General features: G+C 34.1%; 2 protein-coding genes across 3 annotated transcripts; one reads left to right on the top strand and one right to left on the bottom strand.

Annotated features, from left to right (window-relative positions):
- Positions 1-24,350: 24,350 nt before the first annotated feature.
- LOC141698680 (lysM domain receptor-like kinase 3) lies at positions 24,351-25,901 on the top strand. The gene has a single exon (XM_074503453.1). The coding sequence runs from the start codon at positions 24,463-24,465 to the stop codon at positions 25,684-25,686; it is 1,224 nt and encodes a 407-aa protein (XP_074359554.1). The 5' UTR covers positions 24,351-24,462; the 3' UTR covers positions 25,687-25,901.
- Positions 25,902-27,772: 1,871 nt separating this feature from the next.
- On the bottom strand, positions 27,773-34,923 carry LOC141698636 (N6-adenosine-methyltransferase non-catalytic subunit MTB). Of its 2 annotated transcripts, none has more exons than XM_074503409.1 (7): positions 34,800-34,923; positions 31,735-34,006; positions 31,187-31,270; positions 29,967-30,071; positions 29,765-29,873; positions 29,388-29,539; positions 27,773-28,319 (listed from the first exon to the last, which is right to left on the bottom strand). In XM_074503409.1, the coding sequence occupies exons 2-7, from the start codon at positions 33,925-33,927 to the stop codon at positions 27,873-27,875; spliced, it is 3,090 nt and encodes a 1,029-aa protein (XP_074359510.1). In that variant the 5' UTR covers positions 33,928-34,006; positions 34,800-34,923; the 3' UTR covers positions 27,773-27,872. The 2 variants fall into 2 exon arrangements, with proteins under 2 accessions (XP_074359510.1, XP_074359511.1); XM_074503410.1 differs by having other exon boundaries at positions 31,735-33,969; positions 34,800-34,914.
- Positions 34,924-56,812: the final 21,889 nt, after the last annotated feature.

Below are 56,812 nucleotides of genomic sequence, written 5' to 3'. Positions count from 1 at the left end.
AATCACTTCACAAGAGGTACTGTAGATAAAACTTTATTTTTTAGAAATGTTAATGGCTCTAGCATACTTGTTCAAATTTATGTAGATGATATTATTTTTGGCTCTACAGATGAGAAACTTTGCAAAAAGTTTGCCAAATTGATGCAAAGTAAGTATGAAATGAGTATGATGGGAGAACTAACTTACTTTCTTGGTTTACAAGTTAAGCAAGTTAGTGATGGAATATTCATTAGTCAAACTAAATATATTTTTGATCTTTTAAAGAAGTTTGATCTAATGGATTGCACATCTGCAAAAACTCCCATGGCCACTGCAACTAAGCTTGAATTAAACACTACTGAAAAGTCTGTGGATATTTCAAGTTATAGAGGCATGGTTGGCTCACTTCTGTACTTAACAGCTAGTAGGCCATATATAATGTTTGCTACATGTTTGTGTGCTAGATTTCAGGCTGATCCTAGAGAATCTCACTTGATAGCTATTAAGAGAATTTTCAGATATCTCAAGGGAACACCAAAACTTGGCATTTGGTACCCTAGAGATTCTGGTTTTGATCTAACTGGTTATTCAGATGCAGATTATGCAGGTTGTAGAATTGACAGAAAGAGCACAACAGGAACCTGTCAATTTCTAGGAAACAAGCTTGTGTCCTGGTTCAGTAAAAAGCAAAATTCAGTTTCTACTTCTACAGCTGAAGCTGAATATATTGCTGCTGGCAGTTGCTGTGCACAGATTTTATGGATGAAAAATCAATTGCTAGACTATGGTTTGCAAGTTGAAAGGATTCCTATTTTCTGTGATAACACAAGTGCAATTGCCATCACTGAAAATCCAATGCAACATTCAAGGACAAAGCACATAGACATCAAGTACCATTTCATAAGGGAACATGTGATGAATGGTACTGTGGAATTACATTTTGTTCCAAGTGAGAAGCAACTTGCAGATATCTTTACCAAGCCACTGGATGAATCCACATTTTCAAGGTTGGTAAGTGAGTTAGGTATGCTTAATTACGCTTAAATTTGTCTGAGTTATTTTGCAAGTTGTAATGTAGCCAGAAATTTAGTTGATTTTTAAGTCTTGGATGAGATTTTGGCTAAGTCAAAATTTGCATCTCGACGGATGATCCTTATCCATCGAGTTTAGTCATCCGTCGATATACTACTTGCTAATAAAAGTCAATTACTTTTCTGGAATACTTTATGACTCGACGAATATCAGTTTATCCTCATCCGTCGAATTGTCTAAATCTCAACTGTTAATTCCCTGAACATTATCCATCGAGTATACTTACAGTTTGTAAGCATTACACGACGGATAATGGGTGGAATTTTTACAGTTTATTTTTAAACGGCTATTTTAGGCAATTTCTATTGGTTAATTTACTTTTCTTTATTATTTTTGTCAGTTATTTTTGAGATAGTATAAAAGCTTATTTCATTCCAATTATTTTCTTTTATCATTCTCAAATTCAACTGCTTTTATTTCATTCTCTCTCAAGCAAATCTTCTCTTTCTCTCTTCAAGCTTTCATTCTCTAACAATGGCACCTGTAGTAAAGATTATGTCTCAAACTGTGTTCATTTATGAGAAGAACAACTTCACTGCTTTGGTCAATAAGGGTATTCAGCAATCAGAGGACTATCACAAAATGATGGACTTTGTGAAGAACTGCAAGCTATATTACGCCATGCTGGAATCACCCACAATCTTCTGTGAAGTTGTTGAAGAGATGTGGACCACTGCAATCTACAACTCTACTGACAAGACCATCACTCTAACCATCAAAGGTAATGAATTCTATATCAATAGTGATGTGATAAAAGCATGTTTCAAAATTCCTGATAATAATGTGACTTCACCACACACTGACACTGATATTATCAATATGCTTAATTTCATGCATTATGCACTTCCTACTTCTAAACTGAGTGATATTAGAAGAATGGGTCTTAGGAAGGAGTGGAGTTTCATGTGTGATGTTTTTACTAAGGTTTTCTCTGGAAAAGTCAGTAATTTTGATTTTGTAAACATTTCCATGCTTAACATGCTATACATGCTAGTCACAGATAAATTTTACAATTTCAGTGACCTTGTCTTGATTGAGTTAGGTTTTAAACTAGGTGAGTTAGCTAAAAGAGGAAAGAATGTGTATTATGCTAGATTTTTCATGTTATTGGCTAACCATTTATGTCAAGAAATTGTGCTTGAGAACCCAAACAACAAACTGGCTTGTTGGGTTCAAAAGAGAAGACATATTGCAAATTTGAACAGAGCCAACCATCACAGGGATGTGTCAATGTTCTATTTTCCTATAATGCAGACACCTCAGGTAAGTGAGGTAAGTTCATCCATCCCTACAACTATTCCAACCTCCTCTATTTCTTTGAGTTCAGGAATAACTATGGAAACTGTGACAATGACCAAACAGTTGTCTACCAAAGCTGCCAAAACTACTGCAATTTCTAAATCCAAATCAAAGAAAACTCCCTCTGGTATCTCTCAAAAGGTACCAGTTGAAAAATCCACCAAAGCCAAAGAGGGGAGTGTGAAGGAGGGTAAGTTAGGTGAGGAAAGGGGTGAAAATCAAAGAAACCCCAAGAATAAGGTTGGAGAGTTGAGTGAATCCCAGCCTAGCCACACTGCAGTTTCCCAACAAACTGCAGTGCTTAAAAAGGACAAAAGCTCACTTCTAGCTACATCCTCCCAAAAGGATGCAGTTATTGAACATAGCTCTCAGCCAAGAGCACAGGCCAAAAGGGTTAGGGACACAAGCTCACCCCAAACTTACACAAGAAAGAAGAAATCTAAAACCTCTGGGGATGCACAGGGCATACACACAGTGCAAACTGGTGCTAAAGACACAGTCCCCGCACTCTCTCAACTTCAGTTTGATGTGGCTCCAATAAATGTGGAGTCACAGCCAAAATCTCTAATAATAGAAGCATCTGAAACACCCTACTCACCAAAAAACTCTCTGGAAGTGGATATGATAAACACTTCAATTCCTGATTCCCCTTCTTTAACTCTGTTGGGGAAGCCAAAATCCAGCGCAAGTGAGCATCATCTTTTAGATGATTTGTTGGCTCACTTGCCAATTCTTTCAGATTCTGTTGTGACATCTGTGCCCCAAATATCTTCAATCAACACAGAGTCAATAATAGTTTCTCTTCCCACCTCATTCATTTTTACTCTCTCGATGTATATTGTTCATCCGTTGAGTAGTGATTGTATCCCGACGGATAAGCTTAACCACTCACTCGACGGATATCACTTATCCGTCGAGTATCTCTGCACAACTTTAAACTTCAATTATTTCAAGTGCAGAAGATTTAGTGGTTGTACAGTCACTCTTAGGACTGAGAGAGGAGAGTATATTGAGTGAGAGGTTGGGTTGCTCCCAGGCAAAAGGAGAGGAAAAGAGTGAAAATCTGCAATCCATTTATTCAGGATTGGAAAAAGTGAGTGAGAGGAGTCCCACCTTAGTAGGTGAAGGTGAGGGTGTGAGGGTGGGGAGCCAGGGTGAGACCCTGATGCAACAAAAGAGAGATTATGAGAGAAAGGCAGGTACAGGAGAAATAAGGGTGAATCCATCCATTGCTAGTGAGTCAATGATTGTGGATGATGCTGAAAAGGAAAGACAATTTCAGCAACATTACAAAGCTGTAATTGATAATATTTCCATGGATGCTGATACTTTTACTCATCCTGTGACAACCTATCAATTGTTGGTTGCTCAGGGCAATGTGGAGGCAGAACAGAATTTGAACTTAGTACACACCTCAGAATCTCTTCAAAGAGATAAAGCTGCTGTCAATAGGATGCCTTCCCAAGCTGGTGAGCTATCTGAAGAATTTGAAGTAAATTCTAATGATGATGACTCTGTTTCTTTGGATGGAAGCATGAACTTAGGGGGAGATGAAGGCCCATGTTCTGTTTCAGATTTACCTGAATGGGCATGGACAAAGGAATCTACACCAGGACAATTTGGTGTATCCTTGGTTAAGCAAGTTATGACTATTCAAAAGGCCCTTCAGGAAACTTCAGATGCGGGTATCAAGGCTATTCTTCAAGCTCACCTAGACTCTCTACATCTCATGAAGATCCATCAGTTAAGACAGAATCTGAGTGTGGATGAACTCAAAAAGGATATAGCTGACTTGAAGACCTATAATTCTGAGAAGCTGGATTCAGTCATGCCATATGGTACCATGCAAGATCTATTGCTAAGATTGAGGAGAGAATCAGATTCTGAAAAGAAGTTGGCCAAGCTGGAAGACAGAGTTCAAGTTATTGAGAATTCAGTGGCTATCCTTCTTCAAAATCAATAGACTCAGACAAATCTTCTCATGCAACTGGCTAAAGCACAAGGCCTTACTCCTCAACTTGATGATAACAAAAAGGGGGAGAGAGAATCAAGTAAGAGGGAGAAAGGACCAAGTGAGGGGGAGAAATTTCAAGTATAAATCAGCAAAGTAATTGTACCTTCAATTACTGTCTCCAAGCCACCAGTTGCAGATGGTATAGATCTAATTCAAGCAGCAGCAACAAACTTGAAAGTTGCTGAAAAAGGAAAGTTGAGTTTGATCAACTGGAATAAGATTGATGAGGAGATACATAAAAAGTTTGAACTTGTCAAGGAGCCAGTCAAGTCAACCATCCATCACTCTCAAGTCAAGCAAATAAGTGTGAATGAGATGAGCATGAATTATCTGGAAAGAGGACAATCTTCATGCATCAAGTCTCCAAAGGCTGAAACAATTCTTAAACCAAGGGAAAATTATCCAAAATCATCTTTGAAGAACCCCTTGGACACTGTGTATGAGACACCCAAGCCTGATGAGAAGAAGCTTCTGTCAAGGTCAATTGTCTTCTATAAAGATCCAGCTGATTCAGCCTAAAAAAGGAGAATTACTTAGATATTTAGAAATGGAAAGGAAATTTGTGTAGTAGCGGGACATCCACAATTTTCTCAAGCAAAGAGAGAAGAAAAATCCAGATTGAAGCAGGAAAAGAAGCAAGCTGCTCTAGATGCAAAGAAGACTAAACAAAAAAAAGAGCAGATTTCTATCTTGGCCAAGCTACAGGCTGTGAATTCATCTCAACAAATTCCCTCTCAACCATCTGAAGTTGCTGAATCAAAGAAGAAAATTAAAGAACAGAAGAAATCCCCAAGGAAGAAAGAATTGGCTAGAAGAACAAAAAGGAAACTGGATATTGTTGACAAGGAATTGGAAGATCAATTTCCTAAGGAACCCACACCAGCTACAACTCAAGCATCAAAGCCCTATGTGATATTTGAAGACATAAGGGTGGTGGATCCCTACAGGAATATTCATGGTGAACCTATCGTGCCAAAGGATGAGCCAATAGAGTGGGATAACATACCAATTCCTGACTTCAGCTTACCAATCCTGAGCAAGCCAAAAAGGACAAAGTCAAGGGCAGTCAAGAAAATGAAGCTGTCACCTCTCAAATCCAAGTCAGTAGTTAAAGATCAACCCAAAGTCAACAAGGGAGACTACTTGTACTTGTGTGACATCAAAGAATTTTCAGATCTAAACCTCTATCTGGATGAACTGGATGAAATGAGGGGAATTGATGCATACAGGAACCTACCTGAAAGGTTAGTGTTCAAGTACAAAGGAGGAAAGGAGATTGTGTGGCCTCTTCACAGGATTCTTCAAGAGAGCCAAGTTGTTCTGATTAAAGTTTATTCATCCTTCAAGAAGAACTTTGGGTTCAATGTAACTGTAAGAAGACTAGTATTGAAGAAGATTGAAGAATGAAGGAGTATTAGAGTTAAAGATGCACTCCCAAAGACTCTAATCATCCCATACACAGGGAGAAGAGTGCACCTAAGGCCCTACTGGCTGATGGAGTTCATAGATGACAAAGGTGTGAGAAGATTCTTCAGGTTAGAAGACCAATTGAGTATCTCTAGCAATGAGACTCTCTTGGAAATGCAAGAAAAGCTAGATCTCTTAGAATTTGATGAACTGGAATTCCACAGGTAACTCCAAAATCAGATTGATGAAAACAACAGAAAGCTTGGAAGAAGATCTAGAACTTCAAGAAACTAGAAAAATCTGCTCAGGCTAGAGGAGCATCTTGAAAATGACTGTGAGCCAAACCTTGTACATTTTGATTAATTGAAGCACTTTCAGTATTATCTACTTATCTTTAAAGCTGTGTGTTTAGGATGTTTTGTTATCATCAAGTATCTCTTAATTTATGGGTACAATTCCAGTAGACATAAATTGGGGGAGATTGTTGTGCATATGTTGTGTACTTGATGATTTCATAAACAAAACATCTAAGTGGATTTTACTTAGTAAAATAATGTAGCACTCGACGGATAAGAATTATAGTCCCGACGGATAACTCATTATCGTCCCGACGGATGTTAACTTATTATCCATCGAGTGAGTAGCTTATGTAATAATAAGTCTGTAGCACAGTTCTGTATACATCTTTGTATAGATTCTATAGTAGCCTAAGTCATGTTGACTTTAACTAGATATGCAGAATAGGTTGATTAATTGTATATAAATGATGTCTTGTAATTATGTATAAGTGAAATGAAGTCAAGTGCCAAAATAGCTACCGACGGATGATTAACAAAGCCATCGACGGATGATCAAATGACTATCAACGGATGTTTAGCATAGCAGTCGACGGATGATCAATGAAGCCATCAACGGATGTTCAGAAAGTCGACGGATGATCATATATCCAACAGATGTTCATAAAATCAAACGGATGATCATATAAAGAATTCAAACAGTAGTTGAACAGTGAAAGTTGAGCACAGCCGTCGAGATGTATACAAATCTACTGTGGAAGCCCATTAACTGGGTAATAGAGGATGAAAAGCAGCAAAGCTTAAGACTGATAGTTTTTATATTTATTCAGTCTTTTTGACTTTGTAATTTTGGTATTATATAAACCAAGAACGTAGCAAATAGAAAAAAGTTGAGAAACACAAATAGAGAAATCTTTGCAAGCAGAATCTTTAGCATTTCCCTGTATTCTCAGCAATTCAATTTGTAAGCAGCTGTGAGCATTCTTGCACACAGAGTCTTCTCGATATATAATATATATCTCTGGTGGAATTGTTTAAATCCACCAGAAAGTTTTTAAAGACTCTTGTTTTTAATTACTTATGTTTTGATTCAATTAAGTTTCTATTCCGTATTGTGCTAATCAAAACATTATATCTATATTCGAGTTGAACATTTTTATTTCGAGAAAAAGGTTCAAGAATTCCATTCAACCCCTCTTCTGTAATTCTTGCTATATTGTTAAAGGACTAACAATAACCATTTAACACAGATGCACAGAGAAAAGATTTTAAAAATATAAGATTTTAGAAATTGCTTACTGTTTATAAACAGTGAAAATCATTTAATGCATGCATGACTGTGTTACATAAAAATCTAAGTCCTTTATGAATAGATACTAGGATGATGCATATGAGAGAATGATGTAATGCAACACATATACACAGATGCATAAACTATTACAGCAGAGAATAAAGAATGTATTAATTCTTTGTCTTTGTGTCTACTTTAGAAAATAGCATAGTACATAAGTACAAGTTTTGCAAACTGTGTGACATAAAGTTGATATCATAGCTTACTCTATTACACAGGGACTGTACTTTCAGTGCAGGAGCATTTAAGGATGAGCTGTATGTGAAGTGAGTTTGAAAGAAGAACTGATTTTTAATGCAAATAAAATATGTTACATTTATTTCTCAAGAAACTATGTTATTAATGAGATGCAACCAAGGGAATATCATGCACATTAAACACAAAACAGGGCATACATAATCAGTTTTTATTTAATTCATGAAGCATTCAAGGCAATACAACACTCAGATCATTTATATCAGATATAATACTTTAAATGCAGTAAGAAACAAAAAATGTCACCTAATTGTTCTAAGTGGCCATTAATCACAGCAGTGATCCAGATACAGGGATGCTCAAGGGTCCCCTTCCAGGTCTTACTGTGAGGGCTGGTGTGTGAGTGTATTATTTTATTTTTATTACACAAACCAGTCTTCAATATACCTTATCGGATTTCTTATAACTGCTTAAGCACAAACAAACACAGAATAGTAAACATTGTTGCACTATAAGTCCACAGATTATATATATTCAAACAAACATGATGCACAGACTCAGTACACCTTATCAAATAGACAAGTAGAGATTGGAGACAATAAGACATTTCTTATCCAGATTCAATGTATTCAGCTTAAGACTGCAATCAGGACAGCTTGCACATTCATTTGGTCACACATTTAAATAGGCTTAACATTTCAATAATCTTAGATCAATTAGGTAGATTAAAAATAGACTAATGCTAAGCAGTATGATCACAAGTAATTATAATTATCATGTAAGTAGTTCAATTTAACCAAGTAACCAAGAGAATCAAGTGTTAGCATGTTCAAGGTATATTTTACACAGATTTTATCACTTAAAGAGATAACAGACCAGGTTCAATATTTTAATCTTGATTATACATTTGGTTCCTGACAGAGAATGAAGGCAAGAGTCTGTTTTCTTTTTAAAGGAAAGTGCTAGTAGAGAACTGTTAAGACAGAACTGTGATTTATCCATCCAAGACAGATTACTTTTTAAAGTACTATATGAAAGATAATGTATATAAGCTGTGTCAAAAACTCAAGTAATATACTTTAATAACACACAGATCACAAGCACATATACATATAGTTCTGCAAAGGTTAATCAGATACTCAGAGCACATATATATAAAATTATTGTTTTGTAAAACTCAATCAGATAATTAGATCATAAATATAAACAGTTGTGTTAAAAACTTAATCCACCAGGGTTTACATCTAGGTAACTTTATCATTAGACAGATAAGAATTTATTAAGTACACTAAGTTATCAAGGAACTTAAAGTCATATTAACTAGGACACTGACTTTCTTGGACTTAAATGTATCAACACTCAATCTGTTATTATTGAAATTTTTTTCCAAAACTCCATAATATACCAAGTAAATAGACTTTATTTTAAACAATTTCACAGAGATTTTGAAACAAACATATTCATAGATTTTAACTTTAATCAAGCAAGTTATTTAACTCAACAAGTTTACATTTTACACTCATATTTAGTCCAATTAAGCTTCAACTGCTGAGAGAAATGGTTCTTAACTTAACCCAGTGATTATTTTTACACGAATTTCTTACTTTAAGCTACCAGATTTCTTACTTTAAACAACCATTAAGATACAGTTTAGATTAACAAAATTTCTTGACTAAATAACACAGCTAACATGTAATCTTCAAACCAACAGACAATCACAAATTCAAAGTTAATCACAAATCTACCAGATAAACATTTATCCAACAGATAATCACAGTTTCACTAGATTAACATTAATCAAACAGGTAATCACAAATTCACAGTTAATCACAAATTCACCAGATAACATAAATTCAACAGATAATCCAAACTTTATACCTTTAATTTGATCAAACACAGAATAGAATCAATTCACAGTTTCATCGAAAACATATCACAGGACATTCATCTCACAAATATACAAATTAATAAGATAACAATCAATTTAACTTTCAGTCAAGTCCCTTAACAAAAAAAACAATCAAATTAGACTGAAAGGATTACCATACCTGAGCCTAGAGTCTGGCCTGACTCATAGGATTTACCTGGTTGACTCAGTCGCGGACTGAGTTAACTTCCGTTTTATCTTTTTCCGTCGCATGCAGCCTTCGAATCTTCTTTTCTGAGAGGATATTTCACGTACCAGTCTTCTCCTGTCATCAAACTTTGAAAACAATTTAGATTTTCATTGAATCGATGAATTAAAAACACAAATGAGTGTAAATCAATCGATTTAATGTTTGATTTGATGATTCTCGTTCGATTTATATAGAAATCGTCGATTTTTATCATCTAAATCGAATTGATTTACCAACCCAAACAACTGTCTTCATCATATCTTTTAGAGATATGATGATTATATATTTGTAAGCATAGTATCTATAAGAATTCATCAAGGATTTGAAGGGAAAAATGAAGAAATCAATCTAGGGTTCTTCGAAAAAGGCGGAGAGAAGAAGAGAGGCGAGAGAGAGTTTAGAGATTAGGGTTATGAGCTAAACTGAGAGCGTGCACTGTACAAACAGTGTTTCGTTTATATATTTTATGGGATGGACGGCTAAGATTCATTAAGGTTAGTGATGAACGGCTAGGATTATATGGTGTTAATAGAAATTGGGTTTGTAAATAAATGGGTTGGGCCTTGTTATTTTAAAAGGATCTGGGCTGATTGAAAATAGCTACATAAACTTTTAAAACATATATGGGCTAGATATATATTTGATTTGGGCCGGATTAAAAAATATGAATATAGATGGATTATTATATATTCATCCTAATATGTTTTTTTCAAAATATTTAAATATATATAAATATCACAGAAATATATATACTTAAATAACATATATTTATAGATATATCTCAAAAATGAGACTAGATATATATATATATATATATATATATATATTTAAGAACAAAATAGATGTATATATATATATATGAATATATATAAAAATAACTGAAAATAATGATCAGTTTATATACGAAAGACTTCTAAATAAATCTCATGGAATAATAAATATTCACTCGATTAAGTTTATTTTCCCGGTTAATCTGGGCTATTTAATTTATCTTAACCCGATCAATAAATTTCTTTATTGACAAATCCGAGTTTCAGATAAACTTAAGAACTTGATCGGGAGAATATCCTTATCGTTGAGACTTCTTTATAATTCTCAATTGTTCTTTATATAAACCATTATTTCACAAATTCCAACATTCCTAAATCCAAGCGGAGTTTAGTGAATCTTTCGGATTTTGTGAATATGTCAGCGAGATTGATCTCAGTATCAATATGAGTCATTTTTATATCGCCTTTATTGACATGATCACGTAAAAAATGATGTCTCACATCTATATGTTTAGATCTAGAATGTAATACAGGATTCTTGCTAAGATCAATAGCACTCGTATTATCACATAAGATTGAGATTACATCAAATTTTATATTATAGTCAGCTAGTGTTTGCTTCATCCACAGTATTTGAGCAGAACACTTTGCAGCTGCTATATACTCACCCTCGGTTGTTGAGATGGATACCAAATTTTGTTTCTTTGAAAACCAAGAAACTAAACATCCACAGAGAAACTGACAAGTACCACTAGTACTTTTTCTGTCGAATAAATGCCTGGTATAGTCCGAATCAGAAAAATATACTAAGTCTAATGGTATTCCTTTTAGATACCAAAGACCAACATCAGTGGTTCCTTTAATATATCTCAATATCCTTTTTACCGTGGATAAATGAGATTCTTTAGGTGCTACTTAAAACCTAGCACACTTACAAATACTATATTGAATATCGGGACGACTTGCAGTTATATAGAGCAAGCTACCGATCATTCCTCGATATTTCTTTGTGTCTACGGGAATTCCTTTTGGATCTTCCGTTAATTTATCGGATGTAGACATAGGAGTAGAGATGAGTTTGGCATTATCCATTTCGAATTTTTTCAACATCTCTTTATAATACTTGGATTGAGAGATATGGATGCCTTCATCATATTTCCTTATTTGCAATCCCAAAAAGAAGTTTAATTCTCCCATCATACTCATCTCGAATTCATTACTCATATTTTCAGAGAATTCTTTACATAGTGCATCATTTTTTGATCCAAAAATGATGTCATCTACGTATATTTGTACGAGCAATATATCATCTTTTTCTTGCCTCGTAAATAAGGTTTTATCGGCCGTTCCCATCTTAAATTTATTGTCTAGTAGGAACTTGCTCAACCTTTCGTACCATGCTCTTGGGGCTTGTTTTAAGCCATATAGAGCTTTATATAATTTATAGACATAATCAGGATGTGTCGCATATTCAAACCCGGGAGGTTGTTTCACATATACTTCCTCTTCCAAGAACCCATTTAAGAATGCAGATTTCATATCCATTTGATAGACTTTAAAATTCTTATGACAAGCATAAGCCAATAGCATTCGAATTGATTCAATTCTTGCTACTGGTGCATATATTTCATCAAAGTCTATTCCTTCCATTTGGGTATATCCTTGTGCAACTAATCTTGCTTTATTTCGAACTACCGTTCCATTCTCATCTAATTTATTTCGAAATACCCATTTTGTACCAATTATGGAAGTATCATGAGGCTTAGGGACAAGTTCCCACACTCTACTACGAGTAAATTGGAGCAATTCATCTTACATAGCAGAAATCCAATCCTCGTCTAATAAAGCTTCTTTTGCGGTCTTAGGTTCTATTTGAGATAGAAAAATAAGATGATTCACAATGTTTTGAACTTGTGACCACGTTTAAACTCCCTTCCTTGAGTCTCCAAGCACATTATCTAATGGATGACTTTTTATAGTGGGAATTGCTTGAGGAAATTCATCTTCCTTTTCGTCCAATTCTAATGGATTTTTATCTACGGGTGTCCGGAGATCCATATTTTCAAATTCTCGAATAACCTTTTCAATATCATCTTGTTCAACATTTTCTTGGTCAACGAGATCTTTATATTTCGCCGGTGGTTTACTTTCATCAAAAGCGACATTCATAGATTCTTCCACCACAAGCGATTTGAGATTAAACACTCGGTAAGCTTTACTATTGTTCGAGTATCCAAGAAATATACCTTCGTTTGATTTAGGATCAAACTTTGTAAGGTACTCTTTTGAATTTAATATGAAGCACGTGCTTCCGAATACTCGAAAGTAGCTTAGTTTCGGAGTTTTGCCAAAATATAACTCGTAAGGAGTTTTTTGTTTTATAGGTTGTAGCAAAACCCGATTAAGAATATGGAAAGCGGTTGACATAGCCTCGGCCCAAAAATATTTAGGTCGACGATATTCATTTAGCATTGTGCTGGCCATTTCTTGGAGTGTTTTATTTTTCGTTCAACTACTCCGTTGGATTGAGGAGTGTATGGAGCGGAAAAATTATGTGTGATGCCATGTTCATCACAAAAGTTGGTGAAACTTGAATTCTCAAATTCTTTATCATGATCAGTCCTTATATAGACTATGGTTTTATTTTTTTGATTTTGAATCCTTTTACATAAAGATGAGAAGGATTCAAAAGCATCGCTTTTGGATTTGAGAAATTCAGTCCATGTGAATCGTGAATAATCATCCATAACTACCAACATATATGAGCAACCTCCGAGACTTTGTATTGGAACCTGACCAATAAGATCCATATGTAGTAGCTCGAGAGGTCTCGAGGTAGATACCATAAACTTTGCTTTGTGAGAAGCTCGAATTTGTTTACCAACTTCGCAAGCTTCACAAGTATGATCTTTATGATAGTTTAGTTTTGGTATACCTCGGACATGGTCTTTAGTTGATATATTCTTTATCAACTTCAGGTTGGCATGTCCTAATCTTCGATGCCATAGCCATGGATCATCATTTATAGTGATTAGGCACACGTTCACTTGCTTGCTCATGTCACATGTATAAACATTTTTATTTCTAGGGCAAGTGAGAACCAACTTTCCAAATTTATCTAATATAGAACAATGAGTAGTGTAGAAAATTACCTTGTAATCATTGTCGCATAATTGACTAATTGAGAGAAGATTGTACCTTAACCCAGTGACCAATTGAACGTCGAAAATTTTAACTTTCCCATTTCTGATATCTCCGATGCCGACAATGTTTCATTTACTACTATCACCAAATGTTACGCTCCCCACGGTAACTTTTTTAATGTTGTTCAAGAGTGACTTATTACCGGTCATATGTCTTGAACATCCACTATCAAGGTACCATATATCTTGTTTCGCGGCAAGACAAACCTACAATCATGATTAGTTAAATTTATAGGTACCCCTTTATCTTGAGGGTCCTAGGGTTAGTACATTATATATAACATTTGATTTATGAAAGAATCTAGGCATGGTATAATTATCATTAGGCATATAAATATTTCTAGATGCATATGACCTAGTTTGAGGTTGATAATACCTAGAGCTATCATGAAATCTTGGTGGAGCATGATAAACATTATATCTATTATTAGCATGGTAAGTAGCATAAGCATTTCTACTAAGAGGTTGTTGCCTTCTCAATGCATTACCATTTTCATGATACTGTGTGTTTCTAGTTTGAAACATAGTTGGTTGATGAGACCATTGTTGCCTTGGATTCTTATATTTCATATTTTTGTGAGGCACACGTTTATCATCTTTCTTGTATGATTCCTTGTGATGGCTTCCCCTTAATACACCATTCTTGAATTTGCAATATTAAATGGTATGTCCCATTTTATTGCAATAAGAACATTTATAGGATGGTGATTCGGGTGAAGTCTTTATTGGTGATACAAATCTCCGAGTATTTCCTTTAAGAGGAGAATTCTTATTATATCCCAAACCTTCATGATTATATGAGGTTTTTGTATGCACCATTTGATCCAACATCTTATTGCCTTTTGTAAATCTTTGAATGACTTCTTCAAGATTTTCATTTTCTTTCTTTAAGGCATCAATCTTGTTGTTAAGGATTCTTTCTTGATCCTTAACTTGAGCTATGAGTTTATAATTTTCTTCTTTTAACCTTAAAGCTTCGCCTTTAAGCTCATTGGTTTCTAATAGCTCATTTTCTTTATCAAGATTGTTTTTATAAGATGTTTCTATATCTTGAACATTTGATTCATTTAGAAACTTTAAGTTCAATAGATCAACGTGAAGTTTACAAATATTATCATTCAATTGTATCTTTTCACGTTCCATCTCTTCATCTTTGAGAATTAATGATATATTCTCCGTTTCAAGATTGAGTATGTTTTCTTGAAGTTTATTTACCTCAATCTTGATGAGATGGTTTTGATCTTTTAGAGATGTAATCTCATTCTCATCTTGGACTTTTGAGTCCATCATCCGAGTATATTCTTTATTTTGAGTATGATGAATTTCCTCAATTTTCATCTTCTCAGACCATAACAAGTGAAACCTTTGTTCAACATCTTTATATTTATTCTTATAACTTACTATAAGTTCAATTAAATCATGCTTATTCATATTTACAAGAGATAAATTAGATTCATCTAATAAAGATTTAATTGAGACATAGTTAGATGTTACCTCTTGATTTGAAGAGGAGATTTCCGTTGAGGTAGTTTCATCTCCGAGAGCCATTAAGCATAGATTGACCATTTCTTCACTAGCTTCCGGAGCTTCTTCATCTTCACTTAGATCCCAACCATTTTCGGCCACGAGACTTCGTCCCTTTGAAAGTTTAGGACATTCTCTTTTATAGTGAACGGGTTGTTTACACTCGAAACACACATCTTGTGTTTCCTCCGGAGATGGATCTTTAGGTTTTAGAGGAGTGTAAACAGGATGGTTTGTAGTAGCATTGGCATTACTATAGGTATTTATATTTTGATTGCCTTTGCCTTTGTTGTAGCTCGTTGACGGATAATTACTCTTATAATTGGAAGAATAATTTTGAGAGTAATTTGGTCTTCCGTTAGAGTTAAAAACTCTTCGTTGATTATTTGATTTAAGGAAGCCTTTTCCGTATTTTTGAGCTTTACTTTGAAGCACACGACGAAGTTGTCTCGTGAGTAGAGCAATTTCACTCTCATCGAGATTTTGAAGTTCCTCGTTTAACTCCTCGTCATTTTCATCTTCATCAATTAATATGGCCTTTAGAGCCATATTTATCTTTTTATCCTCCACTTTTGGAGCAACCTTTTCCGGAACATTATCTTCTTCGTAAGCACGAAGATTTCCGAATAGGTTATCAATATTATACTCATTTAAATTATGCATCTCTTTTATAGTAGTGACTTTAACCTTCCAACTAGGAGGTAGAGATTTGAGCACTCTTCTATTCTTTTCATTTTGAGTATAATTCTTTCCAAGTTGAGATAACTCATCGATAATACGAGTAAATCTTGTTTCCATATCGATGATATTTTCTCCTTCTTGGAGTTTAAAGTTCTCGTATTCTTGGATCAATGTATCCATCTGAGAATCTTTTATATCAGTGGTTCCTTCATAGGTTACCACTAATTTGTTCCACATTTCTTGTGCCGGCTTGTAATTATTTACTCTTTTATATTCTTTTTCTGCAAGTGCACTTGTGAGAACCATTTCCGCCTTTGCGGCTATATTCATTGTGGCTTCTTCCTCTAAGTTGTATTCACTAATCTTCTTTTCGGCGATGATGTCATCGATAGTTTTGGTAGGAATGAGAACATCGTCTTCAATAGCCATCCAAACTTTGACTCCTTGAGATCTAGCATAAATGCGAAACCTCGTTTTCCATGTTGCAAAGTTGGTGCCATCAAATAGAGGAGGTCATGAGATAGATAGACCTTCACCACATCCAACGGGATTAATATACGCCATTCCGGATCACTTTTTGTTGTGCCTGTAAATCTGCAAAACACTTAACAAACACGTTAAAAAGCACTACAATGATACCAATTGTACATGGTCATGGGTCCAACCCATGTCACCATACAATGGTACCTATCAGACCAGCCGGTAATCGTATCCACCGATCTACCGCCACCCTATGGTCAGAGATCCTGGCTTCGGTGACTCATTCACCAAGCAGAGTTCCCATAGGTGGTATGCCCAAATTCACAGTATGGGTCAACTAGCTCTGATACCAATTGTAAGGTCCCGTAAGAGGGCTATTTTAAGCTATAAGGGGGGTTGAATAACTTAATTACCAATTTAAATATTGTTATGGCATTTTAAAAATATTTTATCCCTTTTTAAAACTTTACCGAGTAGTCATTCAGTTTATATGTGCGAAAAATAAAGTGCAAGGAAAGAAAATAGCACACGGTGATTTTATCTTGGTTCGCGATGGCGCAACCTCTAATAGATTCGCTCACCCCTACTCCAGTCCCCGAGCTCCTCTCCCGGACTCAGGATTTTCCCTTATAATAAACTCGCTCATTTAGTAGGCGGAGCAGCCTTTACACCCTTTACAAGTATTTGTCTTGGTGCGTAACACAAGGGTCACCACCTCAAAATAAGTGTATTACCTACACAACTTATCTTAGACAATAACTCCTCGCTATTTCTTCAAAGTTGTTGTAGAGCCTTTGTGTGGACTTGGCTTCCTTAGCTTTTGTCGGTCTTGGATCTTAGTGATCCGGTCTTGGGTCTTTCCTCTTCTTCACGGTGCGAAGACTACTAACTCCCCGTTAGTACGTCTAGGACTTGGGTCTTAGAACGAGAATCACCTCACGTCACTTCACCTCACTACAAAACTAATAAGACAATCCTCGAAACAAACCAAGTATAGAAAAGATGGTTTGAACTAGTATGTTACTGTACTAGCCCACAAATAGTGTAATATTCAAATAAAAATATTAAAACTAAATAAGAATACTTGACTTAAGATAATAAATAGTAGTCCAAGTATTTTTATGATTACTCCTTTATAGATTAAATAGAAAGGTGGAGTAATATGAGAAGTCTTTTTATATTAAGCACTTATGCTTATGACTTCTTTAGTATTCTTCTTCTTTCGATTATATATTTATAGATCGAAGAATACTTTAATTAGAACCTCGGAGTTGTAATTTTACCTTTAAGTATATCAACTTAAGGTTTTAAGGTATACTTGTATATTGACGATTATAAGGTCAAAGTATACTCTTTTAACTTCAAGCACGTTTATAAGATTTATGAGTCTTAACCAAGATCCAATTAAATAAGTGCAAGTAATTGGCTTAAGATTGTGCTTTCGAAGTTTGGACGAATAATTACGAGTATTTTATAGATATCGTAGTATAACCCCACGGAACACTGAAAGATGTTAGAATGGGCTTATACGATATGACTCGTAATTGTTTATATACACGATATGTGTTAGCCAAGATCCAATTAAATAACGTAAATTAATTGGCTAACTCGTGGATTTGATTCGTCCTTAATTTTAATGGATGATTACGAAGTGTTTATAGATCGAGTTATAATCCCCTGGAACACTAAAGATGTTAGAAAGAATTAAAACTTTGCTTCGTAGTAATTTATGTGCACAAAATGGTTAGCCAAGATCCAATTAAATAAAGTGCAAGTAATTGGCTAACTCGTGAACTTAATCTGTTTTGATATTTGACAAATTACGAAGTGTTTATAGATCGAGTTATAATCCCCCGGAACACTAAAGATGTTAGAAGGGATTAAAACTTTTCTTAGTAATATTTTATGTGCACGAATAATGTTAGCCAAGATCCAATAATAAAAATAAGTGGCTAACTCATGAACTTGAGTCAAATATAATCTCCCCTTTGGAGATAAAGTACTTTTGTTTATAGATCTTCTTTTTGAGATGATTTATGTGAAGATCAAGTACTTATTCGAATTCCGAGTTCGAATCTTAGTTCTCTTGAGAACTTTTTTTATAAGAGATCTTGTATTAGAGTTTAAGATGAAGTAGAGAAATTAAGTACAAAATTTAAATAAAAAGAACTCAAATAAGAAGCTAAAAGTTACCACCTTGAAAAACGGTCGGAAAAGTTCGCCGGAAAAATTCGCCGGAGGTTCGGCCGGATTTTGGCTCTTTGGTCGAACTTGGGCAGCCCTTCGGGAGGTCGGAAAGTGGTAGTGGATGAGCTCACTTGGTGGGATAAAGTTTGGTTGGGCGAAGCTAAGCTTGGGTTTCAAAAACCTTGTATATATGTAAGTATATTGAAGAGAGAGAAAGTTTTTGAGAAGAAGTGTGTGTATAAAATTTGAAAGAGATGAAGAGAAGCACTTCTTGAAAAAAATCCCAGCAACTTTGTTTTCTTTAGCTTGAAGAAAATGGGTTGGGGTGGGGGTTTATTTATAGGAGAAGTTGGGTGGAATGAATGGTGGAGATTTAAGGAAAATGGATGGTGGATGGTGTATGTCACTTGGATTGATGACATGGCAAGTAGGTTGTGTTTCTTTGACATAGCCATATAAGACAAACAACTTAATGGATTCAAAAACCCAGCTGATATATTTGAATATATATGTATTTTCCTTTTCTTTTAATCATTGTTTAATCACTTAATTAAGGATTAAATACTATTAATTATGACCACCTTAAAAACTCCTAAATAAATACCATAAAAAATATGATAAATACTTAAATAATATAAAATGACGTCCTGCAAGTTTTGGTCAACTTTAGTCAATGGTAGCTAGGTCAAACGTGGTCAACTGGGGGACCAACTGCCTCGATTTTTGTGCCCGGACAAAAATTCTCTGAATACTACGAAATTTTTACCATACTTAGAAAATACCATTTAAAACTGTTTTGTCAGCCTTTCTTCCGAGTGAAAATATCATTGGTCTTGAAATAAAGGAGATGGAACTTTTGACCAACGTTTTGACTTGAATAAATATTTAAAGTATATTTCCTAATATATAAAATATATTTTGATGATAGGAAACGTGTTTTAGTATTTTTGAATAATTTTCTCCGAGAAATGCTGATTTTACGAACCGGGAGAAAATTACCGTAAGTATACAAGAATGAGTTGCAGAACTGGATATTAATATTCCAATCATGAATATTAATAATATTTGAATAAAAACTCTTTTGATATATGTAGAGATATATTTTGGAGTAAAGAGTTAAATTTTTTTAATATAGCACGAGACCTCTAAAGAATATTTCTGATATATTCCTTATTCGAACTTACTGCCATATTCCTGTTGCAACACAGATCTAAGAAATATCATATCTTGATGTTTCTTCTTTGATCATATTGCCTTTAGAGATACATTCCATAAAAAATATAGTTTTGATATTTTGCAACAATGGAATATCTCTTTTATCTGTTTTAAAAGACATGATTTTGCTAGTTTGACTTTTTGACTCTGATTTGGATCAGTTAAATTCATGTTCTAATGTAGAGAATCTACGTGTTCTTAATTTTTATGTTTAATTGTACAATACCAAAATAAATAATATATCGAAGATATCATTTCACGAAGATAATGATTGAATCGATAAATAGTAGTTAGGGTTTTAACTTTTACTAGAGAGGGGAAGGGAGAGGAGACAACATATAAAATTTGAAACTATAATTTTTTCCGAAACTAAAACATAATCTAATATTCGGTCAAAACAAAAATATTACTTAATATATATAATGTTATTACTATTAGATATTTCCTTTATTATGTTATTTTATTTTTAGAATTTTTATTATTATTATCTAGTTTACTGGCCAAATCGCAAAAATCGTCGACAAAGTATGAAAAACCCGGATTTAATTCTCATGGTACGGTTACAGGTTCGAAACGTGACAAATCTTACATGTAATTTCAGTTCACACAATCCGCAACGTAAGCACTTATAGACAGCGGTCATAAAGCAATTCTAACTTGTATTAATAAGTGGGTAAAATATGTAAATTAATACTTAATAGGAAATATATTTAACAAGTGATCATTAAAATTGAAGAGTGGGTATCCAGTAAAATAAACTAAAGAACTGTAAGCGTGACTATTCATTTTTCAAATATAGTTAATAGTTTACTTTTTTTGAATAAAACCCAAGGATCATAACCAAATAATTGGCATGTTTGTTTCTTACACAAACGTGAAAAGGGCTTGTCTCGATAAAATGTAATTATATTAAATTTTGTTAAATTTGTAAGAATTTAAATACTTAATAGTTATATTTAAAATATTATTTTATTTTTTATTTTAAATATATAATTAAAACAAATTTAAGTTAATTTTATTCAATGCAATTAAAAACAAAACATGTATTCAGTAAAAAGATTTTTAATGATAATATGTTTATATTTTTATATTTATGTAAATTTTTTAAAGTGAATTTTATAAAATAAAGAAAAAATTTAAAATTATAAATATAATAATGTTTTTAAAATTGGAAAAAAATAACTAACATTACTTAAATATATTATGAAATATATAACTAAAATATAATTTATTATATTAGAATGTTAGTATTTTTAATTTTGAGTGACAGCTAAATATTGTTTAAAAATAATATTAGGTATATGATCTATATTGATTTTAATGATAACAGTAGAGTCAATAAAATTCGGAATCTAAAATTATAGGTAACTAGGCGCATACGTTGGAGTGATCACTATAAATATATTATGTATATTGTGCCCGTTTGGAAAATCTGAAAATAAATAACTTACGATTTAAAATGAATAATTGAATTATAAGGGATAAATAAAAGAATACTTATAAGTTAAATAAGTGTTTGGATAATTTTTCTTATAGGTTAGATTTTTTTCCTCTTAAATGAACTAAAATACATAATTATTAAGTATACTTATCTAAATTTTTGAATTTTAAGTTAAATTAACATTTAAAATATAAATTTTAAAATTGAAATTAATAAAAAAGCGAAAAATAAAAAATAAGTTAAGAAAAAGTACGTCGTTAATGACATTCAACTTATCAGATTATAAATTATAAATTTATTTTATAAATTTGGTCGATAAACTCGATAACTTGTTATGGATTTATAAGTCATAAGTGGGCTGACAAACATACCCATTATATTATTCTTGGATATATAGATAACAGATGATTATCTAGTTTAAATTGCAACATCAAAAGTTTATAATTGTTTGGCGAAGTTAAAAAGTCAACTACACTTTGATAAAGCCTAAAGTATACATAAACAAATTATGCACCTAAAAGTCCTTAAATTATACTCCCATTTTGATGAAGTGGGATTAAATAAATTAAGCGCAACTCCCATTTATTAATTACATACTGTAAATGAATGTCGACGACGTTGTCGCTCACACAAATGACAAATTGCATCCCACCAGCAACGCAGCAGCCAAGCAGTTACAGCCACCCTCCTAATTAATTAACTACTTGCGACAAATTCATCATTATCTCTAATTAAATACTAATACAAGATTAATTAATTCAAATACTAACCCGTGAAATTGACTAATCAGATTCATTACTTATAAATCATATATCCTCGCAAGTTAAACAAGGAAAAAAAAGAGTTTAAGTTGAAGAAAAAAAAAATTCGGTAAAATAAAAAAGTAATGCAATTCTTTAATCTTGCAATTACATGAATTGACCAAATAGATTATAGAAACTTTCTTCCATAATCATTGAACAAAAGAATGAGAGAGGATAATGTCAAGGCTTAAATTAAACTCCATAGTAAATTCATTTCGCATTGTAAGATTTATTCTTCAGCAATTATAAAAACAAGATAGAGTTGCCCCCAAAAGAATAAATTAAGAAGAGTAATGTTGCGCACCAAGAAAATGATATCAAAAATCTTTTCAAAATGTGAAGTTACCCGCAATATAATTGGTTTAATTTTTTTAACCTGAATATAATGAGTTGGGTCAAAATTCAAAAATTTTAAATCCCTACTAACTCAACCCAATCTGATTTTATAATTATAATATTATTATTCGAATTTTTAATTTATGTATTTATTGTAATAAATAATATATTCAAAATAATATTATTATTTTACGGATAACACACCATAAGTTATTGGTTTTAAACTAGATGAGTAAACGGTACATATAGTATCCAATAACATTTATTTCTGTAAAATTATTGGGTACACTTCAACTATTGATTAAATTTATTTGTAATTTTGACTCATAAAAATATTTAAATAATTTATTCGAGTTTTAACCAAAACCAATCCGACCTAATATATAAAGAGTAGGGTTGGGTTGAAAATAATTTTTTTAGTTAAGGGATTGATTATTATAAAAACCGAATTAATTGAGTTGGTTCGATTTATTACCTCTAACCTGCTCAACCCGCATTCACCCTAATACTCGCTCTATCTCCCTTATTTTTATAAATTTTCTTATTTTGAATTCAAATTTATACAATAGAAAATTTATCCAAAATTATAAAAATTTAAGAATACAAAAATTAATTAAATTTATTATTTTTTCACACTACACTAATTTTATATATTAAAATATTGATTAATTATATTACTTTATCCAATTTTAATATTTTTCTCACTAAATTACATTTTCTCGTTTTTTTTCATCCCACCACTTTATCAAAAAATTTTAAATACATTTTTTGTCCTTCATATCCAAATCATATTTTTTAATACATATCTTGTGCTTCTTATCCAAATTATTGGGACGGAGGAAATAAGCATTCGAAAATATTTCATAAAATATTTTGGGAATTCTAACATTTTTTCGCTAATAAATACCCCAATAAAATAAATGATTTTCTTGTATATGCTTAAGGGAACACACTAACAATCCGTAATCAAAAAGTTATCAAAATTTTATTGATGAAAATTTTTATATCTGACAGGGGTTTAGGATTATTTTTTTTTTTTGACAAATGCAGAAAACTTTCATTAACTTCAATATAATACAGTCGGGACAAACCCCCAACTGTCGATACAACCATGTGGTAAAACAAATATCATACTAAAAATAATTAGATGATTTGTTTACTGATCGTTTAACACATAGAATTTAAAAATTCTTGAAATTAAAAATGAAATCAAAGACATCCCGAGCAATCCAAATTGTGCCAACATCTCTGAAAATAGCAACATCACAATTGACCATATCACATAAAAACCATTGTTAGCCCAATGTTCAAAAACACCAATCACTGAGATTGGAAAAACGACGCCACAGCTATCTACTTGCCGGACACCGGCTATAGACATGCCGAAAACACCTCAGCTATTTACATGCCGGATACCAGCTATAGACATGCCGAAAGTGTAAACACGTGAAAGATGAACAATCTTTGGTTGTGAAAAGTGAGCTCTTGCAATAATCAACACCGCTCCAGATTCGACGCAGGCTTTGCAGACCACAAAGAATATCAATAAACTCGTTATCAACCGATTCAACACGAAATAAACCCAATCATAATTAAACAAAAACATAACAAAACACTCCAAAAGGAGAGACAAAACACACACTCCAAAAGGAGAGACACGCAAACACCCAAAAAATTGGGTTTTATTGAAGGGAAATTAATAAGGACAAAAGAGAATGAAGGGTTGGGGCTTTCCACCGAAAAAGCCCCTTGAAAATAAACAAACCCTAGAAGAGGAGAGAAGAGGAGGGAGGCGGCTAGAATGGGGGGTTTAGGATTATTAATAAACTCTCCACTAACAAAATTTTAACAAATTATTAAACACAAATATTTAACAAACGTTTGGGCGCACAATAAAAAAGTTGGCAAAAAAAGAGGACATTTTCTTCCGATTGTGACGCATGTCATCGCGTGGTTAAGACTTTACCGAACCACACAGAAAATGACCGCACTCCACCCTATAAATCAAGTAACAAACACACACAAATTTATTAATCTCACACAAACCTGCCGCCGTCGATGCACCGCCGGAAATGTGCAAATCATCGAAGAAAAAGACGCTCGCCGCCGTAATCTCACCAAACCGCCGCCACTCCAACTCACACAACCTCAAATCCTCGTCACTCAACTTCTCCGGCGAAACTTTCACTTCCGGCGAATCAAGCTACATCAAAGACTCATATCAATCATCAGTATCTAGCAAAGCTTCTCTCACAAGTCTCCGAGAATCTCTCCCTGAACACGCTCACGTTTACGATTTCTCGGAAATTAGCTCAGCGACTAATAGTTTCCGGTCCATTCAATTCTCGAAATCCTCTTCGTCTACTGCTTGGAAGTGTAGACTTAGAGGCAAAGAAGCGATTGTTTTTCAACGTAAGCTGCGTCGCAAAATTGATTCGGATAAGTTAATTGAACGTTTAATTCCTGTGTGTCGGAGTCATTATACGAGCGTTATTAAGCTTCTAGGTGCTTCGATAAGCGATAGTTATATATATTTAGTTTATGAGTTTGTTCAGGGCGCGAGTTTGGAGAATTGTTTGAGAAATCCTCGAAACCCTAATTTTACTGTTTTGTCGAATTGGATGAGTAGGATTCAGATTACTACTGATATTGCTCATGGATTGGATTATATTCATCATTCTACGGGATTGAATCAGTGTTTTGTGCATAATCATATTAAGAGTTCGAGTATTATTGTAACTGAGAGTGAATTGAATGCGAAGATATGTCATTTTGGAACTGCAGAGCTTTGTGGCGAGATTGTGGATGTGGAAGAGGAGGAGAGGTGTTTGGATGTGAAGAGATCGGGGAGTAGAGTTATGAAATTTGAGGGGACGAGAGGGTATATGTCTCCGGAGTTTCAGAGTAGTGGTGTTGCGACTCAGAAATGTGATGTTTACGCGTTTGGAGTGATAATTTTGGAGTTGCTTTCGGGTAAGGAGCCTTTGAAGTATAGTGTTGGTGGTGATGGAGGTTATGTTAGGGTTTCGTTAATTGAGACAGCGAGAGAGGCCGTGGATGGGGGAACTGGTGCATTGAGACGGTGGATGGATAACAGGCTTAAGGATTCGTATCCAGTGGAGGTTGCGGAGAAGTTGACAAAGATTGGGTTGGAGTGTGTGGAGGGGGATCCGAGTAAGAGACCGGAAATGGGGTGGGTTGCTGGTAGGATATCGAAATTGTTCTTGGAGTCTTTGACATGGTCGGAGAAAATGGGGATTCCTGTTGACTTCACTGCCTCTTTCGCTCCACGGTGACATATAAATCAAAGCATCAATAGACTGTAATAACAATAATAGTTGTCGTTTTCATTTTCAGTAGTATTCTTTTAATTCGACTGAATTTTGTTTTGTGATAAATTGTTGATATTGTAGATGCCAGGATTGGATGATAGTAACAGAATACAGAGTAGGGTCTTTGTAAAGCTTACTGGTAACTGATAGTAACATGCTTCATAGTTTTCGAAAATTTGAAGGACCTTGATGTTGAACTGATAGTAACATGCTCTAAAATTATCGAAAAAGGACCCTTGATATTGAAAGCTAACTCGGTGAATGCATATAAATACACAGATTAGTATTTGGAACTTGTATCTTGTTGGAAAGAGGGTTTTAATGTAGATAGAAAATTGGAAGATTTACATCACTTTAGAACACGGATGTGATTCTCCTTTCAATATTTACATGTTCCATGTGAAATTTTGAGAACTTTATATTTGGGTAGATCCCATATAAATATATAATCTTGATCTCCCAGTAGAGGTTGGAACTGGATTAATGTGGGTGAAAACCTCTACTTTTTATGTTCAAGAGTTGTGAGCAAGCCACAATCACGAATGAGAGACGTAGATAGGGCTGTTTGGGTTGTCCAACCCGTCCAAACCGAACCAATCCAACCCTTAATTTGGTTAACCAAACCGATTAATTCGGAACCGTGGGTTAATTGGGTTGTTTTTTAGTTGGACCGTTTATTATGGGCTGAGTCAAAGTTTTGATAAATAAAACTTTAAACCCAACTCAACCCGGTTTTATTATATACGCCCAATCCATTTTAGTACTGGTTTCCTTTACGGTCCAGTTATCTGTTTGTGTTATTTGCTTTACGGACCAAATGCCAGAGTATAATAGATAAATAACCCTTAAATAAATTATAAACACGCAGTTCTTGATTCGTTCTTAGGATGTACTAGAGGAGTCTCATTTTTTTTTTTTGTAATTTAGATCATTCTTATTTAATCTAATATCATTCATTTGGAAGATAATTCATGATAAGTTGTAATTTAACACCCATGTCTATTGTTCGCAACTAAAATTTTGTTATCCAGCTATTAATTTTTTCAAATGTTTCAAAGACAGCTTTTCAAGAAAAATGATCATGTCAAATGTGCTATATATGCAACTTGGTTCAGCATTACCCACCTACATTCCGGAGGGCATATAAGTTGCAATGAAAGTTCAGTTTTGCTCGTAATAAGGCCCGTTTGAGATATCTTAAAAAATGTAACTTATGATTTAAAGTTGAAAAGTGTCATATAAGTGATATGAAGAACATAACTTATAAGTTATTTAGGTGTTAGGATAATTTTACGTTAATGTTACTTATAAGTTGTAATGTGTTTGGTAAATTATAAATTATAAATTATAAGTCATAATTTTTTCAAAATTTAAAATTTTAATATAATAGTTTAATATATAAAATAAATAAGATGAAATTTGAAAAAAAAGAAAATTCAAATATATTATTTGATAATTAAGTAATTTATTTATAATGTATTATAATAAACGAAATATTAAAAATTTAGAAGACTTTAAAATAAATTAAAAGAAAATCATAATTAGAAATTAGGCAAATGTGATAATAAGTAATAATGTATGATAACAATTATTTGTTAGTGGGAAGAAGAGATTAACAAAGAAAATATACAAAATCTGAGGAAAAAGCCAGAAGGATTAGACGTGTAAATGAAGAATGAAGAATGAGATTGTACGTTGGACAAACTTTCTAATTTTCATCATATATGAGAAGAAATGCAAACAGACTGCAAAAATATAAAATGGGATCTCAGCTCATTTATGATGAAACGAGACGGTGCCAAAAATATAAACTGAATGAGCTAGACATTCAGTTATCCCAATATGATGAAAATTAGAAAGAGCCAATCAAACAAATATCAAGCGTTATGCAGGGCTGAAATCCGATTGTATTCGGAAAGTCAGGGATTCAACTAGATGAGCCTACTTTGTGCCGAGTGAAACCATATATTACCATGGCAACATATATTGTAAAAAAGACCGTATACAACATACTTTGGCCCCCGAGCAACAATAAATTTAAATACAAACATGTAACAACTTCTTTATCTTCATATTCAATTATAAATAAATGTAAACATAAAAAACTATAATTGAAAAAATTCCTCATGGCACATTTTTTGCCAAAAAAATTACATCATATTCATTACCCTCTGAGATTCATAATCCGGATAATCTCCAGGAGGCTGCACAAAAGGTGAATTGTATGCATACATGTCAAAGACTTTATCCTCTGATCCCATAACCCCTACATCCCCTCTGAAGCCATCCATTTGTGGAGGCCAAGGCATTTGAGGAGGATTATTAAAGCTATTAGATGCTTCTTCACTCATACCAGGCCCATTATACATTTGCGGCAAATTCCCTGGCCTCTTATTTGCCGAACTGGCTGACGTCAGAGTAATAGAGTTGGAATGTTGTTGCTGCATTTGTAGCTGGTTTTTCATTGGTGACTTGGGACGAAGAGACTCGATATCAGGAGTTGTGACAACAAGATGACCAGATTCTGGTGGTGGATTTCGTCCGCCACCTCCTTGCCAAATCTTCCCATCCTTGTCTGCAAAGTTCTTGATATATGCCTGAAAGATGCACTCATTTTAGTTAAAGAAACTCTGCATATATGCCAACAGGGCACATTAAATATATTGGTCCTTTCAGATAATCTATGAAGCTATCAATTTAGTACATAGTAATGCTCAAAAGTTCCCATTCTACCAAACAAGCATGTCAATCTTTCACAGTTCATACTGGGTTATATAACCCTGAACATGCAATATTAATATTCAATCATCCATTCATTCAAAAACAATAGTAAAAAAATCTTCATGTGACAATTTCTTAAAACCTTATAACCAGTCATGTAATATGGTCCTAATTTTATAATTAAACTCAATTAATTGTTTTTTTAATCACCTGTGAAACCCAAACTTACACGGTTACACCTGCCAAACAATTGTTTCAATAATGTGCAAGATGTTGGAACTCAAAACTTCAACTCGGATAAAATTCGATTAATATATGTTACAATAATATGACACTTGCCAGATTATTACTGATTCCAGCCTAACATTCCTTTCTAAACCAAACCAGTAATCTGGTATTCTGTTCGTAGAAGTCTCATAAACCCTGAACTGCTACCACTACATATTTATACGCGTGAGTGTGTCAGTTTACCACTTAAAAGGTCCCAAGGGCATGGTATTTACCATGTTAGAGCTTACAACTCATTTCAATTTTGCTTTTCATTCCAGAAGTATGTCCTGAGATTTTCTAACTTTTAGATGTAAATTTGCAGCAGGAATCAAGTAGCAGTTCTGCTGGACCAATTTCTGAGAGTAGTAGGGATTAATAAAGATCCTGACATCCCTGCTAATAATTACATTATCTGTTTCTGGTTTTAAGTCTTAATTTCTAATGGTTGGAAATTGAGCACGAGTGTTGCTATTTCTACTGGGACTGAGTGGCCTATTTCTAATTGATGGTAGCAAAACCACCGGACAAACACGAATACCTAGGTTCTAGTTCATATGTTAAATGCATGATCACTCCAAAAGCTATATTACTAGGTGAAAATACAAAATATTTTGCAATTCGATATGGTTCTCTCCTTTTCCTATTGCAAAAATATTAGGAGCTTGGACATTTACCTCGGAGTTGAAATTCGAAGAAGAGAGATCTTTACCAACAGTCAACCAGCCTGATCGAATATTGTGATCTTCCCCGAATAGTTCAAGCCTCCTGCGACCAAGGCAGAAATGCTCAATAATCCGGTACATGTCTTCGGGCTTTGCAGTTGAACCTGCATAGTAATTTGCAAGAGGAGATATCAACGTAACTGGGACCAACTAAGTAAATGGTCTAACATGAAACTAAAAAAATCCAAATACAAGAAAACTTTGTGGTCCATAAAAATAAAATAAAATCCTAACACGACATAATCATAGATTTGTATAAAGTAAACACTCCACATAAATGACATTGCATGATCTATAAATTCCAAGAAAAAAACTTATACAAAACTGACCATAAGGAGGCTCCTCGGCTATAATTACATCAGTGTCAATGTTTGCATGAATTATATGACCATCTGTACTGCGGCGAACGGTTCCTTTTATGCCCATCAAACAGTGTTCCTTCAGCAATAAAATAGGCAACTACATTAATACACGGAAGAAGGAAGTGACAAATATTAGAAAAGTGACAAAGCAGAAGAGTGAACTGCCAACCTTTGAGCGTTGAAACAAAGTACGTGAATCATGGCGCAACCCAGGAGTTGCCGTAGTTTTGTTTGTCTTAACCCAACATATGTCTTCACACCTACGAAATCCCCACTGCAGGGGAACGAAAAACACTATTACTAACTGACTTAACCTACTGGCTACTGCTGTAAATGACGAGCATATAACAGATAAGGCCTGATGATCCATATGATTAATAGAAGTCAATTCGACCCATTCCCAAATTTAAAACTAATAACACTAATATGCACTTCACAATAGCAAATTTGCAGATAGTAGTGCTTTAATATAGCTTAGAACAATCACAAAAGCATCAGCTATAATCAAATCCTTCCATTATAAAACAAACAACAATTTTTGGTTCAATAGTTCAATTCAATAATTAATACAAATGCTACAACCGTTTCAAATGAAAAAATAATTTATACTTTGATAATTTCTTTTATTGTAAAATGAATTATTCATATGCTAGTAACATATTAGTAACATATAGTATAGTATTACATTTCACCGAATCGGGTCTTTAGGCAACATCCAAATACACTTCTTATTCAATCGAACCTTGTCCAATCGGTTTATTTAAATAGATCCATGTCCACTTGTTAAGACTCAGATTGGATTGGATCTCCGGTCCATTGACAAGTTTATATCTTACTACTAAATACTGAAATTTCTTCCTAACTGTAATTAGTAAGAGAAATTCAGGTACCCTTGTAAAAATATTTTAATAGACTACTAACCTGTGCTAATTTATTTATGGTTGTTACACAAGTACAATTGTAAAAAAATTAAGAATTAAGAAATCTTATATTTATAATAACAAATTTAAAATTAGCTGAATTATTTTTGGCACATCTTAGTCCTTCTATTCTTACATTTTACTTGGTTCAGCATCACTGAATATATATTATTAAAATATTGATTTTCAGAAATGTGTTTATTTATTCTCTAAACATTATATATATTAGCAAAAAAATAATTAAATCAAAATCTCTCAAAAAAAAACTGCAAAAATTTATGCAAAATATAAATCAATATTAAAAACAGATGCCTAATTATGAACTTTGCATTCAGTCAAACTGACTTCTAAAAGTCAAATTAGTCATTCATTTACACTATTTCAGGACCTAGGGAGTCAACAAATAGATAAAGGGTGTGCATTAACAAGCTATGACCCAGAAGACAGCCTCACTAGGAATTAAAAATACCTTCTTTAGACATAGCCTTCCCTGCTCCAGGCCAAGACCATCACCAACCCAAAGAAAGATAAAAGAAGGTGTATCAGCTATTGCCTGAAAACAAGAAAGAGATATCGTATGTATGTTAATTTTGTAATGTTAATCAATAAAACTAAGGTGAGTTTGTATGTTTGTGTGTGTACAACCATGACAGCGATATTATCTTAATTTTTTTAATTTTTGAACCCTAAAATGGATATTAACGAAAAATTACTAGTACTCAAATAAAGTACCAAGGTAGTATGTCCTTCAATCTCTCTAGGCGGTGCCATAAATATAATATTATTACCATTACAAATTCATCCATTCATTCACAAATGTAGTTCCCTTTTTCTTCCTCAAGCTAAATTTCTCTTTTATTGACAAACCAAATTTCACATTTTGATAATTATTGTTGTTACATATATGCCAGTATCACAAACCATGATCAGTGGTCCTTTTAGTAATGTATCTAAGTAGTTTCACTCATTCTTAGTGCCATGGAATCCACACATGAATAGCAAACGTATTACGATTACCTCAATTTTAAGATTCTGGATTTCTTCAAATGTCCAAGACTCCATGTGGTCGGTGACACCAGGAGCTCGGTGAACATATTCCTCCCAAGGTGGATCCACAAGTATGACATCAAACTTCGTCCCGAAAAATTCTGGCGATAGAACCTGTTCACGCAGGTCAGACTTGTAATACATAGGAGCAGTAGCAGAGTTTGTAACGATCTCGTCCTTCTTTTGTATAAGCTCTCGAAGTTTTGGGTAGTCCTCCACAACACTAGTAAGTTCTAGTTCCCTGATATAATTTTGTGGACGCATACCAGTGTCTACAAAGTTTTGTGAGTAATCATTTTGCTCTCCCCTGGAAGGAGCTTTACCATGAGGGACATTACTTCTAGGAGGAACCCAGCCCCCGGTGGTTTTTTCTTGTGGTTGTCCACGCCCAGATGGTACCATAACGTTGAAATTTACCCCAGACATATTCGGGGATCCTCCTCTGCCAGAGCCTGGTTGATTAAAAAACATAGCAGGATTTGGTGGAGGCCCTATATTTGGAGTAAATCTAGGCCCAGAAGGTCCAGGAGGGACAGGTGAGATACCTGGTGGAACTCCTAACATATTCATATCCATACCACGAGGTCCAGGCCAAACAACAGGAGGAGAAAATGGTGGAATAAAGACACCCGGGGGGATTGGAGGACCAGGACCAGGAGACATGTTATGAGTCAGGGGTGGCATTCCAATTGGTCCAAAAGGTGATCCCACCATGGGTACTGGGATTGCAAGCTGTTGGTTCTCTCTCCCAGTAGGCCTACCCCTCCCTCTCCCACCAATTCGATTTCCTCTATTTCCTCCCGGAACAGCTCTATTAAAGGAACCTGCTTCCTCATTTACATGTCGAGGTTGTGAACCACCAGCGCTAGAACTTTGGCCGTTAGCTCTACCAACATTGAATCTACCACTTTTCTCACCCCTTGCATTCCCAGACGGAGAGTCGATCTCACCCCTCCAAGAATTTTGATCCCTTAAAGGACCATCATCCAGAAATCTATCCTTAGAATCTTCAACAGATTGTCCAGGCCCATACAAATCAACCTTTCCTGCTCTATTCTCCTGTGGATAAGCATCATCTTCATCATTGGGTGGCAATTTGGTATGCGCTTGCTGACCAGTTTCGTTGCTCCTGTCAGAGGGGAATATATGTTCCTCTCTGGGATAATCAAAGGATTTGGTTTGAATCTCTATCACATCATAATTTTCAATCCCGTAATTTGAAGAGGTTTTCACAGCTTCAGTTCTGATCCCATCTTTTCTTCCGCCAAATCGACCTTGAGGCCTATCATTGTCGATCCAGTCACGGCCACGTCTCTGCAAATCCCTTTCTCTGCCATGATCATAACCCGTGTCCCCATCTTTGAAATCTTTGTCATGAATGCTGGGTTGCCTTCTCCTCCAGTTGTCTCTAGAATCCTCTCTGTTCCTTTGCCTGTTACTCCAGCTATCATCTCTTCCTTTAGATCTATCTCCCTTTTCCATCTCTACCTCATTTACTCTTTCATCCTTTACTACTCTTTCATTTACTACTCTTTCATCCTTCACTCTTTCATCCTTTACTCTTTCATCCTTCACTTTTTCATCCTTGACTCTTTCATCCTTGACTCTTTCATCCTTGACTCTTTCATCCTTGACTCTTTCATCATTTAATCTTTCATTTTTGCCTTTGGTTTTGCTCTGGATGTTGTCATGATCTATGAATTTTGATGGCAAATCTTTTCTCTCATGTTCATCAGGTCGACCATGTCCTCTCTTCCCGGATTTGTTGACACCATCATGCTTATTATCAGCTGCTTCTCCATCTTGATACCAATTGCTCAGTTTCTCCAGTGCACTTTCATCTTGTTTCTTCTTCATCTGCTTAGAACGCAACTCCTTTTTAGTTTCGTAATCTTCTTCATCACTACCACCGGTTCTGCTCGAGCCGCCAGCTGACCTCTTACGACTACTTTCATTTCTGTCCCCGCTACTTCTCTTTCTTCCACTGTTGTCCAGTCCTTCACTGTCCTCTACATTCCCACTCCGTTTAGTCCTACTTGACCTGTGTTTCCTCCTCTCATCACCATCCCATTCTTCCTCCTCTTTTACTCTATCAATCTTCAAATCCAAGTTCTCCTCTGCATCTCTTTTCACAGGGTTCCGGATTCGTCCGGGTGAAACCATTTACTTTCTACAAAAGCCCCTTGATATAGTATTTTCTTGTTCCTATGCACTTGACAACAAGTCGGATTAGGCAACCATTCTGAAACAACACAAACATATTTTTAACAAAATCACAGAGTAAAGAATTATTAGCAAAATCAGAGAAAAAAAAATCGTCTCTGAAATGAAACAAAATGTTTTTAGCAAAATCATAAAGTAAAGAATTTCTTAAAAAAATCATAAGTTGTCTATGGCCTTTTACTAGGGAAAAAAAATAACACAAGGCAAAGCTGGTCTTAAATATTAATCAGCATTCAAACCATGGATCTAGCACCACAATCGCTATCGTAATGGTTAGCTGAAGTTTCATAGTAATACACTTACATACGAAAAAAATTACAAATCAATTTTTTAACATCAACCAATAATTTTATACCGCATGATTACAAAATCATCAAGTCACTACTCTTTAGTATGCAATCATCAAAAGAAAAGCCTACATAATCTACATACACAACCACCATTCCTAAAAAACAAGTCAATCTAAGTTACTACTATCCAAAGCACACACATTAGGTGTGTGTCGTAAACAAAGTAACTAACTGAAATTCCACCATAAACATGTACACGAATCGAAATTCACTACACATATACGCAATCATCATACAAACTAGTTCACTACTACTACGCTTTCGCAATACACATTCATATCAAATTTCGCAAAATATAAGCATACACAAACATAAACACATTAATAATTAATACAAAAAAAAACACTAGGCTAAACATTTTAAATACAAAGTGTAATTAGAATCTAAAAGCTAATTGAATTGATGTATAGAAAATATAATTGAGCGAGAGAATACATACAGTAGATATAAAAAGGAACGAACCTTGTGAATTGAAGCAGTGATAAAGAGATAAATGTAAAATTAAATTCTAGGGTTTTGCGGAGGAAGAGAAGATCGGGTAACCGGGTTTACGGTGCATATAAACTCTTTTCTTCTTGTTTTTTTATTTAATATATTATGATGATGATATTTTTCTTATGATGCATGATTTTGTTTATTCATAGAAAACTACAATTTATAATATTTAATGAAAACATGGTACTAGCTTAATTCATCCCATGAATTTTCTTTAATATTACATGTTTTTTTAGTTAGATTAAAATTGATTTTTTTTATATTGATAATGATTTTTTTTTATCGTAGGTAACCCGCAGCCGTTGATAATAATTTTCTAAAAGTATAATATAGTTTTTCAAAATTTATTAAAAATATTGTACATTTTAGATTTTATAAGAAAAATAAATGGATTTTTAACTGAACTTTTCAAAAAACCCGGATTTTTATCTGCACCGAATATGACTTTAATCTGATTTTTTCTAAATCCGGACTTTTTTGGATTTCGGTCAGTGGTAAATTTTCAATTTTTGCTGATTGAAATAAAAAGGAAGATGCGCATATGTGACATGCGTATCTTCTCTTAATTATTTATTTTATTTTAATTATTCTGTGATGGGCATTTTGGGCCATCACCCGAATGTCAATGACTATATCGAACATGGGGTGTGTTTGATGTTGTTGATGCAGACGACAACAACAATTTTTTTGCTGAAAATCAGTTAAAAATTGTTTGATAATTCAAAAATTATTTTTCTGAAAAGCGTTTTTGGGTTGAAAATTGATGTTAGAGAAAGCATGCCCCTTACTTTTGAAAAAAAATGCTTTTCAACTTTTGCCGGAAGCAATTTCTGATTTTACCATTAAATATCACCAAAAATATTATTTTTTTTAAATTTTTTACATTAAAACATATACATATTAAAAATATTATCAAACACACATCCGATTTTTATAACAACGCTTTTTCCACCAATACTTTTCAACAGCACAACAAATTTTAATAACAATATCAAACAGAGCCATAACTATATTTATTTCAGAATTTTCAGGTTTTTTCTAAATCTGATCGAATTGAATTTTAGATTTCAAAATTTTGAACATTTTTAATGTCTGCATAATATAACTATGAAAACTATTATGTCAATTTTAACATTGCAAATGTTAACGTTCCACTTATTTCTTAACGACATTAATTTGGAATCCTTTATATACTTTAAAAATCAATTGTTTTTAAGAATGAGTCATGTTCCCTGACAATCATGTGTCAGAAATTGTTTATCCAACACATCATTCCCTGGCTGTTGGATCCAGGATTTAAAAAAAAATCATTTATACGCATAATAACCGCAGAAAGCATGTCTAACAAAACCCTAAACGATCATATTTTACTCTTTGTGACATTTGAAACTAGTTCGAGAGTTACATTGGGGGATTTCTTGGAATTTTCCATCATTGTTCACTACTTAAATTGGGTAAGCTAAAAGCCTAAAAATCTTACATTCTTGTTATTTTCATTATGGATAAGATGTTTGCTATATTTGAAGGTAGAATTTTTTTCAAAAAAAGTGATAAAGATGTTCATAATGTAGTAAATAATGATGTTGATAATAGTAGTGATAGTTGCTTGCGTAATGATAATGTAGATTATGTGAATCTTGTTGATGATTTATGATGTTGATGTTTTTGTTAGTGAAGATGTGTTTGAAAATGAAATTTTGCATGAAAGTAGTGATTTTATGCATGATAGAAGTGAGAAAAAAGATAAGAGTGTTCTTGAAGAAGAAAATATTACAATTCCTTTCTTGAGTCAAAGTTTCCCTAATTTAATAGCCACGGAGAATGTAATTAGGACTGACGCTTTGAAAAATGGGTTTGCAATCAAGAATCAAAATACACAAAGACGTGTGGACAAATCAATATATGACCGTACATATGTTTGTAATTTAGCGGGAAAAAATCGTGATAAAGAACCCGTTGAGGATGATGAAATTTTAATCGAAAATATTGGTAGTACGAAGAATAAAAGACGTAGAGATAAACTTCCTAGAAGTGGATATAAATTTATAATTTATGTAATTAATAGGAGAAATACAAGCCATTGGGAGATAACGTCCTTGGCGTTAAAACACAATCACGATGTTGTGTCACCGTCTCAGATGAGTATGATTATAAGGGAGCGACATGTAACCTCCGCCCAACAGAACTTAATCAAGAGGTTTCATGTTTCGGGCATCCAACCTAGATAACAAATGAATATATTTGGAAAATTGCATGGAGGAGTGGAGCAAGTAGGTTTTCATTCCCAATATTTGAGAAATGTGGTGCGTGATTTTAGGAAAGACAATTTGGGTGTGAATGATGCTCAAGCGGAATTTGATTTGTTATATCAGTTAAAAGAGGAAAGTGGAGGAAATTTTTTCATTAGGACTCTAATCGATGAAGAAGGAAAATTGAAGTGTCTTCTATGGGTTGATCCTCGGTCGTTGCTGGCCTAAAAAAATTTTGGTGATGTGGTTGCGTTTGATATAACATATCGAACAAATATATATGTTATGTCGTATATGTCTTTCACTAGGGTGAACCATCACTACCAATCGATTCTCTTTGGATTTGTACTAATGCGTGATGAATTGAATACTACATTTGAGTGGGTGTTGGGTACTTGGTTAGAGGCCATGAGGGAAAGAAGCCTTGGCTATTAACACCGATCAAGATCAAGCCACGATGAGGGCAATTCAATCTCAACGACCAAACTCGTGTTCATAGCACATTAGTAACAAATTCCCGGAGAAGCTCTCAACCTACAATGCAAAGGATGAATTTAAAGGTAATTTCAACAATTACATATATCACTCGTTGACCGATGAAATTTTTGAGGATAAGTGAAAAGCATTGGTCTTGAAATACAAGTTGGAAGATAATTCATGGTTGCAATGGTTGTATAATTTGAAGAATTTGAAGCATAAGTGGATTGAGGCTTATACACGAAACATTTTCTCCGCGGGTCAAAAGACAACATCAAGATGCTAAGGAATAAATGCCTTTTTTATGCTTATGTAGGATCTTGTACGGGGTTTGAAAGAATTTCTTTAGGGTGCACAAAAGCTTTGGAAAGGCAATTCATGCGTGAGAAAGGAGAGGATTATAATTCACTTCATAAAATTCGTTGCATGCAAATGAAGACCGCCCTGCATCACCATGCCTCTTCCTTTTCGTCCCCTTTTGTGCTGCATGCTCCAACCCCCTGTATAAATATGCAAGAATCGCGTAACCCTAGGACCATGTATGCACACCCCTAAGGCTGCAGAGGTGTCTAATGTACCTCGGGTGCACCACATTCCTACTACTGGTAGAAACTGAATAGAACCAACAACCACGAGCAAGTATGCATGTGTGTGGATAACAATCCTCCTCGAATATGGACCCGGATCAGCCCTCCCATACTCTAATACAACCATGTGTACTTAATTCCACCTCTAGCGAATGCCACATTCACCTCCTCTTTAGTCAACGACTCAAACCAATGCCTAGTAAGGTACCCCACACTACTATCAAGACTGTCGCCAACTATTGGACGTCCTGCAATCGGTAAACCCAAAATGTAGCCAACATCCTCGAGAGTTACTGTCATCTCCCTCGGTATCATGAAGAATGTGTTGGTCTCGGGACGTCACCTCTCCACAAGTATCGTGACAAGCCTAGCATCATTCTGTAAAACCATACTCGGATTTGCAAACATACCAAATTTAGGGCTATGTAACAATTCTTTCCGAGCATCTAACAAAACCCATCTGCGTATGTTCTTGTTCCGACAATAATGTTAGGTAATGAATCACACACAGGGGGGTGAATGTGTTTTGGTGTTTTTCTGCTTTTCTTGAAGTGTTTTTGGTGATGAACAAAGTAAATTAAAACCTTGTAGTGAAATGTGTTAATGCTAAATTCAAACAAGTAAGAACAGTGAACACGGATCTTTTAAAACTCACTTAATTTTATATTAAAATTAAGAATATTTTGCTACAAAATTTTTAGGCTCTTTGCCGTTAAAGAGCTTAGATTCTTCCTTGAGAGAATACAAGATTTTTATTATCTCAAATTGTTACAGCTAACAAAGGACCAGTGTTAACTTTATAGAAAGATAAACACTGGTTTACACAACATATAATAAGAAGTGCTAATCACCTTAGCAACCTGTCACTAATCTTTCTATTTCTGGCTTATCATATCTTTCCATATTGTGTTAACTTTGATCTTCCTTTTTCAGTTAATCTTTACCCTTTATCTTGCACTCTTCAAGCTGCTTTTTGTAGACTTGTCAATCCAACTGATTGAATTGTTTGTTGATTGATAATCTTGGATATTTAACTTGATTATATTCTGTTTTTGAGTTTCATTAGAGATCTCCAGTTGGCTGTTAGAGAACTGACATCTCGATAAGTATAAAGACTTATTGAGGTCTATGAGTTCTCGAATGCTATTTGACTGTTCGAGGTCTCTTAGTTCTCGAGTGTAATCTTTACTTATTGAGATCTTCGAGTTCTCGAGTAACTTTGACTTATTCGAGGTCTCTGAGTTCTCGAATGTTATTTGACTGTTCGAGGTCTCTTAGTTCTCGAGTGTAATCTTGGCTTATCGAGATCTTCTAGTTCTCGAGTAACTTTTACTCATTTGAGGTCTTCATTTCTTCATGTCTTCAATTTGGCTTGTTGATATCTTTGAGACTTCTCAATAAGCTTTCCTTGACTTCTCGATAAGTCATTCTGGAGTTGTCGAATGACTTCTCTATAACACTTAATCTGTGACTTGTAGACTTCTTGACTTAGAATGTTTTTTACAAAACAGATTTATTCAACTCCAAGCTTCTTCACGCTTTATCTGAGGCATGATCTCCATGATCTTCTTCCAGAACTTATTCTTAGGCTTGAGACTGTTTACAGAAAAATACTCCAGTCTAGTCTATTTACATTTTTACAGACTTAAATATTACAACAAAAAATATAAATTAGATTACAATACAACTTACTTAGGGTTGTCAATCTGACTTAGTCTTATTAAGGTACAAGCATGTCTTGCACAACAATCTCCCCCAATTTGTGAGAAGATTGCTTATCAAAAATTCATGCCTGTTAACAAGACTAACCCCAATTTTCAATGGACAGATAGATTCTACATACAAATTGACACAAATATTACATTTATACATTAGGTGATTTCTTGAGTTTAACAGTTATACATATCAGACAAATATTGTATCTCCTATTTCTTCTCTAATGAGGTCCTTTAAGTATAAAAGTATTTCCAGTTCCTCTATGATAGGTGTCCCTCTTAGAGCTTCCACAAGATTAAGTTTGTCATGTTTTGAATAACCACTCAGTAAATCATTCCTAAATCTTGAAAATTTGTCAGCTTTGACATTTAGAAATCTTCCATCCTTGGTAACTCTGCTCATTCCTTTTGCCTTGAGATCTTCAGATCTTTGAATAAACATTTCTATCTTCTCATCATACTTTCTCTTCCTCTCTTCACTTTCAGCCTTGATTCTTGCTCTTCTTTCTTCCCTTTCTATCACCCATTCATCCAAAACAGATCTACAAGCCTTAGTTGCAGTATCCTTATCCTTTAATAAACTTATTACTCTCCTGATTTCTGTGGTTGAAAATGTGTCCATTAAGTTGCTGCCAAAAAAAGTGAAAGACCTATCCTGATAGTAGATTCTTACTTCCCTTAGTGTTACAACCCAAACTCTGATAATATCTTCAGCTAACGGTTGAATATAGTCTTCATCTAAGATGCACCAATTTAGAGGAAGAAAATCATTTTTCTTGTAACAATTCCAGATGGCTCTCTCAGTAACTTGAACTTTCTTAGGTTTTCTCCCAACAGACTTGTAGTGAACTTTGAGTGATGGCTTGACAGAAGGTAGGTTTGTGATTTTCTTGAGAAGTGTTTGGCTTGAGGTGATTGGTATTTTTAGAAAGGTGTTAGCAGTTTATTTGTATACGAGAATTAATATACGTTGATTATATTAAAAGTTATCCTTGACCGAGTAATGATAAAAGTGGACAATGGTATATTATGAATCGTATAAGAAATATGAATGATCTAGATGAGATTTAACCTTCCTATTTTAGGAGTGACATTATTGGCCTCTTGTGTGAGCTAGACTATGAAATGCGTGGCCACGCTCAAATGTTGATCTGATATGATAGTCTACTCATTGATCAAGGAAACTTGGATTAAACTATGATGAAGATGACACATAACATGCCTCTAGTTTAATCTATAATATTTGGTTGAAGAGATTATATTACATTGTACATTATTCACGAAAGGTTTAATCGATCATCGGTTTAATTATTATTACTTGGGTATCAATGATGTATTACTAGATGCCGCTCATTGTTTATGATTTTAAATTAGATTTAAAAGTCGTTGCCAACGTAATAATAACCTATAGGGTCACACACAAAGAATGCTTGAAGGATTATTTAATTTAAATTGGATTTAAATTAAATTAAAGTAATTTGAATTATTTATAATATTAATTAAGTTTGACTTAATTAATTAGATAAATAATGATATTCGAATTTACTAATATTATTTATGAAATTTATTTGTTAAATAATTAAGTGAGACTTAATTATAATACAAATAGGAATTTCGAATTAATAATAACTCCTAATTAGTTAAGAGTTATAATTCATTTTTTACTCTCTATATAATATCTCATGTATGGCTGATTTTTGGTGTGAAAAAAATACTTTTACTAAAACCCTAACCACCAAGGGAGAAGATGGAGAGAGCTAGAAGAAACGAGTTTGTGCTAGTACACATTCAATCCTTGTGTTCAAGCATCCGTGTGGATACCGATAGAGCGTAGATCGCAAGAGCGGGATGCGTGGTGATTGAGCAAGCTTTGGATCTCCATTAGTCAACCAATTTGTAAAGTTTCTTAAGGTAAACAATCTGATCTACGAATTAAATATCTATTTTTTGCATGGATCCTGCGGTGGGTTCCGAAAATTCTGATTTTTCACGTTTTTAATTACTGTTTCCGTTGCGTTTATGTGCTTGAAACCCAAAAATGGCATAAGAGCTACTTGTGAAAAGTGTTTAATTCGTTTATGTGTTTACTGGTTTTATGATGATAACATATATACAATATTCCATGACTGTTATGCTCGTGATTTTGTATGTTTTACATGTTGTTATGTTTATATATGCGTATATATGTGTATGTATGTATATGTTTTGAATATATGATATTCATGAGAGTTGTATAATCATATGATGATTATATAATCTGTATATATACTGATATATACATGGTTTGTGTTTGTTCTTATTATATAAATCGTATTTGATACGATTCTGAATCGGATGCAGCAGATTTGCTGAAATCTGAATCTGGTGTCAGATTTTGGCAAAAGAAAACGCTATTTCATATGGAATCGAGCGTCTAAACGAAACTGATATCAAAAGCTATCATCAACTGATCTGTAAGGCGTTTGACGTCGTTTAGGCCCTGTAATCTGCGATTTAATGTTATCAAATTTAATTTCGAATTTTCTGATTTTTGTCATATTTGGTTTTTATGATTAGATCATGATGGGTATGATATGTTAAGATCATATTATATGTTTTAACATGTTCTTATTTGTTAATTGAGCATGGTGGATGGTTATGGCTTATGACCTTAGGTTAATGGTTTTGTTTTTTTTAAATACGGCTTGCATGTCGTTTAATCTTGTAATTATTAAATCTCGAATGTATCTCGAGTTCTTCTTGTAAGTTCATTAGATTAGTTTTTATATTTCATTCTTGTAATGTACATGAAGACATGGAGATTTGAAGATCAAGGAAGGGTAATCTCACATGGAGGCCATTGAAGGGAGCAATACAAGAAAGAAGACATGTAATAGTTAGCTTGTATATATTTTTCACCTTAGATTGACCTAGATCTTTGTCATGAGCTTGATGAAGATCACATAGGATGAAGCCATAACCAACCATGTTTATTTATTGCACTTTACATATATATGTGCATATGATGAATGTATGTATAGAGTAGTTTATAAAGATGCATGCTTAATTAGATTAAGGATGTATGTATTTGATACGACATTCATGACATGCTTGTTAACAAGATAAAATCTGTAACGACTCAAGATTTTAAAATGAACAAACGATTATGAGATTCTCGTGTTTATGAAACATGGAATAAAATACAAATTTTCTTTGTTTCTGACATGGGGCGATTTTATCAAAAGCGAGTTCTTTGAACTTGTAAGGTTGTGGGTTTTAAGCGAGACCGTTGTGACTCCCTCACTACCTAGAAATCAAACCATTGACGAATATTGATTTGAAGTATTTTATTCAAAAAAAAATTGGGAATCTCTTTATGATGGGATCATGATCGTTTTAAAATTAACAAAATCCTAAAGTTAATATTAAGTTGGATCGGATGCCTTCCAATAAGTCTAATGCGTTAACTCTAGATCGATAAGGAGTGGGTTCGCCAAAGCGAAGTACTCCCATCTATCGTGGGAGATGTGTTAAAGTATATTGATACTTTTGACTATTGGGTTTGACTTAACTAAGTTACCACAATAGGATTGTGAACTTAGAGGCATAGAGTTTGGCGAGATTTATTAGATAAATATGAACAATTGTTGTTCCACCAAACTATCCAAGAGTTATATGGTTTATATAATTGACAAATGTTGTCTACCTAAATAAACATGTTTTAGGAGAAAAGCCAAAGCTGACCTAACGCATGGTGAAATATGGATCTTGGCTCACTAGAAAGGATATAGAAGATATTCTTTCCGAATTAATAGTTAGGGCTATTGATTTAATAAAAATAGTGGGAGATATATATTGTATATATATATATATGAATAATCACTTGAACATAATTTAATGATCATCTGTAGATTAAGTCATTTTATGTACTTTAATATTGTAGATATCAAATGACAAATAACACAAATAACTTCTCTATTTAATAGTCCTTGAGAAAGACAAGCTAACCTGAAATAATTTTCTCAATTGACATGGAAACTTGAAGATTGTCCTCAGGTTCAGGGATGTCACTCAAACCCCCCCTTATTTCTTCTAGCTGAGAGTGAAACATGTGCGGAATAAAATACTTACTAGAAGCAAATTGATTATGCAACTGATGTTTCATGTCTCATGCTTGTAATTATGAGTGCTGAGCTTGAGAAGCAACAAGAGCATAATGATGCTTATGATATGACTGAGCATCTTTAAAGGATGTTTGAAGGATAGGCTCGTCAGAAAAATTTGACAATAATAAGGCACCATACTTTTGTATTAATTGGAGATAGTCTGGGTGTCATTCCCTCATCTCTCCACCAGAAGGTATGCAGGATTTTATCTATCACGGAAGCATGGTAAAACAATTTTCATGATATAAAATCCATATAATATGCATACAAATCGTAAATTAAATCGAGGGATCATTTCTAACCTTTAAAAGCGATCCAAGAACCACGAGCGGAGGTCCCTAGCAGCTGTTCCTTAAGTGTGAAGCACTCCACCGGTATCCACCAAGAAATCGATGTAATGGAGGAGTAGGAGGTGGAGAGAATTAGGGTTTTTGAAATTTTTAGGTTGAGACAAAAATAGGGTTTATAATAGTATATTTATAGGCAAAATTTTCAGCTGAAAATTTTCCCATAAAATATTATTATTATTAACCCTTTATTATTCTCACTAATAATTAAAACACCTTTTAATTATTAATCCTTATTCTAAACACTTTAGAAATAATTCTCTCATTTGATTTAATTTCCAAAAATTAAATTCTTAATTAATAATATTAAGAACCTTTTCTTAATTAATTTATAATCAATTAAATCTCATTTAATTAATTATTAAATTTGTCAATTAATTATTTATTTCATAAATAAATAATTATCAGCCATTATTAATTAATTCCTCCACCATTAAATCATTCTCTTTTATGGTGTGACCTTGTAGGTTCAATATTAAGCCGGTAGTAGAAATACATAATAAATCTATTTTATCATTATTTATATAAATTCTCTAATTCATTAAATATGATTAATTAATTAATCATATTTATTCTACATCGTGAGGGATACATCTCAGCATATCGCGACTATCCGGATAATACGAATTCACTGCTTAGAATACCAAGAACCTATTCAGTGAGTAGTTACCGTACAATCAATGTCACAATTAAATATAAGGCATGAAACTTGTGTCAAGCCTATCTTATTTAATCACTTGCTTTCCTGATGGGAATGGAAACCAGAAGCGCGGCTGATGTAAATTAGAAACTCCTTTCTAATTTCATTCACTCCGGCTAGAGATTCCTGAACTAGCATAAATGGATCAGCATTGAACATTCCCTTCCTTCACTGGAAGAGGTAGATCCTTTATTGATCATACACTATCTTCGTGTACAAATTCCTATACCCAGTAGAGCCCTTATAATTGTCCCTGGAGACTAAGAACTAAACCAAAACATAGTTCAGTGTACACAAGATGACTATGATGACCTCAAGTCTAAGGATACTTGTACAACTATCACTATGTGAACAACTGCTGACACGTGAGTGAACTCCATCAGTTGTTCAGCTGCGTGAGTCATGTTCAGTGAACTTATTCTATAATAAACACCTACATACTAGCTATAGTGTCACCACACAAATGTCTATGAGAACAAACATCATTCATAATGAAGCAAGCATAGTATGTACTGATCTTTGCGGATTACTAATTACCAGTTAGTAATCCTACGACCAGAAAATATTTAGGTTCAGAGTTATCATCTTTTAGGTCTCATTATTATGATCTCATCATAATCCATAAAAAGCTTTACTCTAAATTATGGTATATCTTATTTAAACACTTAAATAGATAAAGCCCACAATAAAACCAAAACAAGTCTTTTATTAATATCAATGAAATCAAAATAGATTACATAAAAGTTATTCCTAAATCATCATACATGATTGGACTTAGGACACATCTCTTTCAAAGTATAGTTCCCATTAGGTGATATCCCGTTGGACCATATGTTCTAAAGATGATAGGTATATGTAATATCCCATATATTTTCAAATATTATTATTATTATTTGGAATTGTTTATGTGATTTTATGTAAATTTTTGGTGAATTATCTGAAAAGTAGAATAGATATCTGAATGTTATATGTGACATTATTTGAATATTTGAATTTTTATATGTCCAGAATAAAATATAGATAATTGTGGTATTTTTCTGGTAATTTTTGGAGCGTTATATGATTTTATAATGATTTATGAATTATTAATTATTTTCAGAATAATTATAAAATTATTTTGTAAGGCCGGGAATCTTCCAAACTTCAACCGTTTTGCGTTTTTACAACCCGAAACTCTTCCGAAAACTCCTTCCTAACCTAATCTGGTAATTCCGGACATTTTCCGTGTTTTGACTTTTTCGATCCGGATTACGGTTTGACCCGTGCGCGGCCCGGCGCAATATTTTCGATACGATAGTTATTTCGGTAATCAATAAAACCCGTAATCTCGAAAGACGAGATATTTTTACGTTATGTTCGTATATGGTGTTTTATAAAAAGCCCGGTTTTGATAATTATCCAATTTTGGTATCGAATCGGATCGTTATTGTAGTTACTTAGCGGCTAAGCAACTAATTTAATGATCCAAAATGATCCAAAATGATCCAGAACGATCCAATATTCCATAAATATAAATAGCCTATTTCTTATTTCGTTTATTCCGTTTATTCATTTGCAACCAGTTAAAACACCGTAAATACAGAGAAAAACCCGAGAAACCGATACGTTCCTGAGAATCAAACACACGAACGAAGGCGTTATCGAGCTCCGATTCGGGCGTGCAGCATATCAAAACGAAGCTCTCGAAATCCTCTATCTAAATCAATCATCAGTTTCTTTCCAGAAATCACAGTAATTTTCTTATTTATTTATTTATATTCGAATTATTTGATAATTAAATTACGAATTTTTGTTCTTGATGTTGTTGATGTGAGTTGATGCTTCCATGTTGTAGAGCATGTTTTTCTGGTCAATTTGGTATATTATATGTCAAAAATAGAGTTCAATATCATATAGAAATTAAGGTTTTAATTTCTGAAAATTTCTTGAATATGTGTTCTTGGTGTTCTTGGAGAATTCTGAAAATCAAAGTCGATTTTGAAGGTGTTATTGAACACCAAATCCCAAGTATGAATAACCGTTGTGAAGCCCTTGATGAGAGCTATCAGTTCGTACCTATTTCATCAACAAAGATTGATTATTTAATAAATTCAATTTTTCAATTTAATTAGTTAAATTCGGTTTTTTGATCTTAAGTAATTGTTTGTTTGATTTGAAGTTAAATAATCATTCCTGGGAGCCTGAGGATTGATTTCGTATCTTAATCTGTTAATTTGGTTGAGTATTCAGTAAAATCATATTTCAGCCGGGTTTTCGCCGGATTTCGGCTGAACCTCGTCGGGGAAGACGATTTAATCGTCGTTTGTTGTATTTGTTACTTGAGTTGAGTTGCTGGAACAATTTGAAGACAGAATCGGGACTTTTTGCAGTGTTTTAACCCCAGAACGGGGCTGTAGGTCGTCGCCGGAAAATAAGTCCGGTGGCCGGACATGGTCGCCGGAATTGAAGCTTTCCGATGACGTAACCCGACCCTGTTCTTCGTCGACCCGTTTTACTGATTTTCCCGACCCGATTTTGATCTATTCATTCCCAAAAACCAAACCTTAATTCTGTTTCTGTAATTTTCTGTTTTATTAATAATTCAAAAATCCTATTTTTAATTTCTAAAAAAATTCATTTCTATTTTAAAAATCATTATTTTAATTCTGAAAATTTATTTTTAATTTAAAAATAAATCCAAATTATTTAATTAATTAATTTTAGTTGATAATTAATTATTTAATTATTCAATTAATTTAAATATTAATTGATTAATTATTTTAATTAGTTATTAATAAATTTTAATTGATTATTTAATTAGATTTAATTATTTATTTTCGATTTAAAAATTTCGAAAAATTGTTTCGGGCTTTAAAATATTATTTTAAATTATTTTCCAAGCTCGATAATTTTTATAAAATTATTTTTGAGTGTTTGAGCCCTATTATTTTATTATTAAATGATTCGGAGATCATTTTTATTCCGAAAAATGTTCAAAAATTCATAATAAATCAACCGTTTGTCCGTTTAATACGAAACGAACGCGTACAGATTCAGAAAAATACTGCGCTTTCAATAAAAATACTTTTGAGTCCTAATTTCTTTTGTATTGAAATGTTATTTGATTTGTGTATCAGTTTGAGTCGGTATTTGATCGGTAAAGGCTAATATTGAACTGATTTTCATTCTGAACGCACTGAGACGTATCTTTTAATGATTTGACTTATGTATTACATGAAATATGTGAGTACGTGTTATATAAATGCCATGATTACGTGTTACGTGATATACATGCTATCTGTTACAGTTTAATATGCCATGCTTAGTTATAAACGGTCGGGTAGATGTCAAGACGTATAGTTACGTCGATTGAGTTTAGTTCTGTCACTTAAGATAGTCCTTTTGTTTATAGAATCGAGTAGCAAGGAGCGCAGTCAAGTGTTAGACGGAGATAGTAGCCAGCAGTTAGAAACAGAGTTAAAGTAAAAGGTTATTGAGCATACCAGGCAAGTACCCCTAACTTCACTTATTGTTCAAGTGACGTTTATTTTGAATTATATTATGCGAGTACCTCTATCTTCATTTATCATTCAATTGATATTGACTCTGAACTTTATTCTTTCGATTTCCATACTATTCTAAGTTCAGAATAATTAAACGTTTTATATATTTCGCTATAAATCACTCTATGCAGTAGAACATTGAATTGAGATTAGCGAATAACTAATTGTTCTAGTTATTTCGCCATCGATTGATGAGATAACTCTGGACCATGAGAAATGGGGAGTTATATGGTTAAGGATGTCCTTTGATTCGGCTCCTTTGATCAAAATGTTTTATGGATTGGATGAATGCGTAAGTGACCGGGACGGACGGTCCAGCGGAGGGCTATTTCTATGTGTTGTATGAAATACTATGACACCATTTTGCCACAGGCAGGTATATTGCCTTTTTAATTGAGTACTCGTGTTTTGGGGACATGTTTCTATGAATCATGACCTTGTGCTATCACACGGGATGATCAGCATGTGATAGTACGTCCGTCGGAGTTAGATTCCAATCTAAAAGTTATCGTTTATTGTTGATAATTTGTGAAGCTTTTATTAATGATCAAATATTACTGCTTTTATTCTTTTATTCAGTTATTATTGGAATGTGGTTTATCATTTCAAGTACATTTTATATTGCTTGCTGAGCATTTCTTTCGCTCATACTTGTTTATCAATCTAATCTTTCAGCTAAGCCAGAGCAAGCTTGAGATCCAGGTTTGGTCAAAAGTCGAGTGCTTGTAAATAGTGGTGTGTATTCCAGGTAGACTGTTTTGGGACGCTTGGATAGTCTAGAGGTTTGTAATAAAATTTGAATAATCTGTAAAACTAATTAGACTTTTGGTTTGTAATAACACTTGATTTGTAGTAGTGCCTGTTCCATACTATAACCTGTGATCGATCCAGTGCAGGTAATGGGGTCGTATTTATTATATTATTCCGCTGTGATTATTTTATTATAATTTAGTGGCAAGTGACCCCCAAATCTAGACCCCGGGTTTGGAGGGCGTAACAGGTTGGTATCAGAGCTACAGGTTATGGTCACTGAAACAGGCGTAGGATTGTCATAGATGAGTCATAGGAAGATCACATAAGATAGGCGCGTGTAGTTTAGCATTTATAGGATTAAATTTAGGATATTGGGCTGGGTTATAGTTAAGTTGTTTAGGTTTCCTGTTTTGCGTTTAGCTTTAGGCCTTGTATCATTGCCATGTTATTTTGTTGGGTTAGTTAAGATTTCGAGCAAGGATTTAAGAGGTTTGGATAATTCGGAGTAAATTTTCTTTATGTTATTATTCTCGAGATAATAAGCAGGATTATGTGATAATCATGTCGCTTGTGTTAATATGGTAGCAAGTTTATGATATTCAGGTGAGAGATACTGTTTGCGAACTTTATTATGTTAAGGAATTGCTACATATTTGACACAATACTTGACAGATTATTATATACATTGCTTGTTTCTTACCAGAAGAATGGCACCAAAGAGAAGGAATAATTCAGGAGAGGATCGTACCGAGAGCTGTACGGATCCAGCGATTATCCAGATGTTGGGACTGATGCAGCAGCAGATGTTACATCTTACGCAGCAGCAACAACAGCAACAACAGCAGCAAGCAGCAGCACCACCTGCAGTGACTTTTAAGCAGTTTCAAGCAGTGAAGCCACCTGAGTTCAAGGGAAGTGCTGATCCTGTGGAAGCCAATGCATGGCTCAAGGAAATGGAAAAGGCTTTTGAATTAGTCGGAGCAGGAACTGAGCAGAAGACCAAGTTTGCAAGTTACTTTCTGAAGGGTGAGGCGAACTATTGGTGGGAATCCACGCGAGCATTGGAAAGAGGTGAGTTTATAACTTGGGAGAGATTCACAGAGTTGTTCCTGGAAAAGTATTTCCCGAGGTATATGAAGAATCAAATGGAGATTAAGTTCTTGAACCTGACCCAGGGTGATCTTACCGTGGCTGAGTACGAGGCTAAGTTTACTGAGTTAGCAAGGTTCGTGCCAGACCAGGTTGATACAGATGAAAAGAAAGCCAGAAGGTTTGAACAGGGATTGAAGTTTTGGATTCAGAACAGAGTGGCCATGTTTGAGTTGACTTCATATGTGGCAGTGGTTCAGAAGGCAATGGTGATTGAGAGTAGGAGTGATATGTCACAGAAAGGAAAAGATGGGAAGAAAAGGAAAATGGAAACCTCAGAGGGAGGTCAGCAGTCCAGTAATTTTCAGGGTCGTTTCAACAGAAGGCCAGAGTTTCAGGGTAATAGGAATATGGGATTCAGAAGACCACAATCAGGAAATGGAGGACAAGGCAACCGTTTTCAGAATTCAAATCAGCAGAGGCCCAATCGTCCACTAATACCAGATTGTCAGTTTTGTGGTAGGAAGCACTTTGGGAATTGTAATGCTAATGTGACATGTTTCAAGTGCGGCAGGAAGGGACACTTTGCTAATGTGTGTCAGAATCCGACTCAAGGTCAGAATGTGGGAACTGGATGTTATAAGTGTGGAAAGCCAGGGCATATTTCCAGGAATTGCCCAACTCAAGGTATGACGAGCAACACCCCAAGGCTTACAGGTGCTCCATCTCAGAATGTGCCAAGAATTGAAGGACCACCAGCAAAGGACCAACCAAAGGCCAGGACATTTAACATGACTATGAAGGATGCTGTTCAGAGTTCAGACATGGTTGCAGGTACACTTCCAGTCAATTCCGTAGATGCTAAAATTCTATTTGACTCTGGAGCTACAAGGTCATTTATTTCTCAAAGTTTTGTCGATAAACTGCATTGTGAAGTTAAATTGTTAGAACAAGCATTAATGATAGAGCTAGCTAATAAGGACCAAGTTTTTGTCGATCGAGTGTGCCCGAGGTGCGATGTTGAGATAGGAGGACATCATTTCTATACCGACTTAATACCTTTTAAGTTGGGAGAATTTGATGTTATTTTAGGAATGAATTGGTTGTCAGAAAATAATGCTCAGATTGATTGTAAGAATAGGAAATTAAGACTTCAAACTTTGGATAATAAGAAGAAGATAATATTTCGAGGAAATAGGCAAGAGAAGAAGTTCTTAGCGATCGCTCAAGTGAAAAAGTTATTGCGTCAGAATTGTGAAGCATATTTGGCCCATGTGGTAGACACCAGTAAAGAAGTTCCAGCACTAGAAGCGATTCCAGTTGTCAACGAATTTTCAGATGTTTTCCCAGATGATCTACCAGGATTACCTCCCGACAGAGAAATTGAATTTGCGATTGATCTAGCACCCGGAACAGAACCAGTTTCTAAAGCCCCGTACCGGATGGCACCAGTGGAAATGAAAGAATTGGCATCTCAGCTGCAAGATCTTTTAGAGAAAGGAGTGATAAGACCCAGTGTATCCCCATGGGGCGCACCAGTACTGTTTGTCAAAAAGAAGGATGGGAGTATGCGACTGTGTATCGACTATCGAGAACTGAATAAGCTAACCATTAAGAACAAGTATCCGTTACCAAGGATCGATGATTTGTTTGACCAATTGAGAGGCGCTGTATGGTTTTCTAAGATTGATTTAAGATCCGGATATCATCAATTAAAGATCAAGTCTGAAGACATTCCGAAGACCGCATTTAGAACCAGATATGGGCATTATGAGTTTCTAGTAATGGCATTTGGATTAACCAACGCACCAGCAGCTTTCATGGATTTGATGAATCGAGTATTTAAGAAGTATTTGGATAAATTCGTGATCGTGTTTATAGACGACATCTTGATCTATTCCAAAACAGAAGAGGAACATGTAGAGCATTTGAGGATAGTTCTGGAGATACTGTGACAGGAAAAGTTATACGCAAAGTTTTCCAAGTGTGAATTTTGGTTAAAAGAAGTACGATTTCTTGGGCACGTGATTAGCAATAAAGGAGTGGAAGTGGATCCAGCAAAGATTGAAGCCATAATCAACTGGGAGAGGCCAAAAACACCAACGGAAGTAAGAAGTTTCATGGGATTGGCAGGTTACTACAGAAGATTTGTGCAAGATTTTGCAAAGATAGCTACGCCATTGACAAAGCTCACCAGGAAGAATCAGAAATTTGAATGGGATAAGAAATGTGAAGAAAGTTTCCAGGAATTAAAGAATAGATTAGTATCTTCTCCAGTGCTAGTCTTGCCAGATGAACAAGGAAATTTTGTGATTTACAGTGATGCGTCGTACAAAGGATTGGGATGTGTTTTGATGCAGCATGACAAGGTGATAGCCTACGCTTCAAGACAGTTGAAACCACACGAAGAAAAGTATCCAACTCATGATCTTGAATTGGCAGCTATAGTGTTTGCATTGAAGATTTGGAGGCATTATCTTTATGGGGAAAAGTGCGAGATCTACACGGACCACAAGAGTTTGAAATATATTTTTACCCAGAAGGAATTAAACATGAGACAACGAAGATGGTTAGAACTAATCAAGGACTATGACTGTACTATTAACTATCATCCAGGCAAAGCAAATGTGGTGGCCGACGCTCTGAGCAGAAAAGAAAGGTTAAATATGATAATTTCATCAGAGGAATTGATCAAGGAATTTGAGAAGCTAGAAATAGAGGTCAGTATTCCAAGTATGTCTACAGAGGTATTGTGTGTAATGTCTTTTCAACCAGAATTATTAGAGAAGATAAGAAGATGTCAGGAGGAAGTTATGAGCCATGAACGAGACGGTTTGACAGGAGAAGAGATAGGAAGTCACAAGGATGATAAAGGGATATTAAGATTTTCTTCCAGAATATGGATACCCAATGTAGTCGAGCTGAAAGATGAAATTCTTCGAGACGCTCACAACTCTAGATACTCAATTCATCCCGGGAGTACGAAGATGTACAGAGACTTAAGAGAAAACTTTTGGTGGCCAAGCATGAAGAAGGAAATTGCAGAATGGGTAAGTAAGTGTTACACTTGCCAGCGAGTCAAAGCGGAACATCAAAGGCCCAGTGGACTGATACAACCATTGGACATTCCAGAATGGAAATGGGAGCATATAGCGATGGATTTCGTAGTTGGATTACCGAGGACCAGGGCGAATCATGATGCTATTTGGGTTATTATCGACAGATTGACGAAGTCAGCGCATTTTCTTCCTATCAACGAGAGATTCTCAATGGATAAATTGGTACGGTTATATCTTAAAGAAATTGTGACAAGACACGGAGTTCCAGTATCCATAGTTTCAGATAGAGATCCTCGATTTAACTCAAGATTTTGGAGAAGTTTTCAAGATTGTCTCGGAACGAAGCTGAACATGAGTACCGCGTATCATCCGCAGACAGACGGTCAAAGTGAAAGAACGATTCAGACTATTGAAGATATGCTAAGGGTATGTACACTAGATTTTGAAGGGAGTTGGGATGAGCATTTGCCATTAGTTGAATTCTCCTACAATAACAGTTATCATGCCAGTATTGGAATGCCGCCTTACGAAGCTTTGTACGGTAGAAGATGCAGATCTCCAATATGTTGGGAAGAAGTTGGTGAAAGAAAGATTTTGGGTCCAGAATTGATCCAACAGACAAAGGAGAAAATAGAACTCATTCGGAAAAGATTAACAGCAGCTCAAGATCGTCAACGCAAATATGTTGATCCTACTAGAAAAGATATGGAATTTGAAGTTGGAGAGGCAGTGTTATTAAAAGTTTCACCTTGGAAAAGTTTATCAAGATTTGGAAAGAAAGGAAAGCTGAGTCCGCGTTATGTTGGCCCTTTTGAGATTTTGAAGCGTGTGGGAAAGGTTGCTTACGAATTAGCGTTACCCCCTCACATGCAACATATTCACAACGTGTTCCACGTGTCAATGTTGAAGCATTATTTGCCTGATTCGAACCATGTAATAGAATACGAGCCAATCGAGATCCAACCAGATTTATCTTTTGTTGAGCAACCAGTGCAGATTTTAGATAAGAAAGAAAGAGTACTTAGGAATAAGTCTGTATCTTTAGTGCGAGTCTTGTGGAGGAATCCCAAGGTTGAAGAGTCGACTTGGGAGTTGGAAAGCGAAATGCAATCCAAGTATCCTCATTTGTTTTCTTAGGCTGATTCTGAGGACAGAATCCTGTTAAGGGGGGTAGATTGTAATATCCCATATATTTTCAAATATTATTATTATTATTTGGAATTGTTTATGTGATTTTATGTAAATTTTTGGTGAATTATCTGAAAAGTAGAATAGATATCTGAATGTTATATGTGACATTATTTGAATATTTGAATTTTTATATGTCCAGAATAAAATATAGATAATTGTGGTATTTTTCTGGTAATTTTTGGAGCGTTATATGATTTTATAATGATTTATGAATTATTAATTATTTTCAGAATAATTATAAAATTATTTTGTAAGGCCGGGAATCTTCCAAACTTCAACCGTTTTGCGTTTTTACAACCCGAAACTCTTCCGAAAACTCCTTCCTAACCTAATCTGGTAATTCCGGACATTTTCCGTGTTTTGACTTTTTCGATCCGGATTACGGTTTGACCCGTGCGCGGCCCGGCGCAATATTTTCGATACGATAGTTATTTCGGTAATCAATAAAACCCGTAATCTCGAAAGACGGGATATTTTTACGTTATGTTCGTATATGGTGTTTTATAAAAAGCCCGGTTTTGATAATTATCCAATTTTGGTATCGAATCGGATCGTTATTGTAGTTACTTAGCGGCTAAGCAACTAATTTAATGATCCAAAATGATCCAAAATGATCCAGAACGATCCAATATTCCATAAATATAAATAGCCTATTTCTTATTTCGTTTATTCCGTTTATTCATTTGCAACCAGTTAAAACACCGTAAATACAGAGAAAAACCCGAGAAACCGATACGTTCCTGAGAATCAAACACACGAACGAAGGCGTTATCGAGCTCCGATTCGGGCGTGCAGCATATCAAAACGAAGCTCTCGAAATCCTCTATCTAAATCAATCATCAGTTTCTTTCCAGAAATCACAGTAATTTTCTTATTTATTTATTTATATTCGAATTATTTGATAATTAAATTACGAATTTTTGTTCTTGATGTTGTTGATGTGAGTTGATGCTTCCATGTTGTAGAGCATGTTTTTCTGGTCAATTTGGTATATTATATGTCAAAAATAGAGTTCAATATCATATAGAAATTAAGGTTTTAATTTCTGAAAATTTCTTGAATATGTGTTCTTGGTGTTCTTGGAGAATTCTGAAAATCAAAGTCGATTTTGAAGGTGTTATTGAACACCAAATCCCAAGTATGAATAACCGTTGTGAAGCCCTTGATGAGAGCTATCAGTTCGTACCTATTTCATCAACAAAGATTGATTATTTAATAAATTCAATTTTTCAATTTAATTAGTTAAATTCGGTTTTTTGATCTTAAGTAATTGTTTGTTTGATTTGAAGTTAAATAATCATTCCTGGGAGCCTGAGGATTGATTTCGTATCTTAATCTGTTAATTTGGTTGAGTATTCAGTAAAATCATATTTCAGCCGGGTTTTCGCCGGATTTCGGCTGAACCTCGTCGGGGAAGACGATTTAATCGTCGTTTGTTGTATTTGTTACTTGAGTTGAGTTGCTGGAACAATTTGAAGACAGAATCGGGACTTTTTGCAGTGTTTTAACCCCAGAACGGGGCTGTAGGTCGTCGCCGGAAAATAAGTCCGGTGGCCGGACATGGTCGCCGGAATTGAAGCTTTCCGATGACGTAACCCGACCCTGTTCTTCGTCGACCCGTTTTACTGATTTTCCCGACCCGATTTTGATCTATTCATTCCCAAAAACCAAACCTTAATTCTGTTTCTGTAATTTTCTGTTTTATTAATAATTCAAAAATCCTATTTTTAATTTCTAAAAAAATTCATTTCTATTTTAAAAATCATTATTTTAATTCTGAAAATTTATTTTTAATTTAAAAATAAATCCAAATTATTTAATTAATTAATTTTAGTTGATAATTAATTATTTAATTATTCAATTAATTTAAATATTAATTGATTAATTATTTTAATTAGTTATTAATAAATTTTAATTGATTATTTAATTAGATTTAATTATTTATTTTCGATTTAAAAATTTCGAAAAATTGTTTCGGGCTTTAAAATATTATTTTAAATTATTTTCCAAGCTCGATAATTTTTATAAAATTATTTTTGAGTGTTTGAGCCCTATTATTTTATTATTAAATGATTCGGAGATCATTTTTATTCCGAAAAATGTTCAAAAATTCATAATAAATCAAC

This window comes from Apium graveolens, chromosome 11, assembly GCF_009905375.1.
Source record: "Apium graveolens cultivar Ventura chromosome 11, ASM990537v1, whole genome shotgun sequence".
Classification (NCBI taxonomy): domain Eukaryota; kingdom Viridiplantae; phylum Streptophyta; class Magnoliopsida; order Apiales; family Apiaceae; genus Apium; species Apium graveolens.
Note: the sequence above shows the minus strand (reverse complement) of the source record. Positions and strands in the feature narration are given on the sequence as shown.

Excerpts from the sequence above, each read along its gene's own strand:
- LOC141698680 (XM_074503453.1), top strand. The coding sequence starts at position 24,463 with ATGTGCAAATCATCGAAGAAAAAGACGCTCGCCGCCGTAATCTCACCA.
- LOC141698636 (XM_074503409.1), bottom strand. The coding sequence starts at position 33,927 with ATGGTTTCACCCGGACGAATCCGGAACCCTGTGAAAAGAGATGCAGAG. Across the intron at positions 31,271-31,734 it reads TCCAGAATCTTAAAATTGAG|GCAATAGCTGATACACCTTC; the intron begins GTAATCGTAATA and ends TCTTGTTTTCAG. Across the intron at positions 29,540-29,764 it reads AGCCGAGGAGCCTCCTTATG|GTTCAACTGCAAAGCCCGAA; the intron begins GTCAGTTTTGTA and ends ATTACTATGCAG.